The following is a 69,879-nucleotide window of genomic DNA, read 5'->3' as shown; positions in this document are numbered from 1 at the left end:
AACAATATTTGGTTATAAATAGCTAAGTATAAATAAATAAAGAATTGTACATAAAAATGGATAACGAATAAGGAGATTATGAACGCAAGATAGAAATGTATAGAAGGGAAAACACTAACTGCAAAGAAACCGATTCGGAACTGCGGTATGATATACGATGGAACTTATTGTTCCTATGTTGTTTTAAGTCATGTGTTTGTTTTTGTTGATGTGTTTATGTGTTTAAAATAAAAATTTATATATATATTTAAAAAAAAGAAATGTCACAATCCCCTCCGGCCCTTAATTTGTACAGGTAGTCCTCAAGTTATGACCACAACTGAGCCCAAAGTTTATGTTGCTAAGTGAAACATTTAAGTGAGTTTTGCCCCATTTTACGACCTTTCTTGCCATCATTGTTAAGTGAATCACCGCAGTTGAGTACGTTAGTAACATGGTTGTTAAGTGAATATGGCTTCTCAACTTGCAGGTCAGAAGGTCGCAAAAGGAGATCACATCACGCCAGCACATTGCGACCGTCATAAATAGGAACAAGTTGCCCAGTATCTGGTTTTTGATCACACAACTATGCTGGGTTGCTGCAGTCATTGTGTGAAAAATGTGCGGTAAGTCACTTTTGTCAGTGCTGTTGTAAACTTTGAACAGTCGCTAAACGAATTGTTATAAGCCGAGGACTACCAGTATTCTCACATTCACACATGGAAAGACTCTGAAGAGAGTCTTGCTAAAGGGCATCTCACTCTTGGACTACTGCTATGTGTGGGGGCTCCCTTTGGAGAACAAGTCAAAAGCTATAGTGGGTGTAGGATGTGGGGAGCAGACAAGGCGTTGGGCCCCACCTAGAGTGTCCTGTATGAAACCACTGCTCTATGGATGCTGGTTTGCTTCTGGGTGCAATTCAAGAGGTTGGTTATTACCTTTAATGCCCTTCATGGCATTGGTCCAGGCTGTCTCAGGAACCACTCTACCCCATTGTGATTGGCCCATATCCTCTTTGCCAGCAGAAAGGGGCATGCTTAAAGTTTGTAAGCCACTCAGATTTGCCTGTAGGAATGGTGGGTAGCAAAAAAAAAAGTAGAAAGAGATCAGGAAGGCCGGCAGACAGGCTGGAGAGAGAAAGAAAGGAAGGGAGGAAAGAAGGAAGGAAGGAGAGAGAAAGGAGAAAGGAAGGGAGGAGAAAGAAAAAAAAGACAAGGTAGGTCAAAGGGAAGGAAAGAAGGAGGAGTGAGAGAGGAAGGAAAGGAAGGAAGGATAGATTTGTTGGCATAAAAAACAAGCTTCTTCACAGTCTGTATTTGTAGCAAAGAAATTTGAAGCAAGTACTCAGATGTTCAATAAGTCTAAGCAATAAAAAACTGTGATTTAAACATCCCCGCAGTCTTTGATATATAGAACATTGTTACTTAATCCTTACATTCTTGTGTCTTTGGTTGGATTTTCGTACTTGCTTAAGAGGAAAAGTGGTTGCCCTTAATAGATTTTTTTTTATTGATCCTTACCTCCATGTTTATGCCTTCAGTTGCAGGATAGGTAACTACTGGAAAGAGTTGAATTTATTTTAAAATATTTTCCTGGTAGATAAGAATTTTCACAGCCAGGAGTTTTTCCCATCTCTGTGGACAAGAGATTCATAAAAGAAGGTGAAGGGGAGGGAAACTCAGTTAAAACTTCAAGGGAGATGTTAAACCATACAGATTGTGAATGAGGTTTTTATGATTTGCCAGAAACACTTTGAACAAAAGATCAGAAGGATGAGCCAGCAACAAAATCTTCCAAACAGGAAGAAGGAAAAGGCCCAAAGGTCCATTTTTCATTCTTTGAAGGACCGGGACAGGTAGTCCTCGATGTATGACCACAATTGAGCCCAACATTTCTGTTGCTAAGTGGGATGTATGTTAAGTGAATTCTCCCCCCATCCCCCATTTTACAACCTTTCTTGCCACAGTTGTTAAATGAATCACTACAGTCGATAAAACAGTAGTTACGCGAATCTGGTTTCCCCATTGAATTTGCTGATCGGAAGGTTGCAAAAGGGAATCACGTGGACACTGCAACCGTCATAAATTTGAGTCAGTTGCTAAATGTCTGAATTCTGATCCTGTGACCACGAGTACGCTGAAACGGTCGTTAAGTGTGAAAAAAAGGATCGCAAGTCCCTTTTATCTGCGCCGTTGTAACTTTGGACGGTCACTAAATGAACTGCTGACGGTCACCTAACGAACTTGAGCCACGATGGCACAGTGGTTAGAGTGCTGTTCTTCCCCTATTGGAAGAAATGTCCTTCTGGGTTCAGCTCCAAGTGGGGAGAAAGACTCACTGGAAACATGGGAGTCCTCCTGGACTCACAGCTATCGTTTGACCACCATTTAATGGCTGTGACCAGGGGGGCATTCGCCCAGGTTCGCCTGGTGCGCCAGTTGCGACCCTACCTGAATCGGGAGGCTCTCACAACAGTCACCCGGGCCCTTGTGACCTCTAGGCTGGAATACTGCAACGTGCTCTACATGGGGCTGCCCTTGAAGAGCATCCGGCGACTTCAGCTAGTACAGAATGCGGCCGCGCGAGTGATTGTGGGTGCACCTCGGTTCACCCGCATAACACCTATCCTCCGCGAGCTGCGCTGGCTACCTGTCGATCTCCGGATGCGCTTCAAGGTGCTATTAGTCACCCATAAAGCCCTACATGGCAGTGGATCTGGATACTTGAGAGACCGCCTTCTGCCAATTACATCCCTGCGACCAATAAGATCACATAGATTAGGCCTCCTCCGTATACCATCGGCCAGCCAGTGTCGGCTGGCAACTACAAGGAGGAGGGCCTTCTCAGTAGTAGCCCCGACCCTTTGGAACGAGCTCCCCGTAGAGATTCGCACCCTCGCCACCGTCCAGGCCTTCCGCACAGCCTTGAAGAACTGGCTCGCCCGTCAGGCCTGGGGACAAGGATAGTTCCCCTCCCGAATGATGAATGTATGTTGTTTATTATTTTATTATATGTCTTATCTTAATGTCTGTATCTCCCCTTCCCCGATTTTATGTGAGCCGCCCTGAGTCCCCTCAGGGAAAAGGGCGGCCTACAAATATTAATAAAATCTCTAAATCTCTCTAAATCTCTAAAAAACATGGAGGCTGTTTGGTGATAATTTTTTATTTATTTTAAACACATAAGCACATCAACAAAAACAAACACATAACTTAAAAACAACATAGGAACAATAAGTTCCATCGCATATCATACAGCAGTTCCGAATCGGTTTCTTTGCAGTTAGTGTTTTCCCTTCTATACATTTCTATCTTTCATTCATAATCTCCTTATTCGTTATCCATTTTTATGTACATTTCTTTATTTATTTAAACTTAGCTACTTATGACCAAATATTATTTACCTATATTATGCTTTATATTTTTACTGTCATTTATTCTCTTACATACAGATTATAGATATACATTCACATAATTATTCTTTTTCTTTGCCATTCTTATATTATTATTATTCCATTTGGAAGGTTATAAGGTATAGTTTAAAATGCTTTGTTTACCATCCTTCGCACCTGCTAAGACACCACCTCGTTTTGTCTTTCTTTTCTCCCTCCCTTCCTTCTCTACTTCATTGTCTCCGTCCCCTTCTTCCTTCCCTTACCTCTTCCCTACTCCTACCCTTTTTCTTCTCCTTCCTACCTTCTCTCCTTCTCTTCCTCCCTCATGGAGGCTGTTTGGAAAGATGGCTTTAATGGTGGACAGGACCACATGCCTTGAAGATGTTGGGTGTAGAAGGAAAAAAGGGGAGAGATGCTGAGAGTGCCTGAGTTTTATGCCCCCACTTTTTGAATTTGAGCTTGTATTCTGATTGGTTGTCAGACTCCCATAGAGCCATGCAGGGGCAACTCTCTAGGGCAGTCCTGAGTCCCAGGCTTGGTTGAGCCTTGCTGGGTGATGTAATCTTCCCAGGTCCCATGTGGTGAGATAGATAGAGGGCTAATCCTACCGTTGTTGGATCTTAAGTGAGGGCATTTGCCTATGAATAGAGCCAACTATCTCTTTCTCTCTCAAGTGCTGACATCTGCTGTGGGCTATTGAGGACAGTGGGGGCTACTAAGAGTGAATCTGTTTCCTGCCTAAAACATGTTTCTCATCCAGGGAAATAAAATATTCTGCCTTTTAAATATTTCTTATAATATTTCATTTTTCTAAGAGAAGGGTGGGTGCTAACTTCCCACAGTACTGCAGGCTCCTGCTGCTGACTGCCAGCTGCCTGCAATTGGGAAGTTTGAATCTCACCGTGATCAAGGTTGACTCAGCCTTCCATCCTTCCAAGATGGGTAAAATGAAGACCCAGATTGTTGGGGGCGGGGGGTGCAGTAGGCTGACGCTGTAAATCGCTTAGAGAGGGCTGGGAAGCAGTGTAAAGCGCTATATAAATCTAAGTGCTATTGCTATAAATCGAGGACTATCTGCATTGAGCCTCTTCCAAGCAGGCAAACCAAGTCAGGATTTTCCAAACGATCCAGCCAGAACTTTCAAACAAAAATGTAGAAATCGGAGCTACGTTTCTCTTTGCGGGGTAAAAGCTCCACTTATAGGAAGAATCCACCTTTCAGCCCCCGCGGGGGAGGCAGCCTCTGCGGCAGCCGCAGACTACAACTTCCCCCCCTCTCGAACGCTCAAAGTGGAACGTTCCTTCCGCCTCGCCTCATTTGCATGAAGAAGGCGCCCCCGAAGCGAAATCCCGCTAGGACGTTCGGGGGCGGAGCCAATCTTCTCCCTTCTGGCCAATCGTCACGGGAGGGAAAGGCAGCCCAAGAGCTAATTGCCGAGGGGCGTGGCTACCGAGGGGAGGCCCGAAGCCCCGCCCCCGCAGCTGCTCTCTTCTTCACTGCTCTTCCCGCTGGTCCCCTGAATTCTTCCCAGATCTTAAACGATCCCTTGAAGATCCGCGCTGGATCCCTCGGAGGAGGCTTCTAGGTCCCCGCTTCGGCCAGGTAAGGCTTCATCCCCGCCTTTGCTTGAGGAGGCTCAGCATCCGCGTTGCCTGCAGGGAGCGGCACCCTCCCTTCCCTCGAGGGGTGCAAAGGGGGAGGATCCCCCTCTCCCGGCCGAGACTCCCCGTGGAGATCCGGGAAGGAGCTTTGGGGAAGTTGCTCCCAGAAGGTCTCTTTATGGTCCGTCCCATCCACAGGTGCTTCTTTTCCAAAATGCAACTGGACTCTCCAGGTTTTCCCTTTGAAAACATTTCTCATCTGTCAGAAGACTTGTTTGAAGTTCCAATTCGAGCCAAGGTTGCCCAAGAATAAATGAAAAAGAGATCCAGACAGCTGGAAGAAACATTTGTCCCTAGAAACAAAATGAGTTTGCCTTGAGGGACATGCTGCAGAGAAATGGGGTACAGTAGTGTTGCAGAAAATTAAGGGACTCAGACTTCAGGATCGCCAGACACATTTGTCAACATAAAGCAGGATAAAATGTGAATTAAAATATAAAAGTGAGACGTGGCAGAAAGAAGATATAAAGGCCTGCTTTTAAGACGTGTACAAAAACAGGAAATGTCAAAAGCCCAAAACCACAGGGAGTTCAGCTAAAGTTCTTACAAAGCCATTATGAGACGAGAGCTTCATACCTTTGGCCCAGACAAAAGGGGAAGCAAGACAGTATCTGCTTCTAAGGCTTCTCTCCTCAACGTAACCAGTCAGAAATGGGCTAAGTGTTTCCGTGTTGTGCTGCTTTTGAGAACGTATAAGAATGCCTCCTTCCATGGGAAGAGTTCTTCGGAAGTTGCATGCTTGCCTTTGACTTCCTTTTCTGAACCTGGCTGCCAATAAACTTCTCCTTGATTCTGTTATTTTCTGCAACAAACATGCAGTTCCTCTGGGAGGCCTAATTTAATTAACTCTGTGTTTGCAGGCCTTATCTTTTGATATGTAGATTAGGTTTGGGTACCTTATTTGGGGTATTGAAGCCGGGAGAAAGATGTTGGAAATAAAATGGAGGCTGGCTGCAGGTAAGAAGGCCTCTGCTTATCTGGTTTTCCAGAAACTTAGTGAAAACAATGTTTCTGGGATGGCTGACAAAATGGGGTTGAGATAAATGAGCGTTTATACATTCCTTGGGGTCTCCATTGGAGGTTGATTGAGATGCCTCTTCCTGTGCAAGAACATGTCCTTTAATATTCTAAAGGCTGTTGCCAGGTGCCTGTGGGGGTCATGTAGGGGTCATGGCTGCCTTTACAGGCAAAAGGGGAAATGCAAATCCTAGGTGTTTATCTGAGCTAATCTTGTCAGCTCTGGCTCACCTAATTGAGTTGCTTATCCGTTAGCTGATGAATAGATTGCCCCAGTCTTTCTGAATGGCTACCAAATCTCCATTCCTAAAAACTAGCATTCAGTCCCATTCAGTCTACATATATGGAACCATCTGACATATGCATGTCAAGGGGGTATTTGTGTGTCCTTGCAGTGGGTCCCTCATCTTCATTAACTCCTTGCCCCCAACCGAGAGAGAGGAAAAGGCAGAGACCATCCCAGTTCAGTTAGGCAAATTGGGGGCGGGGGAGGCTAACAGGGATTTTGCTAAGAAGGGGAAAGGAGGGATCTCGGGTCAGCTCCACAGGGAGGATCCCAGCATTGCTTTGATTTGGCTGAGAGGAAATCTCATGTAAAAAGTCTCCTACCTGTTTTGGGAGCTGAAGGAGAGCAAATATATGTCCTCACTTCTTTTTCTTTTGTCCTCAGGTGCGGCCAGGAAAAACCTGCAGTTTTGCTCGCAAATAGTCTCTGGTTACAAGGAACCGCAAGTGAGCCACTATGGAAACTATGCAAGAGCGGAAATGCGTCAACCGAAGGAATCAGGAGAGACTCTTTGAATGCTCCCATTGTGGGAAATCCTTTGCTTACCGTTCCCTCCTTTTCATCCACCAGAAGCTGCATACGGGGAATGGATCCCACCTGTGTTTCCTTTGTGGGAAATCCTTTCCTGGAGTGTGGAGCTTTGCCAAACATCTCCGGAGCCACCCTGGACTGAAGCCTTACAAATGCGGAGAGTGTGGAGACCGTTTTGCTAAAGGCTCGGACCTTGGAGCCCATCAGCGAATCCACCAGGGAAAGAGACCCCAGGAATGCCTGAAGTGGTGGAAAAGAATGGGCTTTTCTCAGAGGTCAGAGCTGCTTCAACATCAGCAAATCCACACAGGAGAGAAACGTTACAAGTGCGGCCAATGCGAGAAGGCCTTCGCTCAGAAGTCACAACTTTGGCTCCACGAGGAAGTTCACAAAGAAACCAAGTCTTATAATCCGTGCGGGGGGGAAAATGCCGAGCGATCAACTCTTCGGAGTCGCAAGAAAAGAAACCGAAGGGAGAAAAATGAAGAGTGCCCAGAATGCGGGAAATGTTTTTCCACCCAGGCCTTCCTGATACGACATTGGAGAATTCACACTGGCAACAGACCCTATCAATGCTCCGAATGTGAGAAACAATTTACGTATTTTTCATCACTTTGCAGACACCAGAAACGGCACCCAGGAAAGAAACGCCATACATGTGAGGAGTGTGGGAAAAGCTTTGCCTCCAACTCCTATCTTCGTGCGCACCAGGATGCCCACACAGGGGTGAAACTGTACAAGTGCACAGAGTGTGGGAAATCCTTCGTTGCAAAGGGAAGCCTGTTGCAACACCAGATGATTCATTCCCAGGAAAAGTCCTTTCAGTGCATCGAGTGTGGGAGGTTCTTTCTTACAAAAGGAGGCCTCAAACGTCACGTGAAAATTCACAAAGGAGAAAAAGATTACAAATGTTTAGACTGTGGGGCAGCCTTTGCTTATTCGTCGTCCTTAAGAAACCACTGCATCATGCACACCGGAGTAACCCCCCATAAATGCCCCGACTGCGGCAAATACTTTGGTAGAAAAGCAAATCTTTTGAAGCATCAGCAAATTCATACCGGACAAAAACCTCATCAGTGTCAGGAATGTGGGAAATCTTTTACTCTCAAAGAATATCTCCGGAACCATGAGAAATTTCACACGAATGAGAAACCTCACTGGTGTGGGGAGTGCAGGAAGGGCTTTACGTGCCATTCAGACTTTCAGATACACTTGCGGGAAAAGTCCTTTCAGTGCATCGAGTGTGGGAGGTTTTTTCATACCAGAGGAGGCCTCAAACGTCACGGGCAAGTTCACAAAGGAGGGAAAGATCACAAATGTTTAGAGTGCGGGGCAGCCTTTGCTTATTTGTCAAATCTTAGAAAACACAATCGCAGAAAGCACATAGGAGCGACGTCCCTTAAGAAAGGTATAGAGACGGCAGAAGAGAAGCCCTTTACATGCTCGGAATGCAGTAAATCTTTTTACGAGAAAGCCCACCTTTTGATCCATCAGGTCACTCACACTGCAGAAAAACCTCACAAATGCCTGGCCTGTGGGAAATATTTTGCTCACAAAGTATACCTTAAAAAGCACGAGATCGTTCACACGGGAGAGAAACCTCACAAGTGTGGGAAATGTGGCAAGGATTTTTCCCGCAAGTCCGAACTCCGGATCCACGAGCATATACACACAGGGATAAAGCCTTATCAATGCTCAGAGTGTGGGATGCGTTTCAATCACAATTCATCTCTTTGGAGTCATAAGATAACACACAACGGTCTGAAAAAGGAAAAGTGCCCGGAATGTGGGAAATGTTTTGCTCGTAAGGGAGCACTCCGTGTCCATCAGAGAATCCACACAGGGGAGAAGCCATATACATGTTGGGAGTGTGGGAAATGTTTTACTCAACAGCAAGGACTTTATGTGCATCGGTTTGTTCACTCGGGGGAAAAGCCTTATAAGTGCATCGAGTGTGGAATCAACTTCCGTCATACATCATCCCTTAGTAGACACCTAAATGTTCACCGACAGAAGTGATGGCTAAACTTTTTCCCATCGCGTGCCAAAAACGGGGGGGAGCACAAGCGGAGGGTGCGCGGGCGCGCCCACCACCATGATGCTATGCAGATTCCACGGAGAATTCGGCAACAACGTAGGCAGTACCAATTTTTAACAAACCAGTTAAATAAAAACAGAATAATGTACAGATGGTTGGTACCAGAGGGGTTCTGGTATAGCAATAGCAATAGTTAGACTTATATACCGCTTCATAGGGCTTTCAGCCCTCTCCAAGCGGTTTACAGAGTCAGCATATTGCCCCCAACAACAATCCAGGTCCTCATTTTACCCACCTCGGAAGGATGGAAGGCTGAGTCAACCCTGAGCCGGTGAGATTTGAACAGCCGAACTGCAGAACTGCAGTCAGCTGAAGTAGCCTGCAGTGCTGCATTTAACCACTGCGCCATCTTGGCTCCTGGTATCTTCGCAAGGAAAAAGATATGATAGAGAATATAGAAGAAGCACAGAAATTCTATGAAGAATACTGCAAGAGGGAAATAGAACAAGGAAGCAAAGAGGAATTAGAAAATAGAGGTCAAGAGGAAGAAACATCAGAAGATAACGAAAGAAACAGGAGAGAAGAACAGAGGCAAGAAAGAGAGAGAGCAGAGAAGGAACGCGCGAGAGGGAAAAGTCAGATACAAACTAGAAGTAAAAAAAAACCAACCCCAGTTAAAGATGGATCAAGAAATAACAATTATCTCAATAAACTTGAATGGACTGAATGCACCAAAAAAAAAAAAAAAAAAGAGCCCAGATGTTTAATAAAATAAGAGGGTTAAGAATGGTGAAATCAATCCAGGACGATAGCTGGCATATAGACTATAGAACGAAAGAGAACAAAGGGAATGATATGAAACTATATGAGTTTGTGGAAATACCATCCCCAAGAAAACATAAATTGAGATTTGAAAGAGACACCTATAACAATAGAAAAAGAAAGAGAGGGAAGAAGGAAGGAGAGGAGGAAGGAAGGAGAGAAGGGAGGGAAGAAGGAAGGGAAAGGAGAGGAGGGTGGAAGGGAGAGAAAGAGAAGGAGAGGAGGGAGGAAGGGAGAGAAAGAAGGAGAGAGGGTAGGAAGGGGAAGAGAGAAGGTAAGAGTAGGGGAGAGGTAAGAAGAAAGAAGGGGAAGGAGGAGGAAGGAAGGAAGTAGAGAAGGAAGGGAGAGAGAAAAGAAAAGAAAGAGAAAATAAGGTGGTGTTACAACAGACGCTAGGGATGGTAAACAAAGCAAACTGTACCTTATAACCTTCTAAATGGAATAACAATAGTATACGAATGGCAAAGAAAAAGAATAAATATGTGAATGTATACCTATAAGTGTATGTAAGAGAATAAAAGACAGTAAGAATATAGGTACAATATAGGTAAACAATATTTGGTTATAAATAGCTAAGTATAAATAAATAAAGAATTGTACATAAAAATGGATAACGAATAAGGAGATTATGAACGCAAGATAGAAATGTATAGAAGGGAAAACACTAACTGCAAAGAAACCGATTCGGAACTGCGGTATGATATACGATGGAACTTATTGTTCCTATGTTGTTTTAAGTCATGTGTTTGTTTTTGTTGATGTGTTTATGTGTTTAAAATAAAAATTTATATATATATTTAAAAAAAAGAAATGTCACAATCCCCTCCGGCCCTTAATTTGTACAGGTAGTCCTCAAGTTATGACCACAACTGAGCCCAAAGTTTATGTTGCTAAGTGAAACATTTAAGTGAGTTTTGCCCCATTTTACGACCTTTCTTGCCATCATTGTTAAGTGAATCACCGCAGTTGAGTACGTTAGTAACATGGTTGTTAAGTGAATATGGCTTCTCAACTTGCAGGTCAGAAGGTCGCAAAAGGAGATCACATCACGCCAGCACATTGCGACCGTCATAAATAGGAACAAGTTGCCCAGTATCTGGTTTTTGATCACACAACTATGCTGGGTTGCTGCAGTCATTGTGTGAAAAATGTGCGGTAAGTCACTTTTGTCAGTGCTGTTGTAAACTTTGAACAGTCGCTAAACGAATTGTTATAAGCCGAGGACTACCAGTATTCTCACATTCACACATGGAAAGACTCTGAAGAGAGTCTTGCTAAAGGGCATCTCACTCTTGGACTACTGCTATGTGTGGGGGCTCCCTTTGGAGAACAAGTCAAAAGCTATAGTGGGTGTAGGATGTGGGGAGCAGACAAGGCGTTGGGCCCCACCTAGAGTGTCCTGTATGAAACCACTGCTCTATGGATGCTGATTTGCTTCTGGGTGCAATTCAAGAGGTTGGTTATTACCTTTAATGCCCTTCATGGCATTGGTCCAGGCTGTCTCAGGAACCACTCTACCCCATTGTGATTGGCCCATATCCTCTTTGCCAGCAGAAAGGGGCATGCTTAAAGTTTGTAAGCCACTCAGATTTGCCTGTAGGAATGGTGGGTAGCAAAAAAAAAAGTAGAAAGAGATCAGGAAGGCCGGCAGACAGGCTGGAGAGAGAAAGAAAGGAAGGGAGGAAAGAAGGAAGGAAGGAGAGAGAAAGGAGAAAGGAAGGGAGGAGAAAGAAAAAAAAGACAAGGTAGGTCAAAGGGAAGGAAAGAAGGAGGAGTGAGAGAGGAAGGAAAGGAAGGAAGGATAGATTTGTTGGCATAAAAAACAAGCTTCTTCACAGTCTGTATTTGTAGCAAAGAAATTTGAAGCAAGTGTAAATTACTCAGATGTTCAATAAGTCTAAGCAATAAAAACCTGTGATTTAAACATCCCCGCAGTCTTTGATATATAGAACATTGTTACTTAATCCTTACATTCTTGTGTCTTTGGTTGGATTTTCGTACTTGCTTAAGAGGAAAAGTGGTTGCCCTTAATAGATTTTTTTTTATTGATCCTTACCTCCATGTTTATGCCTTCAGTTGCAGGATAGGTAACTACTGGAAAGAGTTGAATTTATTTTAAAATATTTTCCTGGTAGATAAGAATTTTCACAGCCAGGAGTTTTTCCCATCTCTGTGGACAAGAGATTCATAAAAGAAGGTGAAGGGGAGGGAAACTCAGTTAAAACTTCAAGGGAGATGTTAAACCATACAGATTGTGAATGAGGTTTTTATGATTTGCCAGAAACACTTTGAACAAAAGATCAGAAGGATGAGCCAGCAACAAAATCTTCCAAACAGGAAGAAGGAAAAGGCCCAAAGGTCCATTTTTCATTCTTTGAAGGACCGGGACAGGTAGTCCTCGTTGTATGACCACAATTGAGCCCAACATTTCTGTTGCTAAGTGGGATGTATGTTAAGTGAATTCTCCCCCCATCCCCCATTTTACAACCTTTCTTGCCACAGTTGTTAAATGAATCACTACAGTCGATAAAACAGTAGTTACACGAATCTGGTTTCCCCATTGAATTTGCTGATCGGAAGGTTGCAAAAGGGAATCACGTGGACACTGCAACCGTCATAAATTTGAGTCAGTTGCTAAATGTCTGAATTCTGATCCTGTGACCACGAGTACGCTGAAACGGTCGTTAAGTGTGAAAAAAAGGATCGCAAGTCCCTTTTATCTGCGCCGTTGTAACTTTGGACGGTCACTAAATGAACTGCTGACGGTCACCTAACGAACTTGAGCCACGATGGCACAGTGGTTAGAGTGCTGTTCTTCCCCTATTGGAAGAAATGTCCTTCTGGGTTCAGCTCCAAGTGGGGAGAAAGACTCACTGGAAACATGGAGGCTGTTTGGTGATAATTTTTTATTTATTTTAAACACATAAGCACATCAACAAAAACAAACACATAACTTAAAAACAACATAGGAACAATAAGTCCCATCGCATATCATACAGCAGTTCCGAATCGGTTTCTTTGCAGTTAGTGTTTTCCCTTCTATACATTTCTATCTTTCATTCATAATCTCCTTATTCGTTATCCATTTTTATGTACATTTCTTTATTTATTTAAACTTAGCTACTTATGACCAAATATTATTTACCTATATTATGCTTTATATTTTTACTGTCATTTATTCTCTTACATACAGATTATAGATATACATTCACATAATTATTCTTTTTCTTTGCCATTCTTATATTATTATTATTCCATTTGGAAGGTTATAAGGTATAGTTTAAAATGCTTTGTTTACCATCCTTCGCACCTGCTAAGACACCACCTCGTTTTGTCTTTCTTTTCTCCCTCCCTTCCTTCTCTACTTCATTGTCTCCGTCCCCTTCTTCCTTCCCTTACCTCTTCCCTACTCCTACCCTTTTTCTTCTCCTTCCTACCTTCTCTCCTTCTCTTCCTCCCTCATGGAGGCTGTTTGGAAAGATGGCTTTAATGGTGGACAGGACCACATGCCTTGAAGATGTTGGGTGTAGAAGGAAAAAAGGGGAGAGATGCTGAGAGTGCCTGAGTTTTATGCCCCCACTTTTTGAATTTGAGCTTGTATTCTGATTGGTTGTCAGACTCCCATAGAGCCATGCAGGGGCAACTCTCTAGGGCAGTCCTGAGTCCCAGGCTTGGTTGAGCCTTGCTGGGTGATGTAATCTTCCCAGGTCCCGTGTGGTGAGATAGATAGAGGGCTAATCCTACCTTTGTTGGATCTTAAGTGAGGGCATTTGCCTATGAATAGAGCCAACTATCTCTTTCTCTCTCAAGTGCTGACATCTGCTGTGGGCTATTGAGGACAGTGGGGGCTACTAAGAGTGAATCTGTTTCCTGCCTAAAACATGTTTCTCATCCAGGGAAATAAAATATTCTGCCTTTTAAATATTTCTTATAATATTTCATTTTTCTAAGAGAAGGGTGGGTGCTAACTTCCCACAGTACTGCAGGCTCCTGCTGCTGACTGCCAGCTGCCTGCAATTGGGAAGTTTGAATCTCACCGTGATCAAGGTTGACTCAGCCTTCCATCCTTCCAAGATGGGTAAAATGAAGACCCAGATTGTTGGGGGCGGGGGGTGCAGTAGGCTGACGCTGTAAATCGCTTAGAGAGGGCTGGGAAGCAGTGTAAAGCGCTATATAAATCTAAGTGCTATTGCTATAAATCGAGGACTATCTGCATTGAGCCTCTTCCAAGCAGGCAAACCAAGTCAGGATTTTCCAAACGATCCAGCCAGAACTTTCAAACAAAAATGTAGAAATCGGAGCTACGTTTCTCTTTGCGGGGTAAAAGCTCCACTTATAGGAAGAATCCACCTTTCAGCCCCCGCGGGGGAGGCAGCCTCTGCGGCAGCCGCAGACTACAACTTCCCCCCCTCTCGAACGCTCAAAGTGGAACGTTCCTTCCGCCTCGCCTCATTTGCATGAAGAAGGCGCCCCCGAAGCGAAATCCCGCTAGGACGTTCGGGGGCGGAGCCAATCTTCTCCCTTCTGGCCAATCGTCACGGGAGGGAAAGGCAGCCCAAGAGCTAATTGCCGAGGGGCGTGGCTACCGAGGGGAGGCCCGAAGCCCCGCCCCCGCAGCTGCTCTCTTCTTCACTGCTCTTCCCGCTGGTCCCCTGAATTCTTCCCAGATCTTAAACGATCCCTTGAAGATCCGCGCTGGATCCCTCGGAGGAGGCTTCTAGGTCCCCGCTTCGGCCAGGTAAGGCTTCATCCCCGCCTTTGCTTGAGGAGGCTCAGCATCCGCGTTGCCTGCAGGGAGCGGCACCCTGCCTTCCCTCGAGGGGTGCAAAGGGGGAGGATCCCCCTCTCCCGGCCGAGACTCCCCGTGGAGATCCGGGAAGGAGCTTTGGGGAAGTTGCTCCCAGAAGGTCTCTTTATGGTCCGTCCCATCCACAGGTGCTTCTTTTCCAAAATGCAACTGGACTCTCCAGGTTTTCCCTTTGAAAACATTTCTCATCTGTCAGAAGACTTGTTTGAAGTTCCAATTCGAGCCAATGTTGCCCAAGAATAAATGAAAAAGAGATCCAGACAGCTGGAAGAAACATTTGTCCCTAGAAACAAAATGAGTTTGCCTTGAGGGACATGCTGCAGAGAAATGGGGTACAGTAGTGTTGCAGAAAATTAAGGGACTCAGACTTCAGGATCGCCAGACACATTTGTCAACATAAAGCAGGATAAAATGTGAATTAAAATATAAAAGTGAGACGTGGCAGAAAGAAGATATAAAGGCCTGCTTTTAAGACGTGTACAAAAACAGGAAATGTCAAAAGCCCAAAACCACAGGGAATTCAGCTAAAGTTCTTACAAAGCCATTATGAGACGAGAGCTTCATACCTTTGGCCCAGACAAAAGGGGAAGCAAGACAGTATCTGCTTCTAAGGCTTCTCTCCTCAACGTAACCAGTCAGAAATGGGCTAAGTGTTTCCGTGTTGTGCTGCTTTTGAGAACGTATAAGAATGCCTCTTTCCATGGGAAGAGTTCTTCGGAAGTTGCATGCTTGCCTTTGACTTCCTTTTCTGAACCTGGCTGCCAATAAACTTCTCCTTGATTCTGTTATTTTCTGCAACAAACATGCAGTTCCTCTGGGAGGCCTAATTTAATTAACTCTGTGTTTGCAGGCCTTATCTTTTGATATGTAGATTAGGTTTGGGTACCTTATTTGGGGTATTGAAGCCGGGAGAAAGATGTTGGAAATAAAATGGAGGCTGGCTGCAGGTAAGAAGGCCTCTGCTTATCTGGTTTTCCAGAAACTTAGTGAAAACAGTGTTTCTGGGATGGCTGACAAAATGGGGTTGAGATAAATGAGCGTTTATACATTCCTTGGGGTCTCCATTGGAGGTTGATTGAGATGCCTCTTCCTGTGCAAGAACATGTCCTTTAATATTCTAAAGGCTGTTGCCAGGTGCCTGTGGGGGTCATGTAGGGGTCATGGCTGCCTTTACAGGCAAAAGGGGAAATGCAAATCCTAGGTGTTTATCTGAGCTAATCTTGTCAGCTCTGGCTCACCTAATTGAGTTGCTTATCCGTTAGCTGATGAATAGATTGCCCCAGTCTTTCTGAATGGCTACCAAATCTCCATTCCTAAAAACTAGCATTCAGTCCCATTCAGTCTACATATATGGAACCATCTGACATATGCATGTCAAGGGGGTATTTGTGTGTCCTTGCAGTGGGTCCCTCATCTTCATTAACTCCTTGCCCCCAACCGAGAGAGAGGAAAAGGCAGAGACCATCCCAGTTCAGTTAGGCAAATTGGGGGCGGGGGAGGCTAACAGGGATTTTGCTAAGAAGGGGAAAGGAGGGATCTCGGGTCAGCTCCACAGGGAGGATCCCAGCATTGCTTTGATTTGGCTGAGAGGAAATCTCATGTAAAAAGTCTCCTACCTGTTTTGGGAGCTGAAGGAGAGCAAATATATGTCCTCACTTCTTTTTCTTTTGTCCTCAGGTGCAGCCAGGAAAAACCTGCAGTTTTGCTCGCAAATAGTCTCTGGTTACAAGGAACCGCAAGTGAGCCACTATGGAAACTATGCAAGAGCGGAAATGCGTCAACCGAAGGAATCAGGAGAGACTCTTTGAATGCTCCGAGTGTGGGAAATCCTTTGCTTACCGGTCCCTCCTTTTCATCCACCAGAAGCTGCACACGGGGAATGGATCCCACCTGTGTTTCCTTTGTGGGAAATCCTTTCCTGGAGTGTGGAGCTTTGCCAAACATCTCCGCAGCCACCCTGGACTGAAGCCTTACAAATGCGGAGAGTGCGGGCAGCGTTTTGCTAAAGGCTCGGACCTTGGAGCCCATCAGCGAATCCACCAGGGAAAGAGACCCCAGGAATGCCTGAAGTGGTGGAAAAGAATGGGCTTTTCTCCGAGGTCAGAGCTGCTTCAACATCAGCAAATCCGCACAGGAGAGAAACGTTACAAGTGCGGCCAATGCGAGAAGGCCTTCGCTCAGAAGCCACAACTTTGGCTCCACGAGGAAGTTCACAAAGAAACCAAGTCTTATAATGCGTGCGGGTGGGGAAATGCCGAGCGATCAACTCTTCGGAGTCGCAAGAAAAGAAACCGAAGGGAGAAAAATGAAGAGTGCCCAGAATGCGGGAAATGTTTTTCCACCCAGGCCTTCCTGATACGACATTGGAGAATTCACACTGGCAACAGACCCTATCAATGCTCTGACTGTGAGAAACAATTTACGTATTTTTCATCACTTTGCAGACACCAGAAACGGCACCCAGGAAAGAAACACCATACATGTGAGGAGTGTGGGAAAAGCTTTGCCTCCAACTCCTATCTTCGTGCGCACCAGGATGCCCACACAGGGTTGAAACTGTACAAGTGCGCAGAGTGTGGGAAATCCTTCGTTGCAAAGGGAAGCCTGTTGCAACACCAGATGATTCATTCCCAGGAAAAGTCCTTTCAGTGCATCGAGTGTGGGAGGTTTTTTCTTACCAAAGGAGGCCTCAAACGTCACGGGCAAGTTCACAAAGGAGGGAAAGATCACAAATGTTTAGACTGTGGGGCAGCCTTTGCTTATTTGTCGACCCTTCGAAAACACAACCGCATAAAGCACGTAGGAGTGTCCTCCCTGAAATGCTTGGAGTGCGGTAAAAGTTTTTTCAGGAATGACAGCCTTGTGAGGCATCAGAGAATCCACACCAAAGAAAAACCTTATAAATGCCTGGAGTGTGGGGAATCTTTCGCTTACAAACTATATCTGAAAATCCACGAGAGGATTCACACAGGGGAGAAACCTCACACCTGCAGCAAGTGTGGGAACGAGTTTGTTCGCATGGCTGACCTCCGGACCCACGAGGAGGTTCACATGGGGATAAAATCTCATAAGTGCGCTGAGTGCGGAAAAAGTTTCGGTTGGAGTTCATCTCTTCGGAGGCATAAGAAGATACACAAAAGGCTGGCAGATGAAGCCAAAGGGAAAAAAGAAAATATTTGAGAGAGAAAAAAATGCAACTAGAAAGCCAAATCGGACTGGCCATTGGAAGAAAATAGCATTAGCATTTAGACTTATAAACTGCTTCATAGTGTTTACATCCCTCTCTAAGCCGTTTACAGAGTCAGCCTATTTCCTCCCCCCCCAAAAATAATAATAATAATAATAATAATAATAATATGGGTCCTCATTTTACCCACCTCGGAAGGATGGAAGGCTGAGTCAACCTTGAGCCAGTAAGCATTGAACTCCTGGAGTGAGCAATGAGTTAACCTGCTATACTGCCTTCTAACCACTGTGCTGTCAGCCATGGTGTCTTTAAGAATGAGACCAACAATAGGACCATTGAGTATTATTATGATGGATACAAATTGTATGCAATTTCAAAATAATCATGTTAATCCTGGAATAAAAACAAGGATATTAAAAAAGTTTTTGTACTCTGCAGACCACACAAAAACGGCCAGTTTTTCGTCCAAAAAAAGAGTGTGCATAGCCTTTAGGAAGCTTGTAGAGTGCTCTGGGGGGCTGGGGGTGGGGGGCAAAAACGAGCAAAAACCAGGCCCGTTTTTCACTTATTTTTGCCCTCCCCAGCCCTCAGGAGCACTCTGGAAGCCTCCTAAAGGCTATGAATGGACATTTTGAAAAGAGGGGTGAGGTTTCGGGAAGCCAAAAATGCTGTATTCAGTGTACAAGACGTATCCAGATTTTCGCCCTCTTTTTTGAGGGAAAAAGGTGCGTCTTATACTCCAGAAAATATGGTATATATAAGAAAAGGATTGGTCTCCCAAAGTGAGAAGATCCTTAGAAAAGTGAGAAAGCGCTTTATATACAGCTCAAATATTGGATTTGGAATGTATACTCTCATTTGGATGACCTAATTTGAATGATAAAGCATCTAGTTGTAGTAGAATTAAGAGACAATCAAGCCAAGCAATGCAATATAGGAAAAGTTTATTGAATGCGCAGGTTCAAACATGCCAAACAAGCACAAAAGTTTGAACCCCGAAGGGTTCTTAAAGACATACATTTATAGTGCAAATTACGTAAACATCTGTAGAGGCAGTGTCTAAGCATATAAGGTAATAAGAGGAACCAAAAATATCTATGCCAGATGGCCAACAGTCACTATCCCAAAAATATATCCATGGTCAGCACATTATAGATCATACGTGACATATAGAAAGGCTTAGAGAAGCAAAACAAGAAACATCTTGCAGAATAACAGGAAACTGTTTTCTGCTAATGATGCAGAACCTCGACTTTGATCAGAATATTTGATACTGAATATTGACTATATAACTTTGGCCATAATTAGGTCTATCAGACTACCTTATTCCCCTCTTTGTGACTCATCTGATAATTCCAGAAGAGTCACATACTCAGGTTCATTAGGCGGTTCTTCTACGGGATGCATCTTCTCATATTCCCATAAAGCCATTACCTGTGCTGTAGCTTTTCATTCTGCTAGTAGCGACAAACTATTAGAAATAGTTTGCACAAAAATGGGTAAAACACAAGGGATTAATACACATCCTGCAGCAATCAAACCTATTAAAGCAACAATAGCTTGTAAGCCAGGCAATTTAGGAAACCAGGAACCAAAGAGATCCTTAAAGTTGAACCCACGCCACACCTGGTCAGGATTATTAGTCAATTGACGCATTTCTGCAGTCAACTGTTTTACAACAGCTCCAGTCTCATCAATCTGCAAGCAGCAATTAGAGAGATTAAACTTACCACATACACCTCCTTCTTTAGCTAACAAATAATCTAAAGCTAAGCGGTTTTGATATACTGCAGTCCTTATCTTATCTGTAGCAGCGGATAAGACATTAAGGGCCTTATCAATACGTTGGCCAGCTAAATCTAATACTGCTTGAAGACGAATAATTCTGTTTAGCATATAAATGGGCGTACGGTACCCATAGGATCCATCCTCCGCCCACGTAGCCCTGCCATATGTACACACAATTCTCTCTGAACTCCAAACATCACTGTCTTCAAAAGCTGCTAAATCCTTACAAAGGAAATTGGAAAAGACTGTATCAAGTTCCCGTTTCCTTCGAGTTTGGAGACCAACCTTCTCATACAACGGGACCCCTAACACTTGGCGGGCCCTCATGGGTAATAAAAAGAATGAGGGTTTAATCCATCCTAAAATACAAGAGCCGGACCAATTTCTAGGCAGAGTTTCATAAGCCAATTTTCCACAAATCCAGTACATAGCTTCAGGTGCTCTCCACATATCATCAATAGAAGAAGAATTTAAATAGCTCAAATAAGTCATATTAAAACGTAGGGGTTGAGTATTATTAGCCGGAGAAGACCAAATATTATAGCTAGGATTCCATGATCCCAGACAAATTAAATTCCCAACATGAATAGACCCATTCCTAACAAAACAATTTCTCCCTACCAGGTTAGTGGACAAGGTCCACACAATTCCAGTAAAGTCCTTCCTTGTCGTAATATTGCCAGCATATGAGAGATTGTTATATACTGCTGGATCAGCTTCCATAGCTTCCCATGGCCACTGTTCTCCCATGTTAGTTCCCCCACAAACAAAGCAATTTTTAACAGTCAAGGTCTTAGCCACCTGCTCAGCCATTTCTATAAACAAATTGTTTGCCTTGGTACTTACTGGTAATGGGTCATCCAATTTTCGTAGAGTATCATACACAGACCATCCGAGGGATTTTATTTCTCCATCTTTAATCCTCTCAACTTTAACAGTTAGGTATGTCAATGGATCTGACCCTTGTCTGTCAATTCCAAAGCCATATGTCACTATGGGTGGAGCGTTACGGGACATTTCTAATTGTATCATATTCCCGACACCCCTTCGGAAGGAAGTTATATAAGGCATCCCTTATAACCGCCTCCCGTGTAATCACAAACACATTTCCATCCGGAACACTGTGTGGTGCTTGCACAAGGAGCCCAAGCATTAGGATTACCATGGGCCCAGCTAAGTGTGGTTTCACACAGGTACTTATGATTAGCTTTATAAGTATCAATCCAAGTCTGATCTCCACAAGGCACTCCATTGCCCCTCTTAGTGGCAGTACATGCATCGAACATCAAAATCAGGGGTTGTCTTCCCTGTTGCAATTGTACAGTATAATTAAGGAAGTACAGCCCTCTCCAGCGGGATTTTTCCTAATACCCACCTTGGGCAGGCCTGTCCATAGAGTAACATTGAGGCGAACTGGAGTGTATGTATTATAACATACAGTTTTTCCCTGTAGAGTACACAAACTGTACATGGTTTTGTTGTGAAGGCAGTTTATTTTAGTGGGTTTACATCCCTGGGGTGAGTGTGTATGATACACCAACGTATTAATAGTCCGAATACCTATTTTAGCTTTTGTAATACAGGGTGAACAATCCTCCGACCCAACTTTAGCTGTTGCAACTAGGGTCCTTTTATTTCTCATTCTTTTAGGTTTTTTTCTTATAGTTACTCCAAACTCAAATGGGCGCATTTGGACCACGCATGCTCCCTGCCATCCAGGTTTTAACTGTGAAGGGGAGGTAATACGAGTCCAGCCCCAAAAGCGAGGCGCTCCACAATCAAGAAGTAAAGGCGGTTCACCCCCATTTCGCCGGGCTCTAGTACACATCCCCTTTCGCATTAAATATCCCACATACGGACATACATCTGGATTAAAAAAACCTCGAGACTGACAGGTAATCATGGCAACCTTATCAAATATATTTGGGGTCTTACAAGGGTGTGGTAGGACTCCATTCCAACAGCTCTGTCTTTTTGTGCATATGATCATCTTTTTCCTTTTTCTCAACCTTATCTCTATTAACATATACCTTCCTAGCTACCTCCACCAATTCAGTCGTATTCTTTCCCAGTGCTCCTTCTAACTTCTGCAGTTTCTTACGAATATCCAATGCACTTTGTGCAATAAATCTCTCATTCAACATCCTCACATTCTCTGGAGCTCTTGGGTCCATTTGAGTGTATAACTCATAAGCCTCAATCAACCTCTGAAGGAATGCCTCTGGACTCTCATCAGCTTTCTGCATAACCAACGAAGGTTTAGACAAATTCCCAGGGGTTTTTCCTGCCTTCTTGAGAGCTGCCACTATCAAAGTTTGATAAGTTTGTATCTTTGCCATCTCAGCCGGCACCTTAGGATCCCATCCAGGATCCTGTTCCGGTGCCTCTTCCAAAATCTTCTGAGCCCTGTCTATTTCTGTATGATATCGTTCTCTAAAAACTTCCCGCATTCCTGCCTTACATTTCTCTCTCTCTTCTGCTGTTAGTAAGGTAGTCAACAACTGTTGTATATCTCGCCAATTGGGATTATGACTATGCATAATAGTTTGAAAAAGGTCCGTCATTTCCGTGGGCTTAGTGGACAACGGACCAAAATGCTGCCGCCAATTCAATAAATCCGTAGTCGAGAAGGGAATATATTGAAAACAAGGGCGATAATCAAGATCACCCTGGGCATTAACGCCCACCTGTTGTTCTGTTACTCGTAACGGAAAAACTCCTTCCTTATCTTCTAGCAATGTACTTTCCTCTCTCTCGGCCTTTGCCCTTGCCGCCTCCAATCGCCTAGTAACTGCCCCTTCTCTTCTAAGTCCCGCAGCCTCTAAACCACCAGTCGCAATCCCTTCTTCCTTATCTTTGGGCTCCTTCCTTACTGTCCCTCCTACTGCCTGGGAGTCTCCTGCCCCTACATCGTCTGCAATAGCAGCAACCATTGCCTGGGGCACAGGAATACCAGCAGCCCCCTGCAGTGGCGGAGGTGCAGACGCATAGGGAGGGGGAGGCCTTAAAATTTCCTCTTCATCCTGGACAAAAATCTTTTTCTTGTCCGGAGACACGGTTATCTCTGAAACCCTTACATCCTTAACACGTCTCGACACTAGTCTCAACTTCCCTTTTTCCTTCGGTCTAGCCACACACAGGCGAACCATTTCAGCTTGACACTGTAATAGTTCATCGGCTTGCTCCACTACAGCATCTCCCCACTGATCTATATATGGAAACTGATTGGGATAGCGTTCTTCGTTTGCAGCAATTAACGAAGTTAAATCATCTATAATTTGGTTTTTAAAAGTTCCTCCCACCGGCCACTCTACCCCCATATGTGGCCACTGTTTTTGACACAAATAAATAAGTCTATCCTTGGTCAATTTAGGATAAGGGACTCTATATTCAGTATGATTAAAATAAGAATCAAATCCTTTTACCATGCAATCCAGCCGAGTGCTGGGGATGCTACTTCCTCCACCCATCCTATCACACTGTCTCCGGCCGCTAGCGCTGGACGTTCCAACAGCCACTAAACGGAACCGCAAAGACTTAACCACCCACACAACCTAACTGGACTTCGTTAGGACAGCCGTCCCGAGTCCGAGGAAGTGATCAGGTTCCTCCTTCTATCTCCAAATGAGATAGGTACAACACATTTATCAGGATACTCGCCTGAGACGTCTTCTTCCCAAGGATCCTGGCCAGGAAACAACAGCACTTTTCCTATTATTGCAGGGTTCTTGGACTCACAATGTGTCTCCCTTGGTGTAGTCGGGCTGCTGTTACTGCCTCCCGGGATAAAGAAATTCCTGTGGAGCCTGGAAGTTATTTCAGGAGCAGCAGCCCCACAACCCCAAAGGGGCAAAGTGGTCCTCAGCAAAATATTGCCTCAGCTTCTCTGTCCCATCTAAGGGTGCCAGAAAATGTAATAGAATTAAGAGACAATCAAGCCAAGCGATGCAATATAGGAAAAGTTTATTGAATGCGCAGGTTCAAACATGCCAAACAAGCACAAAAGTTTGAACCCCGAAGGGTTCTTAAAGACATACATTTATAGTGCAAATTACGTAAACATCTGTAGAGGCAGTGTCTAAGCATATAAGGTAATAAGAGGAACCAAAAATATCTATGCCAGATGGCCAACAGTCACTATCCCAAAAATATATCCATGGTCAGCACATTATAGATCATATGTGACATATAGAAAGGCTTAGAGAAGCAAAACAAGAAACATCTTGCAGAATAACAGGAAACTCCCTGTCTGGGTCTGCTTGTTCCCGGATGCATAAAAATACTTACTGACACTTCAGCAACTGTTTTCTGCTAATGATGCAGAACCTCGACTTTGATCAGAATATTTGATACTGAATATTGACTATATAACTTTGGCCATAATTAGGTCTATCAGACTACCTTATTGTGAGCATGTTCAGTAACTTTACACCTACTCTTGACAATTCATATTATCCCACAACAATCTTAGCATGCTCTTGTTAACTAATTGAATATTCAAGAATTGTATTTCTCATGAGTTTTCAAGTAACTATAGATTGACTTTCCGGGCAGTTCTCGTCTCTGGCCAATTTCTTACTTGCCTACTTCAAATAAATAGAAATACTAATCAAAGTCTCTGCTGGTTAGGGAAAACAGTTGTTTAAAGAGGCTCTCTCCCTTGCTCCATCATCTATACCAGGGGTCTCCAACGCTGGCAATTTTAAGCCTGGTGGACTTCAACTGAGGGAGGAGGGGGCTGTGCAGGTATACCCACCCAGCCACAGTAAGATATTAGAACAGAGAAGTTGCAGAAAACGGTACGAAATCAGCTTTCCTGTTTTTGATACTTTTGTATGAATATCTGCTTTTGTATTTTTCCAAGATGTACTTCCCTGTTCTGAACAGGGGCTTTTACGTTTTGTATGAATACGCCTCTTTAAACGCCTTCTGATTGACGAAGTTTGATTAAAGGTATAAAATCACTCAAGCCCTCAAGATCTGGCTCTCCCAGCAGGCCTGGGAATAGGTTTCCAATCACCCGCCCGAGTGTTTGATTGCTGAATGAAAGTTGTGTTTTATCATTTTTCTTTTGTTCACTAATTGTTTGTTTTGACCTTGCACTTCCCCTCCCCTGTGGTTGTAAGCCGCCCTGAGTCCCCTCAGGGAAAAGGGCGGCATATAAATCCCAATAAACCTCAAACCTCAAACCTCAAACCTCATCACTGCCCTGGGCGTAGCCCGGACAGTTCAGATTTTGGTGTGTGAACACGCTGAACTCGATGCATCAATAAACCTGTCTCTCTTGCACCTTCGTGATCTCGAGTCCTGTTCCTTAAGTAGATTGGGCAAAAGCCTCTATCTCATGGGTCGTCAACCTGGTCCCTACCACCCACCAGTGGGCGTTTTGGGATTCCAGGTGGGCGGTGGGGACTTTGGAGGTTAAAACCTCCTTTTGAGTGAGTGGGCAAGCGCGAGCGCACATATCAATAAACCAACGTGCGCGTGCACGCAAACAAGCAAACACGTGGGAAGAGGAAGGGGAGGAGTGGAAACTGATAGCAGGGACAGGCAGGTAAGTTTTGTTATCTTATAAAATAAAGCGGAGCAGAGCAGTTGCAAAATAGGAGAAAGAAAAGTTATAGGCAGGAGAGAATTGTTGTTGGCTAATAATAATAAGTGGGCTAACTAGCTCAGCCTTACTTTTGTACATTGCCCCAAGGAAGGTAAAGAAAAGGAGATAAAAAGGAAAAGATTAAAAAAAATTAACAAAAAAAGGGAAGAAAAATAGAGAAAAGGGGATAAAATAAAGGAGGCGAGTAAGCAGTGTTTAGTCTGGCTCATAAATTAAGTTTTGTTATCTTATAAAATAAAAGGAAGAAATAAGCAAAGGAAGAAGGAGAAAATAAAAAAGGGAAAAAGAGATCCTTGATATAGTGAAATACTATAAGAAAGGTAAAGAAGGCAGGAAAAGGAATTTTGTTTTGATGGTGACACTTAATAAAAATTGGCACCTAATACAGCATTGTTTTTGGTGTTTGTAATAAAAGGGAAAAGAGGAGGGGGAAAAAGCACTGTGTGGAGTGCAGATCAAAACGTAAGAGTAAAAGCAGTTGTTAAATTGTGAAACAAATTTAGAACCCACGTCTGAAAAAAATAAATATGCTCATGTTCTGCACTTGCGCAAAAACTGGTGGGCGGTAAGGAAATTTTTCCATCAAGAAAGATCCATTAGTGGGCGGTAGGTAGAAAAAGTTTGACTACCACTGTTCTATGCTGCAACACAACTCCCATAATTCCTGGGCCAGCCATGCTCTCTTCAGGAGTTCTGGGAGTTGAGGTCTAAAACTCATAAAAGGGTCCCAATTCCCCACCTCTAATCTATACATTAACAAACGCACACTAACAGTGGTCAACAATGCAACAGTGCAATAACTTTCAACCGGACACAGTGAAGCCAAACACCCCCACCCACAATCACCCATCTCCTTCTCAACTAGGCTAGCAGGCAGTAGCCAGGGGGACGAAGCTGCCAAACCTGGATCCAAAGAAGATACCTGAGTGGGCGGGCTTCAAGACCCCCCCCCCAAAGTCCTTGCTTTGATCTGTTGATTGACAAGACTGGCAGCTGCTCCCCCCTTGTAGATTTACAAGTCTGGTAGCTGTTGATGGGATTTGGGGGAAGGAGGAGTTTTCCATGTGCTGGGGCTCAATTTCTTTTATCTGATTCAGGTGACCTTCCCCTTCCCCTCCGCCCTTTGCTTTCTTAACAACTTGGTTTCCTCTTAATCTATCTCTCTTCTTATTTCCTGATAGATAGATTTGCATCCTTTTAGAGGGTCCTTGAAGCACTTGGAGGTTTATCTCTGTCCTCAGGGTGCTCTCAGTAATGCTAATGGTTCCTGTATTCTGCAATAGCAATAGCAATAGCAGTTCGACTTATATACCGCTTCATAGGACTTTCAGCCCTCTCTAAGCAGTTTACAGAGTCAGCATATTGCCCCCAACAACAATCCGGGTCCTCATTTTACCCACCTCGGAAGGATGGAAGGCTGAGTCAACCCTGAGCCGGTGAGATTTGAACAGCCGAACTGCAGAACTGCAGTCAGCTGAAATAGCCTGCAGTGCTGCACTCTAACCACTGCGCCATCTCGGCTCTCTAATTCCCCACCCCCACCCCGGAAATCCATTCCTGCTCCCACACCATTCAAATGATGTTCATTCCAAATCAGATAGCTAAAAGCCTGTAGAGATTCTCAGTCCTCCAGGTCATGGTTGTCCCAAAGGTGCTTTTTTCGGGAGGCAACTGGACTTTCTTGTTTTTTCTTCTTCTTTCTTCTGTTGTTTTTTTCTTCAATGCAAATGACCAGCTGCAAGGAATATAAACCCTTCCATTCCCCACCGAAATGAAGACGCTTCTTGGATGAGGAGTGAAACGTCTTCAAACGAAAAAATAACAAGAAAGTCCAGTTGCCTCCTGAAAAAAGCACCTTTGGGACATTTAAGCTAAAGCCATTTCCATGATCATCAGGTGGCTGGAGGGAAATCTAAATCCTCCCATGTGTCCTCCAGGTGCCTTACCATTTTTCCCCGGCAGCCCCTGGGCTCTTCCTGATGCCACAGGTAGTCCTTTGCCAAAAGAGCTGCTTGGGTAGAACTCTCCAGTCCTGCCTGTTAGGAATATAATCTAACGGTTGGGTTGGCAATATATAAATCATGTAACAATGCCATACCTGTTTCTTTAAATCATACTGTAAAATGTGATTGGTTGCTGTTTCCTCAATCGGCCATAAGAGGGAGCCAGAATGAGTTAGCTCTCTCTCTGTTCGTTAGATGCTGAAATGATCTGATCTGAGTGTTTTGGAAGCTGGCTGTTAGAAAGTGCCGTAAGCTATTGTAAGTTTTGCAACTGCTAGCAAACGTTGAGTACCAGACTGTTTGTATGATACTGGACTATGTTATTTGGATTATCCCTTAACTGAAAGACATTGATGACTGACTGAATTATACGTGTATGACTTGGACTGCTTGATGGACTCTGATACCTCTATTTCCACGAAAGTAAAAGCCTATTTAAACTGCAGTGTCTCTGTATGCTGGTTTGTGTGTTCTCCAACACAACTCTCACAACGCTTCTCTGAACGCACTCGCTCTCCCAACAGGGAGGCTTATGTCACACCGCCCCCTTGGCCCAGCTGTCAGGCCTGCGGCTATTTTTCTTGTGGATCTCAGGCCCGCCACACTTTCTATTATTCTACTCTGCATTTTCTATTGTGGGGAAATGGGACAGGGGATTGTACAGAGTTAGATGATATGTAGCCATAACAAAATTCTTTCCAGAAAGCCAAGGTCATCCTTTGTCTCTGCACCTGACTGGAACTGGATGGGTGGAAGCTGCCAGCATGGGAGTTGGAGATTGGATCATGTGACGGACCTGGGGGGGGCAGGATCTTGAACTTTCAACTGGGTGGGGGAAACCCCGGAAGCTTTCAGATTTGGGTTTTCTCAGATGTGCCAACATGGCTCTCTTAATAAATTGGAACTTTGAGCAATACTTTGCCTTGGACTCTGATTTAATTTTGGATGCTATTTGGAACCCTGAAACCCGCTCTGCCCCCGTTTTGAAAAAGGCAGCATTCTGAGTTAGTCAAAGATGTTGGCAAGATAAGCTGCTTTTGCCATTCTTTTGTAATATTTTACAATATATTTGGCTTGTAGCACTCACTAGTAAAATGGCTAGTATTGATAAGTATAAATTATACAGATAGATTTTCCCCCTTCTTTTCTAGTTTGTCTTTTTAGTGTTTGAAATCAGTGTTTATCCTTATTTTTTAAAGTTTAAAAATAGTTTAAGTGCATATACATAAAATGCTTAAATAGTAAAATATTTTTAAAAATAGGTATCACAAACATTCATGGAGGCGACATACAGGTGAAACTCAAAAAATTAGAATATCATGCAAAAGTTCATTGGTTTCAGTAATGCAACTTAAAAGGTGAAACTAATATATGAGATAGACTCATTACATGCAAAGCAAGATAGTTCAAGTTGTGATTTGTCATAATTGTGATGATTATGGCTTACAGCTCATGAAAACCCCAAATCCACAATCTCAGAAAATTAGAATATTGTGAAAAGGTGCAATATTCTAGGCTCAAAGTGTCCCACTCCAATCAGCTAATTAAGCCATAACACCTGCAAAAGGTTCCTGAGCCTTTAAATGGTCTCTCAGTCTGGTTCAATAGGAATCACAATCATGGGAAAGACTACTGACCTGACAGTTGTGCAGAAAACCATCATTGACACCCTCCATAAGGAGGAAAAGCCTCAAAAGGTAATTGCAAAAGAAGTTGGATGTTCCCAAAGTGCTGTATCAAAGCACATTAATAGAAAGTTATGTGGAAGGGAAAAGTGTGGAAGAAAAAGGTGCACAAGCAGCAGGGATGACCGCATCCTGGAGAGGATTGTCAGGAAAAGGCCATTCAAAAGTGTTGGGGACTTTCACAAGGAGTGGACTAAGGCTGGAGTCAGTGCATCAAGAGCCACCACAAACAGACGGATCCTGGACATGGGCTTCAAATGTCGTATTTCTCTTGTCAAGTCACTCCTGAACAACAAACAACATCAGAAGCGTCTTACCTGGGCTAAAGAAAAACAGACCTGGTCTGTTGCTCAGTGGTCCAAAGTCCTCTTTTCTGATGAGAGCAACTTTTGCATCTCATTTGGAAACCCAGAGTATGAAGGAAAAATGGAGAGGCACACATTGCAAGATGCTTGAAGTCCAGTGTGAAGTTTCCACAGTCTGTGTTGATTTGGGGAACCATGTCATCTGCTGGTGTTGGTCCACTGTGCTTCATTAAATCCAGGGTCAACGCAGCTATCTACCAGGAGATTTTGGAGCACTTCATGCTTCCTTCCGCAGATGAGCTTTATGGGGATGCTGACTTCATTTTCAGGCAGGACTTGGCACCTGCCCACACTGCCAAAAGCACCAAAACCTGGTTCAATGACTGTGGGATTACTGTGCTTGATTGGTCAGCAAACTCGCCTGATCTGAACCCCATAGAGAATCTATGGGACATTGCCAAGAGAAAGATGGGAGACATGAGACCGAACAATGCAGAAGAGCTGAAGGCTGCTATTGAAGCATCCTGGTCTCCCATAACACCTCAGCAGTGCCACAGGCTGATAGCTTCCATGCCATGCCACATTGAGGCAGTAATTGCTACAAAAGGGGCCCAAACCAAGTACTGAGTACATATGCATGCTTATACTTTTCAGAGGTCCAATATTGTTCTATGTACAATCCTTGTTTTATTGATTGCATGTAAGATTCTAATTTTCTGAGATGGTGGATTTGGGGTTTTTATGAGCTGTAAGCCATAATCATCACAATTATGACAAATCACGGCTTGAACTATCTTGCTTTGCATGTAATGAGTCTATCTCATATTGAGGCAAGAGAGAAAGGTAGTATAAAAGAAAGGGATATAATACTTCAAGAACCATGACATATAAAACAGAGGTTAAGCTGCTGAGCATATGGAAATTTACTAATTACTCATAAAAAGGAGAACTTGCTTAAATTCTGCCTACGGAAATAAGAACTTGTTTAATATAACCTATAGTAGAATAACCTATGTACTAAAATAATTCCTATAGGACTTGTGCAAAGGGATGTAGACCAAAAGTAACAGATGGTGTAAGATAAGACCCATCCTTGTAACCCACCCACATAAAGAAGTATAGCAAATTCATCATTTATTGAATTTCCTCTTTTGAGTTATGCTTCTCCTTTCTTGTGTTTTGTACTGATAAAAAAGGTGGCATAGCCTAAAGCCCGGGCAGTGCCAGGTTTGCAAAATATGTAAAAGTAACACTCTGGGCGTAACCCGGGGTTCAGAATTTGTCATGTTAATGCTCTGAACCGTTGTGCAAATAAACCTGAGTTCTCCAACCCTTCCTGGTCTTGTGTTCTGAATTGGTAACAAGATTGACTGCAACAATATATCAGTTTCACCTTTTAAGTTGCATTACTGAAATAAATGAACTTTTGCACGATATTCTAATTTTTCCAGTTTCACCTGTATAATGCCATCCAGGAAACAGCCAAAGAGATTAACACATCACTTTATATCACAAATGTATCATTCTTATTTCACCTTTGCATTATTCTGCCTTGGCTTGAAAATAAGTTACCTTTCATTCAACCATACCTTAATGTATTTTTTTTTGTAATCTTCCCAGGTGCCCATGTGGTGAGATGGATGGAGGGCTAATCCTACCTTTGTTGGATCTTAGGTGAGGGCATTTGCCTGTGAATAGACCTAGCTATCTCACCAGGCTCAAGGTTGACTCAGCCTTCCATCCTTCCGAGATGGGTAAAATGAAGACCCAGATTGTAGGGGGGGGGGGGGCAGCAGGCTGATGCTGTAAACCACTTAGAGAGGGCTGGGAACAGAGGTGGGTTCCTACCAGTTCGCACCAGTTCGGAAGAACCGTTCGTCAAATCTACCGAACCAGTTAGAAAAGGTTCCACCAGAAAGCAGGCCACACCTACAGCAGAGGTTCCAAAAAATTTTGAAACCCACCACTGACACACACACAGACTCACACAGAGACAGAAAGAGAAAGAAAGGAAGAAAGAAATAAAGAAAAAAGAAAAAGTGAGAGAGATGAAAGAAAAAAAGGAAAAAGGGACAGACAGACAAAAGGAAGGAGAGAGGGAGAGAGAGAGAGAGAAAACACATGGCCGGTAGGCCACACCCACAGAGTAGGTTCGAAAAATTTTTGAAACCCACCACTGGCTGGGAAGCAGTGTTAAAGCACTATATAAGTCTAAGTGCTATTGCTATAAATCGAGGACTATCTGCATTGAGCCTCTTCCGAGCAGGCAAACCAAGTCAGGTTTTTCCAAACGATCCAGCCAGAACTTTCAAGCAAAAATGTAGAAATCGGAGCTACGTTTCTCTTGGCAGGGTAAAAGCTCCCCTTATAGGAAGAATCCACCTTTCAGCCCCCGCGGGGGAGGCAGCCTCTGCGGCAGTCCGCTGACTACCTCAACTCCCCCCCCCTCGAACGCTCAAAGTGGAACGTTCGTTCCACCTCGCCTCATTTGCATGAAGAAGGCGCCCCCGAAGGGAAATCCCGCAGGGACGTTCGGGGGCGGAGCCAATCTTCTCCCTTCTGGCCAATCGTCACGGGAGGGAAAGGCAGCCAAAGAGCCGAGGGGCGTGGCTACCTGGAGGAGGAGGAGGATATCGAGGGGAGGCCCGAAGCCCCGCCCCCGCAGCTGCTCTCTTCTTCGCTGCTCTTCCGCCTGGTCCCCCGAATCCTTCCCAGATCTTAAAAGATCCCTTGAAGATCGGCACTGGATCCCTCGGAGGAGGCTTCTAGGTCCCCGCTTCGGCCAGGTAAGGCTTCATCCCCGCCTTTGCTTGAGGAGGCTCAGCATCTGCGTTGCCTGCAGGGAGCGGCACCCTCCCTTCCCTCGAGGGGTGCAAAGGGGGAGGATCCCCCTCTCCCGGCCGAGGCTCCCGTGGAGATCCGGGAAGGACCTTTAGGGGAAGTTGCTCCCAGAAGGTCTCTTTGTGGTCCGTCCCGTCCACAGGTGCTTCTTTTCCAAAATGCAACTGGACTCTCCAGGTTTTTCCCTTTGAAAACGTTTCCCTTCTCCTCTGTCAGAAGACTTGTTTGGAGTTCCAATTCGAGCCAAGGTTGCCCAAGAATAAATGAAAATATGGGAGCTGGGAGGAAAGAAGAAACAATTATTCCTAGAAACAAAATGAGTTTGTCTTTAGGGACAGGCTGCAGAGAAATGGGGTACAGTAGCAGATTTTTAGAAGGGGAGCTTGTCAGGGGTGTGTCTACTGCTGATTCTAGGGTGGTGTGTGTGTGTGTGCGCGTGTGCGCGTGTGTGTATGCAAGGTACGTTTCTTCTTGCAAACACGCAAAGGTTCTTTTCCAAGAGGCAACTGCACTTCCTGTTTTTTCTTTGAAGATGTTCCGCTTCTCATCCAAAATGCTTCTTCCGCTCTCAGCTAAAGCTTCTTGGATGAGAAGCAAAAGGACTTCTCTCGGGACTTGCCCTTGTGTTACAAAAATATTGCCACAGGATGTCATGGTACATAGGTCAGTAAACTGACAAGCACATCTGGCATTTTGGGGAACTAACAATATATGTTTAATAAACAAGTTGGCGGGTAAGCAGGTGGTTGGACTAAAATAGATTCCTTATTTCAGCATATTTTGAGTGTAGACATCCTTTCTGCTGACACAATATCCCATGTCTTATTCCTAAGAGCAAGCTATGCAGTTTATATCTGAGCAGTTCAAGCTTAATGTTATGGAACTCTAGTTTGGTTCAGGCTTGAGGCCTACTTCGGTTCAGCCTGCCACTTCAATATTTTTTATTTTTAATATTTAACATTTTTTATTTATTTTAAATAATTACATTGAATTAATGTTAGAGTGTGTACAATGTGACTACTATTTTGAGATACCCCAGGAGCAAAATACAGTACACAGGTTTTGTACTTATATGTATTTATGTACGTATGTATGTATTTATGTATGTATGTATTAATGTATGTATGTATGTATGTGCATACATACGCATACTAGGCAAAACCAGGCAATCAATTAATCTTCAACTCTAACACAGAAGAGAAAGAGAGGGGGGAGGCTCCCTCTCTGGGCCTCCCTTATATAGACAGCCTCTTAAAGTGATACCGCTGCTGCCTCATTCTCATTGCATCATCTCAATTTACAGCCTTATTACAGCAGCTGGTCAATTATTATATCATAATTACCATTACAATTAAATTGTCCTGCAGTGAGTTGTCTTGGGGCAGTTTGGCCATGGCTCGTTGCCCCACAGGAAATTGACTATGGTGTGTTGGCTGCGGTGAGTTGTCCCATTCAGTCCACGTATACGGAGCCATCTGACATATGCATGTCAAGGGGGTATTTGTGTGTCCTTACAGTGGGTCCCTCATCTGCATTAACCCCCTGCCCCCAACCAAGAGAAAGGAAAAGGCAGAGATCATCCCAGTTCAGTTAGGCAAATTGGGGGAGTGGGCTAACAGGGATTTTGTCGGCCATCCCTCCCCTCTTGCTAAGAAGGGGAAAGGGGGATCTCGGGTCAGCTCCACAGGGAGGATCCCATTGCTTTGATTCGGCTGAGAGGAAATTGAAGCTCTGGGATCCCCCCAGAGCTCATGTAAGGGGCCTCCTACCTGTTTTGGGAGCTGAAGGAGAGCAACTATATGTCCTCACTTCTTTTCCTTTTGTCCTCAGGTGCGGCCAGGAAAAACCTGCAGTTTTGCTCGCAAATAGTCTCTGGTTACAAGGAACCGCAAGTGAGCCACTATGGAAACTATGCAAGAGGGGAAATGCGTCAACCGAAGGAATCAGGAGAGACTCTCCGAATGCTCCGAGTGTGGGAAATCCTTTGCTTACCGTTCCCTCCTTTTGATCCACCGGAAGCTGCACACGGGGAATGGATCCCACCTGTGTTTCCTTTGTGGGAAATCCTTTCCTGGAGTGTGGAGCTTTGCCAAACATCTCCGGAGCCACCCTGGACTGAAGCCTTACAAATGCGGAGAGTGCAGGGAGCGTTTTGCTAAAGGCTCGGACCTTGGAGCCCATCAGCGAATCCACCAGGGAAAGAGACCCCAGGAATGCCTGAAGTGGTGGAAAAGAATGGGCTTTTCTCAGAGGTCAGAGCTGCTTCAACATCAGCAAATCCGCACAGGAGACAAATCTTATATTTTAAAAATTGCCCAGCAATCATCTCTTCAAAATCAAAAGAAAAGAAACCGAAGGGAGAAAAATGAAGAGTGCCCAGAATGCGGGAAATGTTTTTCCACCCAGGCCTTCCTGATACGACATTGGAGAATTCACACTGGCAACAGACCCTATCAATGCTCCGATTGTGAGAAACAATTTATGTATTTTTCCTCACTTTGCAGACACCAGAAACGGCACCCAGGAAAGAAACGCCATAAATGTGAGGAGTGTGGGGAAAGCTTTTCCTCCAACTCTTATCTTCGTGCGCACCAGGATACCCACACAGGGGTGAAACTGTACAAGTGCGCAGAGTGTGGGAAATCCTTCGTTACAAAGGGAAACCTGTGGCAACACCAGATGATTCATTCCCGGGAAAAGTCCTTTCAGTGCATCGAGTGTGGAATGTTCTTTCATACCAAAGGAGGCCTCAAACGTCACGCGAAAATTCACAAAGGAGAAAAAGATTACAAATGTTTAGACTGTGGGGCAGCCTTTGCTTATTCGTCGTCCTTAAGAAACCACTGCAACATCATGCATATCGGAGTCTCCCCCCATAAGTGCCCCGTCTGCGGCAAATGCTTTTGTAGAAAAGCAAATCTTTTGAGGCATCAGCAAATTCATACCGGACAAAAACCTCATCAGTGTCAGGAATGTGGGAAATCTTTTACTCACAAAGAATATCTCCGGACCCATGAGAAATTTCACACGAGTGAGAAACCTCACAGGTGTGGGGAGTGCGGGAAGTGCTTTACTCGCCGTTCAGACCTTCGGATACACGAGAAGATTCACACAGGGAGAGGTTCTTATCCATGCCCCGAGTGTGGGAAAAGCTTCAGTTGGCGTAGATCTCTTCGGAGGCATAAGAAAGCACATACGATTCAGGAAAAGTGCCCAGAGTGTGGGAAATGTTTCTCCCAGAAATCACATCTGTTGCGACATCAGAAAGTTCACATTGGAGATGGTCCCTATGAATGCCCAGAATGCACGAAACGATTTGTGGATTCTGCTGAACTTCAGAGACACCAGAAGGGGCACAGAGGAGAAGAGGTCCTATAAATTGGGTGGCATGTGAGGAAAGTTTTTATCAACGTTCAGAACTTTGGGTACATCAGAGATTCCACACAAGGAGGAAGCCTATACATGTGGGGAGGTTGAGGAATGTTTTGCTCAAAAGGCGGAATTTGGGGACCATCAGAAAATTCACTCGGCGGAGAAGCCCTATCGGTGCATTGAGTGTGGAACAGTTTTCCGCCGTGAATCAACCCTTAGAAGTCACATGAAAATTCACATGGCGGAAGTACCGTATTTTTGGGACTATAAGACACACTTTTTTGTCTCCCAAAAGGGGGTGATTGATGCCCTCTGAATCGGAAAGAGGCGAGAGAGCCTGGTCACATGGCATCAGTTTTGGGACCACATTGCTGAGTAATAAAAATTCCAGTCCCACGTTGTAATGAAGGAGTACCTATATTTGATAACTCTCCTTCTCTGGAGAGCTGGCTTGTGTTTTGTCATTTCCTACAACAATACTGATATATAACACTTTTAATTAAATGTGTATCTTGAATAAATATAACTTTGACTTTCAAATAACACTGATTTCGTTATTGTCTTGGATGACATCTGTGAAAAAAATTCAGGTGCTCAGGCATGAAAATGTGCCGCTCAAACACTATACTTTTCTGCCCACACTGAAGAAAAAATTAGAGGAAACATTGCTCCCCAGCCCCCAGGAGGACTCTGCAGGCTTCCCAAACCCTTTGCACTTCCCATTTTTGCCAAAAACGGGCCCATTTTTGGCAAAAATAGGACACACAGGAGGAGGGTTCGGGAGGCCAAAAACTGGGCCATATTCGGTGTGTAAGATGCACAGACATTTCCACCCACTTTGGGAGGGGGGGGGGAGTGCGTCTTATAGTCTCAAAAATACGGTACTTCCTAGCCCATCCTAGAGCTTCCTGATGGTCTCCCATCCAGCACTCCTGAGCTTATTGAATATTCAACTATTGAATGGAGATAAATGACCGGATGAGAGAATAGCTGGGGTGAAGATGGAAAAAAAAAGGCATAAACTAAGGGAACTTTTTGATGACAAGTTTGGAAGTGGAAGGAACAGAAATATCAATGGGAAAATTAAAGGATTTTGGTGTTTCAAAATGAAAAGTCATAGAGGATGATATTCGCAAAAGCATGAAAATCAAAGACCAAATATAATTGATGAAAAAACTGGGTTTTAGATAGACACAGAAATAAAACCCTTGATTTTTTTTTATTTTTATCCTGAATATGAATTGTATGTAATTTCAAAATAATTGAGTTAAGGCATGGAATGACTCCAAGAAAGATACGTTAAGAGGGAAAAATTACAACCGCCACTGCTGGGGAGATTTTCTGTGATAAAAAGGAATATATTACCTAGAACCGTGATGGCGAACCTATGGCACACGTGGACCGAAGTGGCATGCGGAGCCGTGTTGGCTGGCACACACGGCGTCACCAGTTCCTCTTCTGGGTTGCTGGTACGGATGCATGCACAACGATCAGCTGTTTTTTGTGCATGCAGCAGTGCTGGAAACTGGAAGAGCTGGTCTTCTAGTTTCCATTGTGTGCATGTGTGCGGGCTGGCTGATTATTGTGCGCGCATGCTGCCAGTAACCAGAAGGCAACCAGGCCGATGCCCATGCGCGAACCAGAAACTGGAAGTTCATTTCCCGGCATGTGCATGCCCACTTGGCAGTTTCGGGTCAAGTCCCGGATGAGCGTGCGTGCCATCACTGGCCTATTTTATACCTGTGATTTGGGGTTTTTTGGCCTGAGTGTAAAACCTTATTTTTTTAACCATTGAATTGCATCTTGTTGGACAGGATCTTTCAGGACCTTGAGTGTTAGGTAAGCTCCCTGTTGTGAGAGGGAGTATGTTCAGAGAAGCACTGTGAGAGTTGTGTTGGAGAATACACAAACCAGCATACAGAGACACTGCAGTTTAAATAGGCTTTTATTTTCGTGGAAATAGAGGTATCAGAGTCCATCAAACAGTCCAAGTCATACACGGATAAGACAGTCAGTCATCAATGTCTTTCAGTTAAGGGATAATCCAAATAATCACCACTCAGGTGACCCTGAGGACACAGATAAACCTCCAGGTGGCCTTAACAACTCGCTAAAGGTAAAGGTTCCTCTCGCACATATGTGCTAGCTGTTCCGGACTCTAGGGGGCAGTGCTTATCTCCGTTTCAAAGCCAAAGAACCAGCGCTTTCCGAAGACATCTCCGTGATCATGTAGCCGGCATGACTAAACACCAAAGGAGCATGGAACGCTGTTACCTTCCCACCAAAGGTGATTCCTATTTTTTCTACTTGCATTTCTATATGCTTTCAAACTTCTAGGTTGGCAGAAGCTGGGACTTAGTTTTTAGTGAGTTCCAAGGACTCACTAAAAGAATGCAAATGACCAGCTGTCTGCAAGGAATATAAACCTTTCCATTCCCCACCATCCAGTCAGAGATGAAGAAGCTTAGTGGATGAGAAGTGAAACGCCTTCAAAGAAAAAAAAACAAAACCCAGAAAGTCCAGTTGCCTGTTGAAAAGAGCACCTTTTGGATAACCATGACCTGGATGACTGAGAATCTCTATAGACACATGGACAAAATGTTGAATACATCATTTAATTTGTACTGTGGGAAAACCACCCCCTCCTAGAAATACGGGGGGATATTAAAAAGGCAGAATATTATATTTCCCAAAATTAGAAATGGAGAAACGTTTTTTTTTTTTTTTAGAGGCAGGAAACAGCCCCAAGTCTCCCTGCCCCCAAACATAAACTGAGGAGGCAGTTTTTTGGAAATGCAGATTTGGTAATCCATTCAAGACAGGATTAAAACTCATAAGCCGGCATCTAGGATTTATTACATTTGTTAAACAAGATTAAAAACCCAAAGAAGCCAGCACTTTAGACTCATTCATTGCTGGCCTTCCCAAAACAAACTAATTAAAAGCTTATACAATAGCAGAGTTGGAAGGGACCTTGGAGGTCTTCTAGTCCAACTCCCTGCTTAGGCAGGAGACCCTATACCGTTTCAGACAAATGGCTATCCAACATCTTCTTAAAGATTTCCAGTGTTGGGGCATTCACAACTTCTGGAGGCAAGCTGTTCCACTGATTAATTGTTCTGACTGTCAGGAAATCTCTCCTTAATTCTAAGTTGCTTCTCTCCTTCATTAGTTTCCACCCATTGCTTCTTGTTCTACTCTCAGGTGCCTTGGAAAATAGCTTGATTCCCTCTTCTTTGTGGCAACCCCTGAGATATTGGAACACTGCTATCATGTCTCCCCTAGTCCTTCTTTTCATTAAACTAGACATACCCAGTTCCTGCAACCGTTCTTCATATGTTTTAGCCTCCAGGGCCCTAATCATCTTTGTTGCTCTTCTCTGCACTCTTTCTAGAGTCTCCACATCTTTTCTACATCGTGGTGACCAAAACTGAATGCAGTATTCCAAGTGTGGCCTTACCAAGGCCTTATAAAGTGGTGTTAACTCTTCACGTGATCTTGATTCTATCCCTCTGTTTATGCAGCCTAGAACTGTGTTGGTTTTTTTGGCAGCTGCTGCACACTCCTGGCTCATATTTAAATGGTTGTCCAATTCAGATCACAAAATACACAAACAAGCCATTACCGGGGAAGGAGGGTTCGCTACATTACAGAGATCCCTCCTTCCGGCCCTAGGAGTCCCACTCCAAGACCAGATGGCGCAAGCAGTCAGGACCCTGGTCTCAGGCTGTTGTCGCTAAATGCCAGGTCTGTTGTACATAAAGCTCCTCTCGTCCGGGACTTAATTTTAGACGAGAGGGCAGACCTGGCATGTATTACTGAAACCTGGCTGGGCCCAGAGGGAGGAGTCCCCCTTGTAGAGCTGTGCCCAGAAGGATTTCAGGTGCTGCATCAGCCGAGAGCCCAGGGAAGGGGTGGGGGTGTGGCCGCTGTTATCCGAGAGTCGTTAGCTCCTCGTAGGGTCCCTGCTCCGGAGATTGTCGGGTGTGAGTCTTTGCTGTTAAAGTTGGACCTCAAGGGTCAAGTGGGTCTGCTGCTAACGTACCTGCCTCCCAACAGCGTTGCAGCAGCCCTCCCCTCGCTCCTCGAGTCGGTAGCCGAGCTGGCAATTGAGTTCCCTAGGTTGATGGTCCTGGGGGACTTTAATTTGCCGTCGCTCGGTGAAAACTCTGATGGGGTGCAGGAGTTCATGGCTTCCATGACAGCCATGGGCTTGACCCAAGTAATTCGGGGCCCAACCCATTCAGCGGGACACATGCTTGACCTCGTATTTCTCTCGGAGCAGTGGATTTGTGATCTTGGTCTGAGGGGGAGTGACATCATACCCCTGTCGTGGTCAGACCATTGCCTACTGAGGCTCGACTTCCGGAGGCCAAACCCCCACTGTAGGGAGGAGGAACCGACCAGGTGGTTCCGCCCCAGGCGTCTTATGGAACCGTCAAGGTTCCAGACAGAGCTTGGGGTTATTCCTGACACTTTCGCCCACAGTCCGGTGGAGACTCTGGCTGCTGCGTGGCACTCGGCAGCGTCGGAGGCCCTCGACCGGATTGCGCCACTGCGGCTCCTCCGAGGCGGCGGATCCCGGAGACCCCCTTGGTTTACCGAGGAACTCCGGGAGATGAAGCGCCGGAGGAGATGCCTAGAGCACCGTTGGAGGTCCGATAAGTCCGAATCGAACCGGGCAATGGTAACCACCTGCACCAGGGAATACACCAGGGCACTTAGGGCAGCAAAAAGATCGCACATAGCCACCCTGGTAGCATCCGCTGAGTCCCGTCCAGCCGCCCTGTTTAGGATAACCCGCTCCCTATTGAACAAAAGGGAGGCGGGGGAACCCTTGCAGGGCAGAGCTGAAGAATATGCCAATTCTTAGCGGACAAAATTGCTCGGTTTCGGTCGGACTTGGACTCCACCCCTGCAGTTCCAGCCGAGGCGCAAGGGGACCAAGTAGAACAGCCCTGGGTTGAGTTTCAGGACGTTACCCCCGGGGATGTGGACAAGGCCATGAGAGCTGTAAGTACCTCCACCTGCGTCCTGGATCCGTGTCCCTCATGGCTGGTTACTAACTGCAGTGAGGTGACACGAGGCTGGATCCAGGCGGTTGTAACCGCCTCCCTTCGGGAGGGGAACTTCCCCGCCACACTGAAAGCGGCGGTGGTGAGACCCCTCCTGAAGAAACCATCCTTGGATCCAGCTGTTCTTAATAGCTATCGTCCAGTCTCCAACCTTCCCTTTCTGGGGAAGGTTGTTGAGAAGGTGGTGGCCTTCCAGCTCCAACGGTCCTTGGAGGAAGCAAACTACCTAGACCCCTTCCAGTCAGGCTTCAGGCCCGGTTACAGCACAGAAACCGCTTTGGTCGCATTGATGGATGATCTCTGGAGAGCCAGAGATGAAGGACGTTCCTCCATCCTGGTCCTCCTTGACCTCTCAGCGGCTTTCGATACCATCGACCATGGTATCCTTCTGCGACGACTGCAGGAGGTGGGAGTGGGAGGCACCGTGCTACGGTGGTTCTCCTCCTACCTCTCGGACAGGTCACAGTCGGTGTTAGTGGGGGGGCAGAGATCGTCCCCTAGGCCCCTAAATTATGGGGTGCCTCAGGGCTCGGTCTTATCCCCCCTACTATTCAACATCTACATGAAACCGCTGGGAGAGATCATCCGCAGGCACGGGATTAGATACCATCAATATGCGGACGATACTCAATTGTATCTGTCCGCCCCGTGCCAACTCAATGAAGCGGTAGACGTGATGAGCCGGGGCCTTGAGGCCGTTATGGACTGGATGAGGGTTAACAAGCTTGTGCTCAACCCAGAAAAGACCGAGTGGCTGTTGTGTTTCCCTCCCAAAGATTTGGCTACTATTCCACCACTCAGGCTGGGGGGTCAAATTTTATACCCCTCAGAGAGGGTTCGCAACTTGGGAGTCCTCCTGGATCCACAGCTGTCATTTGACCACCACTTGACGGCTGTGACCAGGGGGGCATTCGCCCAGGTTCGCCTGGTGCGCCAGTTGCGACCCTACCTGAATCGGGAGGCTCTCACAACAGTCACTCGGGCCCTTGTGACCTCTAGGCTGGAATACTGCAATGTGCTCTACATGGGGCTGCCCTTGAGGAGCATCCGGCGACTTCAGCTAGTGCAGAATGCAGCCGCGCGAGTGATCGCGGGTGCACCCCGATTCACCCGCATTACACCTATCCTCCGCGAGCTGCGCTGGCTACCTGTTGATCTCCGGATGCGCTTCAAGGTGCTATTAATCACCCATAAAGCCCTACATGGCAGTGGATCTGGATACTTGAGAGACCGCCTTCTGCCAATTACATCCCTGCGACCGATAAGATCCCATAGATTAGGCCTCCTCCGTATTCCATCGGCCAGCCAATGTCGGCTGGCAACTACAAGGAGGAGGGCCTTCTCAGCAGTAGCCCCGACCCTTTGGAACGAGCTCCCCGTGGAGATTCGTACCCTCTCCACCGTCCAGGCCTTCCGCATAGCCTTGAAGAACTGGCTCGCCCGTCAGGCCTGGGGATAGGATAGTTACCCCTCCCGAATGATGAATGTATGTTGCTTGCTATTTTATTACTTGTTTGTCCTAATGTCTGTATTTCCCCTTCCCAGTTTTTGTGTGAGCCGCCCTGAGTCCCCTCAGGGAAAAGGGCGGCCTACAAATTCTAATAAATTCTAAATTCTAAATTCTAAGCCTAAACGCTGTAGAAAAAAAAAACTGTATAAAAATCCATGTACTGACAAAAACCTCAGCTGACCCAAGATTGCTGTCGGTTCTGTTCATCATTAAACCATCTTTCCAATCAGCACCACCACCACCACCCCGTGTTTCCAGCGCCTTGCTCCCAGTTTGGAACTGGACCAAATGGATATTTATCCCAACAGTACATTGCTCGATGCCCACATTTTGGCCCTACAAGGTCTTTCCCCGTTCCTCTTTCCAGCACCCCAACAAGCCTTGCACGCCATCGATCCACTGCAGAGAAGATCCTCTACCTCTACCCCAGGGATCTCCAACCTTGGCAGCGTTAAGACTTGTGGACTCCAACTCCCAGAATTCTGACTGAGCAATTCTGGCTGAGGAACTCTGGGAGTTGGAGTCTACGAGTCTTAACGTTGCCAAGGCTGGAGACCCCTGCTCTACCTCTCCGCTTTCCCCCCCAAAAAAGAAGCCGGAAGTTGCCTTGAGCTATTTGCATTCCTCTCCCCCACAGGGAGACACTTCCTGCCCCTCTAGGAGTGGCACCTCCATCTCCTTAACCCCTCGAGCGCCAGGCTATGAGAAGGTCTTTTCTCCCCGCCTTCTGTCGCCTTCCGCTTCGTTCCGGACGGCAGGAGGAGCCCCTCCGACGACCCCCCCCCCCCTCGGAGGGAAAGCGGAGGAGGTGATCCGGGGCTGCAAAGGAGAAAAGAGGTAAAATCAGGGGGAAGAAGCCCTAGCTGGGTGGTGGAAGGGAGCCCATATGCTGCGAATGGGTCAGTGGCTCTAATGGAGCGGGGGGGGGGATCCACCCACCCACCTAAGATCCTAAGATCGCTGGCGGGGATCTTCAAAACCGGGGAGTCGAACGTGGGGAGATTGCATGAATGGACCCCCCCTGTGGATGTCCCCCCCCACTTTCACCCTTCTTTAGATGCCACAAAGACTCAGAGAGCCTTTGCACCTGCTCAGTTGGCAGCCCTCATTCATTCCACGCGTGGATTATGTGTTCTCAGCTCCAGCCTTCCCTCCTCCACCGCTACCGTTTTGCCAGAGGGGGTTAGAGTAAGAGAAGCAGGCAGTCCTCGATTTATGTCCAGAATGGGGATCAGATTGCTAAGAGAGGTGGCCGTTAAGTGAGTTGCACCCAATTTTATGACTCCTTTTTTCCCCTCCCGCGGTGGTTAAGCAAATTGCTCCTGTTGTTAAGTGAATCGTGCGGTCATTGAACAAATCCAGCTCCCCTCGGTTGATTCACCTTGTGGGAAGTGACCTCTGGACATTGCAATGGTCATAAATACATTAACGGTTGCCAAGCGCCCAGCTTTGATCACGTGGCCGTAAGGAAGCTGCGACGGTTGTAAGTGGGAGGAGCGGTCGTGTGTCGGTGCTATAGCAGCTCCAAACGGTTACAAAACAAATGGTTGCAAGGCGAGGAGTATATGTATTGAGAGATTCAGTTGGATTGGCAGGTCTAAGAGATGGGGTCTTGGCTGTGGGAGGGGAGATCCTGAGGTTTTGGAGCTCCATCTCCTGGGATGGATATTGGGATCCAGGTTTACAGGTGGTCCTCGACTTATAACCACAATTGAACCCAAAATTTATGTGGCTAAGTAAACATTTTTAAGTGAGTTTTGCTCCATTTTACAACTTTTCTTATCACATTTGTTAAGGGAATTACTGCAACTGTCAAGCTAGTCACATGGTTGTTAAGTGAATCTGGTTTTCCCATTGAATTGCTTGTCAGAAGGTTGCAAAAGGTGATTCACTTAACAACCAGGTTACTCATTTAACCACTAAGGGGATTCACTTAACAACTATGGCAAGAAGAGCCGTAAAATGGGGCAAAACTCACTTAACAAATTTCTCAGCAACATAAATTCTGGGCTGAATTGTTTATCGTAAAGTCGATAACTACCTGTACAGTAATAACAGCTCTCGTATCAATAGAAATTTATCTTGGATGAGGGGAAAAATGTGTGCTTGTGATAAGGTTACTCTGTTACTCTGTAGAAAACAGCTCCAATCACCAGCCTCAGGGAAGTTCAAAAAGGAGCAGTTTATAATAACCCTAAGAAACTGTCATGGATTTTCTTTCCTAAAAGGTTAGATGGCGGGGTGGATAAATATCGATGATTTTTTTAAAATTTAAATTGTATTTTTTTTATTTTTATCAAATTCATTTTAATAAAATGCTTTTGGAGTATAAAAACCCATCTAAAGATAGTTTTCTGTTTGAGATGCATTAACAATTTAGTTATTCAGCATGAAACGGAGCTTAGTTAGGCAACATGAGGCTGTATATTCTGCCATATTTACGTTTTTGATAAACCCATTCAATGAATCCTGAGCTCTGCAACCTGAGATAACATGCACTTTAAATAGGAAACAATAGCAGTTAGACTTATATACCGCTTCATAGGGCTTTCACCCCTCTCTAAGCGGTTTACAGAGTCAGCATATCGCCCCCACAGTCTGGTTTCTCATTTCACCCACCTCGGAAGGATGGAAGGCTGAGTCAACCTTGAGCCGGTGAGATTTGAACCGCTGAACTGCAGATAGCAGTCAGCTGAAGTGGCCTGCAGTACTGCACTCTAACCACTGCGCCACCTCGGCTCATTTTGTTTGCAAATAATAATATTAAGGATTTGAACTACCAGCAAGAATGAGTCCTTACGTTTAAAGAGCACTTGTCGTTTCGGATCCATTCTGGCAGTGCCTGTTAGAGGGCAGCCACTCTGCTGCCCAGCTGCCACTCATCTCCCTCACCTTGTGTCATTGCTGCATCACCAGCCATCCCATTAAAGTGACTGGGACTGTCAATGAGTCAACAGCAGATCAGAGGATGAGCCACTGCAGGATGACATCCTATTTTAAAAAAATTTAAATCAAGCCTTTTTACTAGTGTCTTAAATTGTGATTTTAATCGACTTGATTTAAATCAAATCCACCCTGGTTTTTGGTCAACTTTAATATCACAAAAATTTAAAGGGGACAGCCTTAATTTTGGATGTTAGATGTTCTTTGAGGAAAGTCAGGTTCCACTCGGAAGGATTTACGCAGGCAATATTTAGATATAGTATGTGAGTTTTTCTTTGCTGTCACATTAACATTTTTATTTTGGAAATAAATTACTAGCTGTTAAGAAAAACAGGTCAACGGGAATTTAAAAATAATGAATTGAGTATATAAATATGATCATATATTTTCCCAGTTGTTCGTTGTCTTTATAATTGTAGAAACGCCAAGTAAAAACTTAGCTTCCCCCCAACCTATTTTAAATTTTTCTTTGCTTGTTATGTCGACATATTCAGTATCTGTGTTTTCAAGTCAAAGATCAATTTACCCACGAGCTGGGTTGATTATGGGGAAATGCAGATTTTGTGTTGTGGTTCAAATAGAAACAACTCTTTAGGGACGTAGGTGTGTGTAAGTTACACAAAAAAAGAAGCTTTGATGCTAGCAGATCATGAGAAAAAGGAGATGGGAAGTATCTATGTTTTGGCACGGTCTTGAAGATAAATGGCATTACAGTACAGCTAATCCTTGGTTCACAATCACTATTGGGATTGGGATTTTTTTCACTAAGTAATGCAGTTGTGAGTTGTGCAAGATTTTTCCATTTTTGCCCTGGTTGTTATGTGATTGTGGCTTCCCCAACTTTGCTTGTCGGTAGCTGACTGGGATGGTCTCAAACGACAATCACGTGTGACCCCAGAAGACTGAAACCATCATAAATACACACTGATTGCCAAGGGTCCAAATTTTAGAATCAGAATCGTAATGGAGCTGAAAGGGACCTTTGAGGTCTTCTAGTCCAACCCCCTACTCAAGCAGGAGACCCTAAACCATTACAGATAGACAGGTGGTTATCCAGTCTCTTCTTAAAAGCTACCAGTGATGGAACAGCCACAACTTCTGAAGAAGGCAAGTTGTTCCGCTGGTTCATTGTCCTCATTGTTAGGAAGTTTCTCCCGAATTCAAGGATTTTAGAGCAATCCGCAGAGGCTAGTCTCAGGCGCAATTTGGAGTCGATTGTCATAAATCACATTTACGCACAAAGTTTCTGCTTGAGAGCCGAAGCTAATCTGTTTTTACCAACTTGGCCACCCTCCAGAAATGCTGGACTAGAGCTCCCATCGCTCTAAAGGTTGTATATGGGCCTACCTTCTGGGGATGATGGGGCTGGCAATCCAGCTTCATTTGAGAGCCTCTGGTTTAGAAAAATCTGATCTGCAGTCTTTCCCCCGGAATGCTGTTTTACCGGGGAAAATCTCTCTTAAGGGTTAAATTGACCGAGACGTCTATTCCTAGGGTGCCTTCTAGGAAGAAGAATTGTAAAATGGGTTTTTTAGGTCACTTCCTGCTTTTAACACTATTTCCACCTTCTTTTCCACCTAGGGATTTTTTTCCCCTCCATTCTGGGGGTCAATGGCTGGGCGGGATCTGGTGAGTTTCTTAAGTTTAAGGAGAGGGGAAGAGAGAGACTCAAGAATGCAGAAGAGAATGGCTGTGAAATCCGAGGGAACGAGACAGGATTAAGGCTCTTTAAATGGATGGATGCCCCTGTTCGTTTGAGGAAGCAGATGGGGCTGCAATAAGGCAGCCTCTGAATGCACAGAGAGCCCCCCTCACCCCCTCACACACACACACACACACACACACACACACACACAAAAACCACACAAATGCAAGGCGGAGGTTAATTGCACAGAGAACCCCTCTTACGTTTTTTTGCATCGGTGCGTTTTCTTCATTATTGCAGTTGATTTGTCATTCAGTGCAAAGTCTCCTAAGGAGTCTTTTCAAGTTATACAGGTAGTCCTCAGCATACAACCGCAATTGAGCCCGAAATCGACCTTTGCTAAGCGAGACGGTGATCTAAGCGAGTTTCGCCCCACTTGAGGATCTTCCTTGCCAGATTTGTTAAGTGAATCAACTGCTGTGGTTAAGTCCGCAACACGCTTGTTAAGGAAATCTGGCTCCCTCTCTGACTTTGCTTGTCAGAACGTCGCAAGAGGGGATCACGTGACTCTGGGACACCGCAAACCGTCGTAAATATGAGTCAGTTGCCGAGCCTCCGAATGTTGGTTAGGTCACCATAGGGCTGCTGCCCCGGTCGTAAGTATGAAAAAAACAGTCCTCATTAATTTTTTTCAGTGCCGTTGTAACTCCGAACGGTTGTAAGTCGAGCAATAGTTGTACAGTGTACGCCGTATCCTCAGTGGGTGAAATTGTGAGCCTGTGGAGATATGGCTGGTGACCTCACAATTGTCGATGGAGATTTTCTCTCATCCCAGGTCATGGTTGTCCCAAAGGGGTTGTTTTTTCAAGAGACAACAGGACTTTCTGGTTTTTCCTTGAAGAGGTTTCACTTCTCATCCAAGAAGCTTCTTCAGCTCTACCCTTTGGGACAATCTCCCAATTAGTGTTTTTATTCTGATGGATAGGAAGCGCACCTATTCCAGGGATGGCTAACCTTTTCCATACCAAGTGCCCAAAGTGTGCGCAAATGTGCCTGTGCGTGCCCAAACCCCCCAAATGCAATGTGTGCCCCCATACAAGTGCCCCCCTCCTGCATGCACGCACACCCCTGCTCATGCTCCCCAGCCGGCAGGAGGCACGCGCGCATGCGCAGCAGAGTTGAACTGGGGCGACGGCTTACGCGCCCACAGAGAGGGCGTGCTATAGGTTCGCCATCACAGATCCATTCATTCCCTTGCCTGCCTGCATTTTAATTCCTAGTCACTTAACACAACGGCCCCCAATCTTTTGGGCACCGGGGACCGGTTCTGTAGAGAGAGGTTTTTCTGTGGACTTTGGGGCAGGGGGGGGGAATTGTGTGCCGCCGGCATCCCGTGGATGGGGCTTTGCTTGTTTACGTGGCCTGGTTGCTGGCATGCTGCAGCTGAGTGCCAGTCCGCAGACCGAGGGTTAGAGACCCCTGAGTTAAGATGATAGTGACCAGGTCAGTGCTTAAAGCTTTCTCAAATTTGAGATTGAGATTTAATAAATTTGTATGCTGCCCAATCCCGAAGGACTCTGGGAGGCTTAATAAAAACAATTTAAAAATACTAAAAAAATTTAAAATACAAAGAACAAAACAAGTTAAAAGAACACAACATACACTCAATTCTTAGTGGGGCTGGAACTCAATCAAGAATCAGCAGCCCCAGGCCTGCCGGAACAGCCAGGTCTTAATAGACTTTCGGAAGGCCGAGAGAGTGGGGAGGGTCTGGATCTCAGGGGGTAGATCGTTCCATAGGGCCGGGGCAGCTACAGAGAAGGCTCTCCCCCGAGGAGCCGCCAGTTGACATTGTGTAGTCGACGGCACCCGGAGAAGGCCCATCCTGTGAGATCTTATCGGACGCTGGGAGGTATGTGGCAGGAGGTGGTCACGGAGATATCCAGGTCCTAGGCCATGTAGGGCTTTAAAGGTGATAACCAAATCTTGGCGACTTTCGCAAAGGAGCCCGGGATTTCTGTTGCTAAGCAAGACAATTGTTAAGTAAATGTTGCCCCATTTTATGACACTTGTTGCCACGGTTGTTAAGTGAATCCCTGCAGTCGTTAAGCTAGTAGCAATAGCAGTAGCCCTTAGACTTATATACCGCTTCACAGTCCTCTCTAAGCAGTTTACAGAGTGAGCCTATGGCCTCCACCTCCACCCGCAACATTTTACCGATCTCGGAAGGATGGATCTCAACCTTGAGCCATTCAGGAACATGAATCTGGCTTCCCCATTGACTTTACTTGTCAGAAGGTCGTAAAAATTTATCACGTAACTCCAGGACGCTGCTCTCTGTCATAAATACGAGTCGGTTGCCAAGTTTCTGAATTTTGACCATGTGACTTCGGGAATGCTGGGACGGTCATCCGTGTTAAAAAACGGTCACAAGTCCCTCCTTTCAGTGCCGCCGTGACTTTGAATCACCATTAACTGAACCGTTCTAAGTCAAGGACCACCTGTAGCTTATCTGTGTCAAGCTATTATGGTATTTTTTTCCTCTTTCAGGTAAGGAAAGATCTTCTGGCTAGCTGGAAATCAGCCCGTCTTGCCTCTTCGGTGATCGTGTCCTTCAGGCGGGGTGTTACCAAACAACAATCCACTGACTTTGTAGAATCAAGAACTTGACCCTCTGGGCTTCTCGCTTCTCCAAATTCCAGCTGTGTTGGTCCTGAAGATGAGGACCAAGCAAGGAGACTCTTTGCCTGCCAGCCCAGAGTTGAGAGAGAGGCTGAAGCAGGAAGAGAAAATGGGTGAACTGGATGTAGTAGGCCCCCAAACAGCTCCCCAGGCTTCTCTCGCCTTCCAGGCTGGTAGGAATAGCAGGGAAAGAAAGGGGTCAGCCATCTTGGATGAGGCGAATGCCATCCACTCGGACACATCCCAGGATCAGATGCAAAATCAGGAATCGCAGAGGCAGAAGCTGGCAGAAGATGTCTTACTGGGGAAAGGAGAAGAAGATCAGGTGAGCCTGGGACCGCCTGGCATTTTCCAGGAGGAATCTGTTTCTTTCAAGAGAGGGTTGCGATGGCCTAGAGGTGGGGTTCTTCCCTCACGGTCAGAAGGCTGTGAGTTTGATCCTGGCTAGAGGCAGATACTTCTCCCTCTGGGTAAAATGAGAATGTACCATATTTTTCGGAGTATAAGACGCACCAAGATTTTGAAGAGGCAAATTAAAGTATATATATATTTTTGCACTCTGCAGACCTCCTCAAAATGGCCCGTTTTATTTCCAAAAAAAAGAGCATGCATAGCCTTTAGGAGGCTTGTAGAGTGCTCCTGGGAGATGCCCCCCCCCCCCCAAAGCGAGCAAAAAATGACCTGTTTTTTCCTAACATGGGCACATTACTGGGCTAACGGGAGGGAGGTGCGCTCCAAATCGAGTGTCTCTTAAGAAATGTTCTCTCCCCTCCACCTCAGGGGCCGGTGACTTTTGAGGAAGTGGCCGTGCGCTTCAACAAGGGCGAATGGGGGATGCTGGATCCAGAGCAGAGGGCTCTCTATCGGGAAGTCATGGTGGAAAACTACGGGACTGTGGTCTCTTTGGGTAAGAGTCCCTTTGATCCTCCGGTGGGAGGGAAGCTTTCTTTATCGTTATAAAGGACTAGCTTTATAGGGGTCAGCAACCATAAACACTTAAAGAGCCACAAAGCTCCTAATAGGAAGCCCCCCATTCAATTCTGGAGCCGACTGGAAGTCTGGTTCCCTCACCATAGAGTCTCCTCCTAGCGTGGCGTCCTTTTTCCTCTACCTGTCCTAATCAAAAGCCCTAGGTTGGATTAGAAGACCTCCAGTATCCCTTTCAACTCTGTTATTATGGCATTCAGGCCTTCAATTTATGAATAGAGCCACTGAGCCATTGCTGCAACTGCCAGAAATTCCCTGTTTAGTGCTTAGCATTGAGATGGCAAGTGTTGCGCTCAAATATTTGGAAAATGCCTAGTTGGACTCTGCTGGTGAGTCACTTCAACCCAAACAAAAGAGAAAGAGTACATATACATTATATATGTATATATATATGTAGGACTTTGGTTATTCAGGTTTTCTCCCCCATAAAATTGGAGGTGTCTTGGCGACGTTTCGACGAAGTCTCATTCGTCATCTTCAGGCTTGTTTGCTCGGCTTCATGCTTCCAGGAGCGTGTGTGTGTGTGTGTGTGTGTGTGTGTGTGTGTGTGTTTGTGCATTCTCTCTCTCTCTCTCTCTCTCTCTCTCTCTCTCTCTCCATATATAGATAGATAGATAGATAGATAGATAGATAGAGAGAGAGAGAGAGAGAGAGAGAGAGCTAGATACTGTATATATCTATCTCTATCTATCTATCTATCTATCTATCTATCTATCTATCTATCTATCTATCTATCATTATTTATATATGCTGGTCTTGTATCGTCACGTTTATTCATGTTGTGGGGGTGTTTCTCTATTTCGATAGTGTTGCATATTCAATATGCAAATACCAGCTGCGACCTGATTGGTTGGTCGTTTTGACAGTTGGTCTGAGTGCTAGTATAAATACCCTGGCAGTTGCAGGGAACGTTTGAATCGCTTGTCACCTGTGTTATAATAAAGATCTGTCTTGCACATGGCTCCTGCGTGTCAATTCCCTCACAACAACAACCCACACGTTACAATACTGGCGACGAGGATGGGATTGATATGCGATTCCCGCAGAGCCTAACAACATCAGCCAATGTGAACGCAGGAAAAAAAAAAAATTCTTTCCTACATTGAGGGCCTGTCAGGGCCGCCGCTATGGCCAGCAAGCGACATCAACAGCAGCCTCCGGTTGTAGCCAACCTCAGTAAGCTCCAGGCGCGGCCTCCATCCGTCCGAGGGACGGGCTTCCTACGCTTAACCTCGACTGGAGCCGCCGCCGCTACTCAGGGACGAGCTATGGACCGTGATGGCTAAACTGCGCCAGCTGTGCCTGCCTGCCTGCCTGCCACCAGCTGTTCCTACGGCATGCCTGCCACCAGCTGTTCCTACGGCACTCCAACCGCCTCGTTCCAACCGCTGCGTTCAACAACAGCCTCGTTCTCCAAGCTGCCACCTAGCACCACCGGCTACGCTCTCTCAGCCTGTCTAAAGCCTCTCCAACACTAGCACACTCACAACATACACCAGACTGTCCTCTACACCATGAGCCTCCTTCCGCTGCAAAGGCCACCGCTTGCTTCTCGAACCAACGAGAGCCTTCCTAAAACCAAAGAGAGCCTTCCTACAACACAACGAGAGCCTCCCTGCTGCAAAGATCCCAAAGGACCTGTTTTTTTTTCCTGGTTCTAAAATTTAGCTACGAAGCTGGGCATGCGCAGAACTGGGGGGAAGGAGAGAGATTGAATATGCAAATACCAGCTGCGACGTGATTGGCTGGTCATTTGGTCTTTAGAACTGGGGGGAAGGAGTGTTGCATATTCAATATGCAAATACCAGCTGCGACCTGATTGGTTGGTCGTTTTGACAGTTGGTCTGAGTGCTAGTATAAATACCCTGGCAGTTGCAGGGAACGTTTGAATCGCTTGTCACCTGTGTTATAATAAAGATCTGTCTTGCACATGGCTCCTGCGTGTCAATTCCCTCACAACAACAACCCACACGTTACAATAGATAGCTTCCATAATTATTCTCTTGTTGAAGTGTTCTGTTTTGGAGATTAACCTGGTTCTTTCAAAAATAATTTCATGTCCTGTAGCTTTAAGGTGCTGGAAAAGGGAGGAAGTTTTTTCTTTTTTTCTTACTACATTCTTGTGTCCTGCGATGTGTGCATTTATTCTCCTGTTTGTTTGTCCTATGTATGATGCAGGGCAGATTTTGCATGGTATTTCGTAGTCCTTGATTTTCTAGCTGGAGAATAATTATGGAATCTATCGAAATAGAGAAATACCCCCACAACATGAATAAACATAACGATACCTCCCGCCTACCAGACATCTGAAAACCAGCCCGAGTCAACAAATGAGCCCCACCCACCACCCAGGCCGTTACAACACGAAACAACAATGGATACACAGCCAGCACCAATCAGCACCAATCTACCAATCATGATACAACCAGACAACCAATCATTCCACTTACTGAAACAAAGCCAGCACTCCACACACCCCCACCAAGATTTATAGAAAGACAGCAGCCCCGATCACACTTTAAGCCCAAAACCCAGCCTGAAGATGGCGAGTGAGACCTCGCTGAAACGTTGCCAAGACTATCTCAATCTTACACAGGAAAAGACCCGAATACAAGACCAGCATACTTACACCTGTGAAAATCTACAAATATCTATCTATCTATCTATCTATCTATCTATCTATCTATCTATCTATCTATCTATCTATCTATCTATCTATCTATCTAATATAATAAATATAGCATAATAATGTAATATAATATTATAATATAATATAATTAATATAATTAATATAATTAATATAATTAATATAATTAATATAATATAATATATATTTGTGTGTGGTCCCAAGATTTGTTTGTTGCCTGGGGTTTATATTTAAGTGATTTCAGGTGATTTTTCTAGAAATTAACCTTGGTTGAATCTGGGTAGGTTGCAGGAGATCCCAAACGTTTAGTAGTTGGACTCCAAATAAAGTAGGTTCCTGTCTCCTGAGGGATGTGCAAAACCAGCATTTTGGAATGAAATGTTCTGGAGAGCGGCAGAATATCCGGTTTCTCCTTCAGGCCCTGATGGCCCCTTTAGGACTTCTGGACTTCAACTCCCAGAATTCCTGAGCCAGCATGGGAGTTGAAGTCCACAAGTCCTAATGGAGCCATTATTCCATAGCCCCGTGTTACAACAAAAATCGAAGAATAAAAGTTATTTGCAGGAACCCACGTGGGCCTTGTTTCCTGAACTTAACAGAGCTTGACAGGTCTATCTATAGGGGAAAGGATCTTGGCTTGAAGTCCTGCTTCTCCCTAACTTTCCCCATGGCCTTGATTCCAACAGGTGACACCTGGGGGAAGGATGGCGAGAATAGACCTGTTGGTACGGTGCCCAGTGAAGGTCCAGGGAAAGAAGCAGAAGACAACCTGTGGAATGAGAGGGGGGGGAAGGAAGAAGAAGAGAACCAACCGACTGAGACGTGGCCAAAGGAATCAGCAGGTATTGAATGAAGAAATATTGTGCCTTTGGTGGATGTGGGAATTGTGACATGCAGTAGCATCAGGTCCTCATCTCCTGGCCAGAGTCTTAGTACTTAAGGTCGTCTCTTGAAATGAAATGCAGGGAGTCTCAGGAGGAGAAAGCAGAAAAATCGAAAAGTTAGGCTGTCTGCTACAGCCAAGAGATTTCTCCTTGATTCCCTTTTTTTTTTGGGGGGGGGGGGGTTGTTGTCCTGCGCAGTGGAGAATTTTGCAGAACATAGCAATACCAATAGCACTTAGACTTATATACCGTTTCAGAGTGCTTTTACAGCCCTCTCTAAGCGGTTTACAGAGTCACCATATTGCCACCAATAATCTGGGTCCTCATTTTATCGACCTCAGATAGATGGAAGGCTGAGTCAACCTTTGAGCCTTGTGAGAATCCAATTCCTGGTTGTGGGCAGAGTTAGTTTGTAGTATTGCATTCTAATCATTGAGCCACCAGGGTTCCTAGCCTAACCTAACCCAACATAACATAACTTAACATAACATAACATAACATCACATCAAGGGTGGGTTCCTGCCAGTTCTAACCTCTTCTATAGAAGAGGTTCCACAAATCTACAGTGCTGTTTAGAACCGGTTCCAGCTCCCTCCCCCCACCCGTCCGCATATCATCAAGATGAAGAGCGAAAGGAGGAATTCTGGGAGTTGAAGTCCACAAGTCTTAAAGCTGTCAAGTTTGAACACCTCTGGAGTTTTTTTTCCCTAAAGGGTTAGGGGTGCAAGGGTCTTGTAACTTGACAGCTTTAAGACTTGGGTGCTTCAAATGCCAGAGTTTCTGAGCCAACATTTTGGTTGCTAAGCAAGAGCGTTGTTAAGTGAGTTTCATCACATTTTACAAGTTGGCCATGCCCACCCAATCACATGGCCGGCAAGCCACTCCCACAAAGCAGGCCACACCTACAGAAGAGGTTCTAAAAAAATTTGAAACCCACCACTGCATAACATATAACATAACCTAAAACCGTGATGGCGAACCTGTGGCACGCGGAGGCCTCTGCTGCCATGTGAGTGGTCGCCCAGCTGAGCTCCACCAAGTGCGTGCCTTCCGCCAGCTAGGTGATTTTCGGGTCTCTGCAAAGCACTATGCAAGCGATCGAGAATTTAATAGGAACAGGAAGTGCCTCACAAGAGCAGGTAGAGGTAAATCCTAGAGAGGAAGGAAATGCATCACTGAACAATGGAGATGAATGCTAGACAGGAATAAAGCTGCATACAAGGCATGTGGGGGGGAGGGGCCCAGGAGGCTTCAGGGAGGCCCCGGGGTGTGTGTGTGTGTGTGTGTGTGTGTGTGTGTGTGTGTGGTGAGACGGGGGTGGGTGGGTGCACGCATTGTATTATGGGAGTGGGCGCATGTGTGCACGCTTTTGGCACACAAGCACAAATGGTTAGCCATCACTGACCTAAAACATGACCCAACACAACATAACATAACATAAGCAGCATATTATAACATAAAACATAACAACATAGCATAACAAACAGACATAAACCTTCTTTCGTGGTGCTCTGGTTGAGCTTCAGGTGTTGTTTTGTTTCTTTGCTTTAATCCTGGACAAATGGGCTTTTGTTCTTTTTTCCTTTGAAACAAGAGAAACTTGTTAAAATAAGCAACTTTGAAAAATTGATTTGGAAAATGAGAAACTGCCGATTTATATTCTGGGAAGAAATAAATCTATGTGGTTTTTTTCCCCCCAACTTTCCCTCTCTCTTCGTTTTCTTGATGGCTGAAAGAGGATGGGACAATTGCTGGAACAGACACTGAGACCGCTGGAGACCCCGAGTCCAAGGTGCTCCCATCAGCACTGCCAGGAAGATCACCAGGAAAGATCTCTTTTGTGATGGGGACGACTGAAAGTGAGTATCCAGAAGAATGGGGGGACTGCCCCACCCCCACCCCAGCCCCATCAGCAGAATGCCTGTGTCAGCGTTCCAGGTATCATGTAGAATTAAATCAGAGTCCAAGGCAAAATGATCCTTAAAGTTCCAGTTTAATAAATCAGATATTTTAGCACATCTGTGTTAATCCCAATTCTGGAAATGACATCAGAATTTCACCCAGTTAAAAGTTCATGATCTTGTCCCCACACCCACAATCCATCACATGGTCCAATCTTCTTCATGCTGGCGTCTCCACCCAGCTGCTTCCGGTCAGGTGTAAAAGTGCGGAGACAAAAGATGACCTTGAGCTTCTAGAAAAGATGATAACAATACATTCCACAATCCTACTCCGCTCTATTCCCCCCTCCCATCAACTATACTAATGAAACAGCATAATGAAATAAGAGAAAGTGTTGCAGGCCAAAATTCTAAAAGGAATATAATTGCAGGCCTGACAGCCTGCTCCAGAGAGGTCATTTTGGCCCCAGAAAAAGCAATTCTTACCTACCCAGCAGAGTTCCCCAAGGATCATCTGGTGTCTTTCTTGAAATTATAAAAAAGATGTGGAGACTCTAGAAAGAGAGCAGAGAAGAGCAACAAAGATGATTAGGGACTGGAGGCTAAAACATATAAAGAACGGTTGCTGGAACTGGGTATGTTTATTTTAATGAAAAGAAGGATTAGGGGAGACATGATAGCTGTGTTCCAATATCTCAGGGGCTGCCACAAGGAAGAGGGAGTCAAACTATTCTCCAAAGCATCTGAGGGCAGGACAAGAACAAGGAGAGAAGTAAATTTGAACTAAGGAGAAATGTCCTGACAGTTGGAACAATTAATCAGTGGAACAACTTGCCTCCAGAAGTTGTAAATGCTCCAACACTGGAAGTTTTTAAAAAGAAATTGGTGTCAAGCATCCAAAATTAAATCAGAGTCCAAGGCAAAGTATTGCTCAAAGTTCCAATTTATTAAGAGAACCAGGTTGGCACATCTGGGAAAACCCGAATCTGAAAGCTTCCCGGTTTTCCCCACCCAGTTGAAAGTGCAAGATCTTGCCCCCCCACACACCTACAAGTCCATCACATGGTCCAATCTTCTACTGCCCTGCTGGCAGTTCTACCCATCCAGTTCCGGTCAGGTGCAGAGGTGCAGAGACAAAGGATGACCTTGGCTTTCTAGAAGAAATTTTGTTTTGGCTACATAGCATTTAACTCCGTACTATCCCACCACCACCCTCCATTTTCCCACAATATAATCGGCAAAGTAGAATAATAGAAAGTGTGGCAGGCCAAAGATCCCAAAGGAATATGGTTGCAGGCCTGATAATTGGCTAATCATTTGTCTGAAATGATTTAAAATCTCCTGCATGAGCAGGGGGTTGGACTAGAAGTCCTTCAAGGTCCCTTCCAGCTCTCGTTAGGCTGTTAAAGTTCTGCAAAATTTCACAGGCTTCCTTTTAAGGCTTTGTGTGGCTGTTCGTTTAGTGATAGTTTAAAGTTATGACAGCATTGAAAAAAGTGACTGATGATTGGTCCTCATACCTATGACCTGTGCAGCGTCCCCACAGTCACGTGATCCCCGTTTGCAACCTTTCCAGGCAATTTCTGACAAGCAAAGTCAATGGAGAAGATAGCAGTGGAAGGTCCCAAGTCATAGTCATGTGATGTCTTGCTTAATGACCATGACGATTCACTTAACAATTATGGCAGAAAAGGTCCTAAAATAGAGTGGGGGGGTCACATGATGCTTCACGTGACTTGATGAATTATTGATGTCATAAGTCAAGGACTACCTCTTAACTTTTTAAAAATATATATATATTCATAGGTTGCCCTCATTTAATCCTGATTTGCCTCATTCTGTGATTTGGCCCTCTTCAAGTTTTACTTGAAAAGGGACTACAATATTTTTCTCAGATAGCATCCCTTCACTAGATGCATTCTGAGTCAATATAACTCTCACCTTCACTGTTCTGTGTTTTGCTTCATGATTTCAAAAGGTTTCCATTTGTAGCTCCTGAACGGCCACATATCTACAACTGGGAATACCTGTTTATATTGCCCCTTTGTAATGCAGAATCTTTCTTTCTTTCTTTCTTTCTTTCTTTCTTTCTTTCTTTCTTTCCTTCCTTCCTTCCTTCCTTCCTTCTCTTTCTCTATTTCTGTCTGTTTCTTTTTCTCTTTCTCTTTCTTTTTGTCTCTGTTTCTTTCTCTCTTTTTCTTTTTCTCCCCTTCTCTTTCTGACTCTTTCTCATTCTGTCTCTTTTTCTTTCTGTCTCTGTCTGTTTCTCTCTCTTTTTGCTTTCTCCCTTTCTCTCTCTCTCTCTCTTTCAATTTCTCTCTCTCTCTTTCTCTTTCAATTTCTCTTTCCCTCTCTCTTTCTCTTTCAATTTCTCTCTTTCTCTCTCTCTTTCAAATTCTCTCTCTCTTTCAATTTCTCTCCCTCTTTCTCTTTCAATTTCTCTCTTTCCCTCTCTTTCAAATTCTCTCTTCCCTCTCTCTCTCTTTCAATTTCTCTCTTTCCCTCTCCTCTCTCTTTCTCTTTATTTCTCTTTCTCTCTTTCTCTCTCATTTCTCTCTCTCTTTCTCTTCATTTCTTCTTCTCTCTTTCTCTTTCAAATTATCTCTTTCTCTCTTTCAATTTCTCTCTTTCCCTCTCTCTCTTTCAAATTCTCTCTTTCTCTCTCTTTCTCTTTCAATTTCTCTCTTTCCCTCTCTCTCTCTTTCTCTTTCAATTTCTCTTTCTCTCTCTCTCAATTTCTCTCTTTCTTTCTCTTTCAATTTCTCTCTTTCTCTTTCAAATTATCTCTTTCTCTCTTTCAATTTCTCTCTTTCCCTCTCTCTCTTTCAAATTCTCTCTTTCTCTCTCTTTCTCTTTCAATTCTCTCTTTCCCTCTCTCTCTCTTTCTCTTTCAATTTTCTCTTCTCTCTCTCTCAATTTCTCTCTTTCTTTCTCTTTCAATTTCTCTCTTCTCTTTCAAATTCTCTCTTTCTCTATCAATTTCTCTCTTTCCCTCTCTCTCTCTTCTCTCTTTCTCTTTTCTTTCTCTCTTTCTCTATCACTTTCTCTCTTTCCCTCTCTCTCTCTTTCTCTTTCAATTTCTCTTTCTCTCTCTCTCAATTCTCTTTCTTTCTCTTTCACTTTCTCTCTTTCTCTTTCAAATTATCTCTTTCTCTCTTTCACTTTCTCTCTTTCCCCTCTCTCTCTTTCAAATTCTCTCTTTCTCTCTCTTTCTCTTTCAATTTCTCTCTTTCCCTCTCTCTCTCTTTCTCTTTCAATTTCTCTTTCTCTCTCTCTCAATTTCTCTTTCTTTCTCTTTCAATTTCTCTCTTTCTCTTTCAAATTCTCTCTTTCTCTCTTTCAATTTCTCTCTCTCTCTTTCTCTTTCAATTTCTCTTTCTCTCTCTCTCAATTTCTCTCTTTCTTTCTCTTTCAATTTCTCTCTTTCTCTTTCAAATTCTCTCTTTCTCTCTTTCAATTTCTCTCTTTCCCTCTCTCTCTTTCAAATTCTCTCTTTCTCTCTCTTTCTCTTTCAATTTCTCTCTTTCCCTCTCTCTCTCTTTCTCTTTCAATTTCTCTTTCTCTCTCTCTCAATTTCTCTTTCTTTCTCTTTCAATTTCTCTCTTTCTCTTTCAAATTATCTCTTTCTCTCTTTCAATTCTCTCTTTCCCTCTCTCTCTTTCAATTCTCTCTTTCTCTCTTTCTCTTTCAATTTCTCTCTTTCCCTCTCTCTCTCTTTCTCTTTCAATTTCTCTTTCTCTCTCTCTCAATTTCTCTTTCTTTCTCTTTCAATTTCTCTCTTTCTCTTTCAAATTATCTCTTTCTCTCTTTCAATTTCTCTCTCTCTCTTTCTCTTTCAATTTCTCTCTTTCCCTCTCTCTCTCTTTCTCTTTCAATTTCTCTTTCTCTCTCTCTCAATTTCTCTTTCTTTCTCTTTCAATTTCTCTCTTTCTCTTTCAAATTATCTCTTTCTCTCTTTCAATTTCTCTCTTTCCCTCTCTCTCTTTCAAATTCTCTCTTTCTCTCTCTTTCTCTTTCAATTTCTCTCTTTCCCTCTCTCTCTCTTTCTCTTTCAATTTCTCTTTCTCTCTCTCTCAATTTCTCTTTCTTTCTCTTTCAATTTCTCTCTTTCTCTTTCAAATTATCTCTTTCTCTCTTTCAATTTCTCTCTCTCTTTCTCTCTCAATTTCTCTCTTTCCCTCTCTCTCTTTCTCTCTTTCTCTTTCTCTTTCAATTTCTCTTTCTCTCTCTCTCAATTTCTCTCTTTCTCTTTCAATTTCTCCCTTTCTCTCTCAATTTCTCTCTTTCTCTCTTTCAATTTCTCTCTCTTTCAATTTCTCTCTTTCAATTTCTCTTTCTCTTTCTCTCTTTCAATTTCTCTTTCCCCCCCCTCTCTCTCTTTCAATCTCTCTCTCTCTCTCTCTCTTTCTCTTTCTCTTTAACTATCCTGCTAGGTGACCCCTGTGAAAGTGGAAGTGAATGGGAGCCGTACGGGGTGCTGTCAGAAGAGACAGAGGACGAAGAAGACGCCGTAAGCCACTTTGGGAACCTCCAAGAGCCAGGAAAGAGTAAAGGAAGCCAACCCGAAGAGTGGCTGAATGAAGACAGTTCCCAGGGAAGCGACTACACTGCCATGCTGGCGCAACAAAAGGCCCACAAGGGCAAGAGGAAGAACCAGTGCAAAGTGTGCGGGAAAAGTTTCACCCGGAAGGCGAGCCTGAAAGTTCACCAGCGCATCCACACGGGCGAGAAGCCCTATAAGTGCACCGTCTGCACCAAGGGCTTCTGCGACAAGACCAGCTTCCTTCGCCACCAGAGGATCCACACTGGGGAGAAGCCTTACAAGTGTCCCGAGTGCGGGAAGAGTTTCAACCGGACTACCAACCTGATTACCCACCAGAAAACCCACGTGGAAAGCCGGGAGAAGACCTTCCACTGCTCCAGCTGCAGCAAGAGCTTCTACAACAAGTACAGCCTGAAGACCCACTGGCGGAGCCACACGGGGGAGAAGCCCTACAAGTGCTCCAGCTGCAGCAAGAGCTTCTGCGACAAGTCCAACCTGGAGGCCCACTGGCGGGTGCACACCGGAGAGCGGCCGTTCGAGTGCTCGGAGTGCGGGAAGAGCTTCAGCGACCGCCGGACCCTCCTTCGCCACCAGAGGATCCACACTGGGGAGAAACCCTACCGGTGCACCGAGTGCGGGAAGAGCTTCAACGACCTGGCCACGCTCCTCCGGCACCAGAAAATCCACACGGGAGAGAAGCCCTACCATTGCACCGAGTGCGGGAAGAGCTTCAACCAGAGCTCGCACCTCATCCGGCATCAGAACACGCACGACGCCAAGCGCCATAAAACCTTGGAACCCAAGCGCGGCGCAAAGGCTTCCGTCGGGACCAATATCTTTTTGGATATTGGGAGCTTTGCCCAGGGGAGCTATTACCAGTATGCCCACCCTGCCGAGCCGTTTCATTGGCCTCTTTCGACCTACTCGTCTTCCGCCGAGCCGGGAGAAGCAGGCATGCCGAACCTGTGGACTATTCAGGAGACCTCAGTGGGCGATCAAGCCATCCTGGTTATGAAAGAATTCACAGAGGAGAGGACCTTAGCCCTGTGAAGGCTCTGAACGGAGGAGAGAAATGAAACCCGTATTTTTTTTCCCCCGGGGAGGGCGGGAGGCAGGTTCATCGATCTGAAATCACAAAAAGCAGGGATTTTAATTTTTATTTTGGGGGAAAAGAAACCGTTTCCCCCCCCCCCCTGAAAAGATATCAGTTTCCACAAGGACGGTGTGAAATCCTCTGGACTCCTTTGCTCATTGTTTGGCTTGTGGCCATGATTGGAGAGAGATCTTTTCTTTCTTTCTTTCTACAAAGATTCAGTTTCGGGAGTAAGCTTGGGGAGGGGAGGAAAATACGAAGAGCTTGAAGGTTCAGCTGGCATGGTTTGGTTCCCCGGGGGGGGGGGGGGGCTCTGTTTTCTCAGTCCACCCATGGAAGAGAAGAATTGAATTGAAACAGTTGGAAGGAAAGATAGTCAATGTCTTTGAAAGGAGGGTGTTTGCCCTCCCCGTTTTTCAAACGGGATCCCTTTTTATTTTAGTTGAATCAGGGGGGACCCCGTTGGATCTCTTCCACTTGCTCTGAGTAACAAACCCAGGTTTGAGAGGGATGTGGCAAGAAGGGCTTTCTGGTGTTTGGTAAAATAAAAGGACACCCTCTTTTGTCAGCTGAAGAGAAACTGAAGTACAAAAAAAAAGATGACAGGTAAAGAACAGGCGGTTCAGAGAAAGCTAAAGGGGAAAAAAAAAAGCATTGTAGACGTGACACAAGATCACTGTTCCACAAAGACATTTTTTTTATTGTTAGGTTTTCAAAGAAGAGGCCTTCAAAACGGGGGCAATTCCCAGCCGTGTCAGCTTTTAAGATGACAGGACTTCAACTCCTGGAATTCCCCAGCCACGCTCAAAGAATTTCCCAGGCCATCTGGGAGTCGAAGTCAGGGCTGGGCTTCAAAAATTTCAGGAATGGGTTCTCTGCCCAGTTGCTGGGTGGGCGTGGCCATGGTGGGCGTGGCCTAGTTGGGGCCTTCTGCACTACAGTTGGGGTATTTTCACCTTCCACAGGCTAAGGAGGCTTTCCTTGAGACTCTGGGCAAAAACTGCTTTCCCGGAGCTTCAGAGACCCTTTTCCCCAGCCTTCCAGAATTTCCAGGAGTCTCATTTTTCCCCTTCCCCGAGCCTCCACACCAGAGGTGGTATTCAGCAGATTCTGACAAGTTCTGGAGAACCGATAGCGGAAATCTTGAGTAGTTTGGCGAACCGGTAAATACCACCTCTGACTGGCCGCACCCCCACCTGTTCTCTGCCTCCCGACTCCCAGCTGATCAGGGATTTTGCGGTATCCTTCCCCTGCCATGCCCACTGAGCCACCCCCACCAAGCCACAGCCACAGAACCGGTAGTAAAAAATGTTGAACCCCACCCCTGCTCCACGTGGGCCCTTCACTTACCTTGCATCCAAAACTGGCTGCATGGAGACTCCTGGGAGGGGAGGGCAGGGCCAGCCAGTGGTGGGATTTGGAGGTCCTCCGAACCAGCCATAACGTTAGCTACAGGTTCTCCCGAACCCGGGCGAACCTGTAGCAGCTCCACCCCTGGTCGATGTCCAAGCGTCTTAAAGTGGCCAAGTTTGAAAAAGCCCGAAAGCAATGCTGCCAAAATTACAAACCCATCATGGATAATAAGTGTGGATGCACGAATAGCTAGGAGTGTGTTAGGTTTTCAGCATGCTGTGTTGTTGTTTTTTTAAAAAAACAAACTGTCAACCCTAATGCAGCACAGAATTTAAAGCATGTTATAGCCAGTTTATTTTAGTGGGAATCAGCGTGCTTGACTACAGCTGCAGAACGTAACAATCAAAACGATTTAAGATTGCAGGTTTAACAAAAAAAAAGGGCCATGTAGGAGCCTGAGAAAAAGATGGATGAATGCTGCATTATATTTTTTTACAGCCAGACATTAATCCTCTCGAATGCTGGTGAGGAGATTCCCAATAAGACACGGGCACAATTCTGGGGCAGGAAAACCTCTGCAATGGAAACAGAATCTCCTTCTGTTTGCTTGTCTGAGGAAAAACATCACAGGGAAGGCTTGCTTTATTTATTATTATTTTAAATCCTTCCCCTTTTATTTTTTTTTTTTAATACATAAATACTCCTTCCTCCTCCTATTTTCCCTACAACAACAATTGCTTTGGGAGGTGGGTTGGGTTGAAAGAGAGCAATGCTCCCCCAGTCACTCAGCCACATTTCGTGGCTAAGGTGGCACCACAACCCAAGCACTTCGATTCCCTTGAATTTGTAAGTTGATTTCAGATTAAAAAAACATTTCTAGCCTGGAGCCTTCGCTACTAGGCCAAACTGACTGTTGTTTTGCATGCAGACAAGGTCACCATCTATAGCAGGGGTATCCAAACTTGGGAACTTTAAGACTTGTGGACTTCAACTTCCCGCTGGGGAATTCTGGAAGTTGAAGTCCACAAGTTTTTAAAGTTCCAAGAACTAATGTGCGTCTTATACTCCGGAGCGTCTTATACTCTGAAAAATACGGTAGATCTGCTGAACAAAGCTCCGCATTGGCGACAGGAGGGGCATCCAGCCAGTAAACACCCAGCTCCATTCAGTTGCCCAGACTACACTCCGCAAGGGATTATGGGGTCATTAAAAGATGATGATAGAAGAATAAGTGGAGGACTGGGGCCTCATAGGACTCCTGAGCACAAATCGGGGCCATGCGAGGATGTCACACAACAGAGATTCGGTGGGAGTTAGTTTAAGCATTTGAACATTGAAAGACTTGAGGGTTAGGGCTTACTCAATTCAGGCTTCCTGTAAATTAGAAAAAGGAGAGCAAGTTTGGTGAAGTGGTCAAAGGCATCGGGCTAGAAACTGGCAGGCCCTCAGTTACAGCTGGGTGGCCTTGGGCTAGTCCCTCTCTCAGCCCTAGAAAGGAGACAATAGCAAACCCCTTCTAAAAAATATTGCTAAGAAAAATGCAGGGATTGGTGGTCGTCGTCTCTGGGAGTCAAGATTGACTCCAAAGTGTGCGTGCATACACACACACACACACACAAGCTGTAACTTCTGTTTAAAATATTTCTTAACCGTATTTCATCCGATGAAATCATTGGGGTGAAAATGTAGAGACGGGTTAATTTTAAAAAAAAAAAAACACGTTTCTAAAACAATTTTGGGTTGTAAATGCTGACATTTATTGGTTAACGATGAAAGTGAGCTGTTTTTATAAAAGGGTCAGTAGGGTTTGAGGCAGAGAATGACGGCCTTATGCAACTCTACAACGGTAAAGATTAAAGATTTTCTCAAGGGGCCTCTGTACTGGAAGCTACTTCCATGGTTGTGAGATTTTTCTGGGAAGTGTTACATAGAATGGTACTGTGGTGCAAGTTTTGGGAACTTGTGATCAGACAAACACTAATATTTTTCATTTACCGGTACCTGTAAAGGGATAGAGAAAAGGATGGATATAGGTCATTTACCAAAGGTACTTCAAATTGAAATCTATAAACAAGATTTTCTCAAATGGCCATCACGTTCACCCATCCTCTTCTGAATTTTCAACATGTTTATTGAGTTTCTGATTCTATTGTACGGTCTGTATATTTTAAATTTAGATTGTGTCCGTTATCCATACTTAGTTTAGGTTTTCGCTATTTATATTACTTTAGTTTCTCTTTTGTTTTTATTTTAACCCTGAGGTCTTTCCAGCACAACAAACTTCTAAAATTACACTGTAAAACCCAGCACTTTGATTCCCTTGAATTTGCGAGGTAATTTCAGATGTTTTTGAAAAAGGAAACTGAAAACTAATAATTGTGATCCTTCTGTAAAACTCGTAGCGGAAGGGGGAAAAGACTCTTGGATGGAGAGAATCTATTCTGAAAAATGTTGCAATACAGATAATCCTCGGCTCACAACAATTCGTTTAGTGACAGTTCAAAATTAACAACGGCACTGAAAAAGTGACTTATGACCATTCACACTTGTGACCGTTGAAGCATCCCCATGGTCACGTGATCAAACTTCAGCTCCTCAGCAACTGATTCATATTTATGATGGTTGCAGTGTCCTGAAGTCATGTGATCAACTTTTGCCACCTTTTGGCCAGCAAAGTCAATGGGGAAACCAGATTCACTTAACAACTGTGGCAAGAAATCTCATAAAACGGGGCAGAACTCATTGAATAATTATCTCATTTAGCAATGGAAATTTGTGGGGCCAGTTGTGGTTGTGAGTCAGGAGTGACCAGAACTTTAGAAGAAAATGGGACTTGCAAATGGAAGACTCTTGGAAATAGTGACATGGTGTAACATGTGAATGCAAACACAATTGCTGCTGAGCAAGTGTCACTGCTCAATTTCCCAAACATGAGAGATCCCCCCCACCTCCTCTTAACTGGTTCCTTGATCTTTTGCCCTTTTGTAGGAATTGTGTCAAATCTGTGCTTTTGGAAAGTTAGCTGGTTCTTATAGGTGATTGCCTTTCATATGCATGGGCAGCTTTAAAGGGATTGTATGGTAATCATCTTTTAGTGTAATGGGAAGATGCTTTGCAAATAAAGAGTAATAAAATGGTCATTTCTGTCCAAGGTTTTAACATTTATATATGTTCAACTAGACATCTCGGCTCCTGGAGGGGGGGGGAATGAGACCTCATTTCAGAGGTCTTTCCTTATCTAAATAGAGAAACAGAATAACCAAAGACAGGAAAAAAAACTGGGAGTTGGAACGATTTCTGCCAGCTTTCCCATTACTTGTGGTAATCTGGCTGGGGGTATCAAAATTCCTTCCTTCCTTTCCTTTCCTTCCCTCCCTCCTTTTTTCTCATATTTTCCTTCTCTCTCTTCTCTCCTCCCTTCTCATCTCTCTTCTTCCCTCCTTCTCTTCTCTCCTTACTTCCCCACTTCCTCCCTCCTTCTCTTTTCTCCCTCCTCTCCTTTTCTATTCTTTTCTCCCCCCTCCTTCTCTTCTTCTCATCTCTTCTTTCCTCCCCTCCTCTTCCTGCCTCATCTTCTCTTCCTCTCTCCTTCTCATCCCCTCTTCCTTCGCTCCTCCCTCCCCTCTTCCCTCTTCTCCCTCCTTGTTCTCCCTTCCTCCTCTTCTTCCCTCATTCTATTATTTTCCCCTCCCTCCCTCTTCCCCCCTCCTTCTCATCTCTTCTTTCCTCCCCTCCTCTTCCTGCCCCATCTCTCTTCCTCTCTCCTTCTCATCCCCTCTTCCTTCGCTCCTCCCCTCCCCTCTTCCCTCTTCTCCCTCCTTGTTCTCCCTTCCTCCTCTTCTTCCCTCATTCTATTATTTTCCCCTCCCTCCCTCTTCCCCACTCCTTCTCATCTCTTCTTTCCTCCACTCCTCTTCCTCCTCCTCCTCTTCCTCCTCCCCTCCTCCTCTCCCTCCTTGTTCTTTTCTCCTCCCTCCCTCCTTCTCATCTCTTCTTCACTCCTCTTCCTCGTTTTCTCCTCTCCCTCCCTCCCTCCCTTCCTTCCTCCTGAGCATCATATGCACCAGGGATATCAAAAGTAGACAGTCTCTTTGGTTCAGCTTTCTGCAGCCAGTGATTGGACGTATCGCCGCAGCAAGGATACAGAAGTTATTGAAGAACCACTCTGCATAAGTACCAATGAGAACCCAAATCCTCCGTTTAATGATGGAGGTTGAGAAATTAATTAGTGTTGCTGATCAGCTTTTCTGGGGTTAAGGTTGCCTCTGATGAGAGCCTTGGTGTCGCATATTAAAATCCATGCTGTTTAGAGTTTGATTAGGGTTGCCTGAATTAATGTTGTGGCTTTAAGGCTTTAATGACAATACAACCTGTAAATGAAATAGTTAAAAAAAAAAAAACCACCTTGGAATCACCAACGTCATAAATCAAAAGGAGGCGGGATTTCCTTTCCACCATGTGCCTTGTAATTCCGGGCCTTTCTAGGCATCGCAGTGCGGTTGCTTTAACCCTTGGAGCCCCGCTGCGGACTAAATATCTTCAGCTCGCGAGCATGCGCTTAAGGCAGGGGTGTCCAACTTGGGAACTTTAAAGACTTGTTGACTTCAACTCCCAGAATTCCCCAGCCAACATGGGGGAAGCATGGCTGACTTTGGAATTCTGGGAGTTGAAGTCAACAAGTCTTAAAAGTCCGCAAGTTTGGACACCCCTGCCTTAAAGCGCAAGCGCTCGCGTCCCTTTCTCATCTGTGACTCTGAGCAAGTGCAGAGTTCTTTCCCCGGAGAAACCTCAGGGGTTTTGAATGAGGAGGAGACGGAAGCCCTGCTAAGAAGCAGCAGAGCGGTTGAGCTGCGCTTCAGCCGTGTCAAGGAAATACTCTGCACATGCTGCTTTATCTGGAAACTAGAAAGCCCCGGTGGATTCGGGATGAGAAAATGCAATTCCTGTCCCGCAGAACGGATCATTATTTAGGAGTGTGGCGTTAGGAGTTGCAATCTTGCTTAATGTTAGGCGTGGAATTGCAAATTTGTATCCCCCGCCCCCAATATTTTGGAGGAGGTAGAAGCAATTCTAGGCTGGGTCAATGTGTTTATTGATTTATTTAATGAATTTGTATACCGTAGCTACTCATCTCACCTGGAGGGGGGAGAACAGAATTAAAAATGAATTAGTATAATAACAATCGTGAAATCATACAAAAAAAAAAAAGAATGGGTTGAGGGATGAAATCATACCCCAGTCTCCAAGGTCCCTTCCAACTCTGGTATTTAAATCTCAATAAACACCTAATGCAATCAAAAATACTATGAAGTATCGGGCAAAGCAATTCAACAGTTAGCAATTCTACATTTAGTTCTACATTTAGGCAAGAAAGACAAAATGCACAGGCACAGTTTATGTGGTACCTCACTCAATAGTAGTAACTGTGAGAGGGATCTTGGAGTCCTAGTGGACAACCATTTAAATATGAGCCAGCCGTGTGCAGCAGCTGCCAAAAAAAGTCAACACAGTTCTAGGCTGCATAAACAGAGCGATAGAATCAAGATTACGTGAAGTGTTAATACCTCTTTATGAGGCATTGGTAAGGCCGCACTTGAAATACTGCATCCAGTTTTGGCTGCTACGATGTAGAAAAGAGGTGGAGACTCTAGAAAGAGTGCAGAGAAGAGCAACAAAGATGATTAGGGGACTGGAGGCTAAAACATATGAAGAACGGTTGCAGGAACTGGGTATGTTTAGTTTAATGAAAAGAAGGACTAGGGGAGACATGATAGGAGTCTTCCAATATCTCAGGGGTTGCCACAAAGAAGAGGGAGTCAAGCTACTCTCCAAAGCACCTGAGGGCAGGACAAGAAGCAACTGATGGAAACTAATCAAGGAGAGAAGCAACCTAGACTAAGAAATTTGCTGACAGTGAGAACAATTAGTAGAATAACGTGCCTCCGGAAGTTGTGAATGCTCCAACATTGGAGATTTTTAAGAAGATGTTGGATAACCATTTGTCTGAAGTGGTGTAGCCACTTCAATATGTGCTTAATGAACTCGCATACTGTCTGGGTCATTTACATAGTAATACTTATTGTGCTCCTAATTTCTATCTTTTTATCCAGCCATTGATAAACAAATCCCAAGCTTGAAAATATTCTGTGTCTTCTTTTTCTTTTATCTTTCAACTCTATTTTAAACTAAACTAAACAGTTGTTCTCTGGAGAGTGTTAATTCAAAGGGTTCAATTTGAAGAAGAATAGATGTGAAAATATCTATGGAAAATGGAATAGAATAGAATAGAATTAAACAGAGTTGGAAGAGACCTTGGAGGTCTTCTAGTCCAACCCCCTGCTTAGGCAGGAAACTCTACACCACTTCAGACAAATGGCTACCCAACATCTTCTTTAAAACTTCCAGTGTTGGAGCATTCACAACTTCTGGAGGCACTGATTAATTGTTCTGCCAGGAAATTTCTTAGTTCTAAGTTGCTTCTCTCCTTGATTAGTTTCCACCCATTGCTTCTTGTCCTACCCTCAGGTGCTTTGGGGAATAGCTGGACTCCTTCTTCTTTGTGGCAACCCCTGAGATATAGCGACACTGCTATCAATTGAAAGAGTGGACACCCCGAGAGAGAAGCCAACTTGTTTAGAGCACGGCTGACTGAAGAATTCTGGAAGTTGAAGTCCACCTGTCTTTAAAGTTGCCAAAGTTGGAGTAAACCCTGAAATTAGAAGGTGTTGCGATGTTCGTACTGATGCTGATCCCGCTGAGAGATGCTTGGGATATTATAAGCTCTTCCCTTCTGATTGTCCAGGCCAGGGGATCCTCTTCTCCAGCTGTGCTAGAAATCCCAGGAGCCTAATTGCAGGTCTCTATCATCCCCAGGCCTTGTGTGGAATTGTCATCCTGGCCATCCCCCCCCCCTTTTTTTAAAGAAAAGAACCCCAATCAAAATGTTCTCCGTGTGCACCTCAACAGGAGGCCACGGGGCCGTCCTGCTCTCACACACCAGTTGCTCCCTCCATGCGCCTCCGAAAGCCCACTAAAGGGTTACACCGCAGCCACTCCTACTTCCTAGAGAGGCTGGAGTAACCTTGGGGCTGGAGGATGGGTGTGTATAATATTGGCAAGGCCTCTTCCTGCCTTGTAGGAAACTACCCGGAGAACAACAAGAGGCCAACAGCCAACACCACCACCCCATTCCCATCTACGCCAGGGGAACGCCGTAGATTGTGGGGGCAAAGCATTAATGCGCAGGTGAGAATCAAGCTGTGTGCAAAATTGGGATGTCAAGGTTT

The 69,879-nt window shown here is 44.9% G+C and overlaps 4 protein-coding genes across 10 annotated transcripts in view; all 4 read left to right on the top strand.

Moving 5' to 3' along the window:
• The window catches only part of LOC116504536 (gastrula zinc finger protein XlCGF58.1-like), a 14,969-nt gene extending 5,900 nt beyond the window's left edge, over positions 1 to 9,069 (top strand). Inside the window, exons 1-2 of one of the 2 annotated variants that reach the window (XM_032211596.1) lie at positions 4,380 to 4,975; positions 6,722 to 9,069. In XM_032211596.1, the coding sequence (XP_032067487.1) occupies positions 6,794 to 8,887 (2,094 nt within the window). In that variant the 5' untranslated portion in view covers positions 4,380 to 4,975; positions 6,722 to 6,793 and the 3' untranslated portion in view covers positions 8,888 to 9,069. Of the gene's footprint in view, positions 1 to 4,379; positions 4,976 to 6,721 lie in introns of those variants that run through there. The other variant, XM_032211597.1, reaches the window with a different exon arrangement.
• A 4,805-nt stretch (positions 9,070 to 13,874) lies between these two features.
• Positions 13,875 to 35,874, top strand: LOC116504544 (zinc finger protein 658B-like). Of its 3 annotated transcripts, XM_032211615.1 has the most exons (3): positions 13,875 to 14,466; positions 16,213 to 16,840; positions 34,324 to 35,874. In XM_032211615.1, exons 2-3 carry the CDS (start codon positions 16,285 to 16,287, stop codon positions 35,334 to 35,336), a joined length of 1,569 nt encoding a protein of 522 aa, XP_032067506.1. In that variant the 5' UTR covers positions 13,875 to 14,466; positions 16,213 to 16,284; the 3' UTR covers positions 35,337 to 35,874. The 3 variants fall into 3 exon arrangements, with proteins under 3 accessions (XP_032067506.1, XP_032067508.1, XP_032067507.1); XM_032211617.1 differs by lacking the exon at positions 16,213 to 16,840 and having other exon boundaries at positions 13,880 to 14,466; positions 33,789 to 35,874; XM_032211616.1 differs by lacking the exons at positions 13,875 to 14,466; positions 16,213 to 16,840 and adding an exon at positions 31,737 to 31,903 and having other exon boundaries at positions 33,789 to 35,874.
• Positions 35,875 to 42,590: 6,716 nt separating this feature from the next.
• On the top strand, positions 42,591 to 62,372 carry LOC116504539 (zinc finger protein 1 homolog). Of its 3 annotated transcripts, none has more exons than XM_032211604.1 (6): positions 42,591 to 42,752; positions 49,054 to 49,510; positions 49,966 to 50,092; positions 53,506 to 53,661; positions 55,440 to 55,562; positions 60,038 to 62,372. In XM_032211604.1, the coding sequence occupies exons 2-6, from the start codon at positions 49,223 to 49,225 to the stop codon at positions 61,195 to 61,197; spliced, it is 1,854 nt and encodes a 617-aa protein (XP_032067495.1). In that variant the 5' UTR covers positions 42,591 to 42,752; positions 49,054 to 49,222; the 3' UTR covers positions 61,198 to 62,372. The 3 variants fall into 3 exon arrangements, with proteins under 3 accessions (XP_032067495.1, XP_032067497.1, XP_032067496.1); XM_032211606.1 differs by lacking the exon at positions 42,591 to 42,752 and adding an exon at positions 46,428 to 46,487; XM_032211605.1 differs by lacking the exon at positions 42,591 to 42,752 and adding an exon at positions 46,512 to 47,159.
• A 7,309-nt stretch (positions 62,373 to 69,681) lies between these two features.
• The window catches only part of LOC116504534 (zinc finger and SCAN domain-containing protein 30-like), a 19,343-nt gene continuing 19,145 nt past the window's right edge, over positions 69,682 to 69,879 (top strand). For both annotated transcript variants that reach the window (XM_032211589.1, XM_032211590.1), the window contains exon 1: positions 69,682 to 69,838. The gene's annotated coding sequence lies outside the window, so the exon portion shown is untranslated. The remainder of the gene's footprint in view (positions 69,839 to 69,879) is intronic.

This window comes from Thamnophis elegans, chromosome 2 (assembly GCF_009769535.1).
Source record: "Thamnophis elegans isolate rThaEle1 chromosome 2, rThaEle1.pri, whole genome shotgun sequence".
In the NCBI taxonomy this organism is placed as follows: domain Eukaryota; kingdom Metazoa; phylum Chordata; class Lepidosauria; order Squamata; family Colubridae; genus Thamnophis; species Thamnophis elegans.
This window is presented reverse-complemented; position numbering and strand designations above follow the sequence as displayed.

What these genes read in the sequence shown, in the direction of transcription:
- LOC116504544 (XM_032211615.1), top strand. Translation starts at nt 16,285, where the DNA reads ATGGAAACTATGCAAGAGCGGAAATGCGTCAACCGAAGGAATCAGGAG. An exon ending in AAGAAACCGAAGGGAGAAAA is followed by an intron (nt 16,841 to 34,323) that starts ATGAAGAGTGCC and finishes GAAGGGAGAAAA; the next exon opens with ATGAAGAGTGCCCAGAATGC.
- LOC116504539 (XM_032211604.1), top strand. Translation starts at nt 49,223, where the DNA reads ATGAGGACCAAGCAAGGAGACTCTTTGCCTGCCAGCCCAGAGTTGAGA. An exon ending in GTGGCCAAAGGAATCAGCAG is followed by an intron (nt 53,662 to 55,439) that starts GTATTGAATGAA and finishes GATGGCTGAAAG; the next exon opens with AGGATGGGACAATTGCTGGA. An exon ending in TGTGATGGGGACGACTGAAA is followed by an intron (nt 55,563 to 60,037) that starts GTGAGTATCCAG and finishes CTATCCTGCTAG; the next exon opens with GTGACCCCTGTGAAAGTGGA.